The sequence below is a fragment of the Sorex araneus genome, chromosome 6 (assembly GCF_027595985.1).
Source record: "Sorex araneus isolate mSorAra2 chromosome 6, mSorAra2.pri, whole genome shotgun sequence".
In the NCBI taxonomy this organism is placed as follows: Eukaryota; Metazoa; Chordata; class Mammalia; order Eulipotyphla; family Soricidae; genus Sorex; species Sorex araneus.
In genome coordinates, this window is record NC_073307.1 from 37,664,704 (window position 1) to 37,736,792 (window position 72,089).

Below are 72,089 nucleotides of genomic sequence, written 5' to 3' on the forward strand. Positions count from 1 at the left end.
CTGCAGTACCATCAGGCCAAATAATAGCACTGGGCCAAGAATTGCCAGGAGTAGACCCTGAGCCTCTGAGCATGGCTAGGAAGGGCCCACCAAAGAAAACAAACTCTAAAAGCTATTGCCTGTAATTGTAAATGGTCAGGAAGTCCGCACTAAGGTTGATGAACACCAGCTCCTTAGGACCTATTCATATCCAGGGGTGACATTTCTAATCATAACAACCTTAAGAAGACAAACTATAAGGACACTTTGAGAATTGTTTCTAGATGGAACTTTGGGAGGTGCTACATCATTATCAAATGTGTAGGATAACATTGCCACAGAAAGCTTAGGTTTATTTGGGTTACTTCCATCACATTGCTCCCATTCCTCTGTGTTTATTTGTAACTTCTTTCTTTGTGCTCTGTTGACTTGTAAATATTGTTTTCCTCTTCTCCTTAAGTCCTTTGCATAGTTTATTCAGAGCAATGTCCTTTTTTTTACCCTTCTATTATTTTTTATTGAATCACCTTGAAATAGTTACAAAGCTTTCATGTTTGAGTTTCCATCATACAATGATCTAACACCCATCCCTCCAACAGTGTACATTTTCCACCACCAATGTCCCCAGTATTCCCCCCATCCCACCCCTCCTCCTGCCTCTATGGCAGATAATTTCCCTCTTGCTCTCTCTCTACTTTTGGGACCTCTTCTATACCACAGAGACTGGCACACATCCAAAAGAACAAAAGCAACTGCTGTTGGAGAGGATGTGGGGAGAAAGGGACCCTTCTACACTGTTGGTGGGAATGCCGACTGGTTCAGCCCTTTTGGAAAACAATATGGACGCTTCTCAAAAAATTAGAAATTGAGCTCCCATTTGACCCAGCAATACCACTGCTGGGAATATATCCTGGAGAAGCAAAAAAGTATAGTTGAAATGACATCTGCACTTTTATGTTCATCGCAGCACTGTTTACAATAGTCAGAATCTGGAAAAAACCAGAGTGCCCTACAACAGATGACTGGTTAAAGAAACTTTGGTACATCTATACAATGGAATACTATGCAGCTGTTAGAAAAAAAATGAAGTCATGAACTTTGCATATAAGTGGATCAACATGGAAAGCATCATGCTAGTGTAATGAGTCAGAAAGAGAGAGACAGACATAGAAAGATTGCACTCATCTGTGGAATATAAAATAACAAAGAAGGAGACTAGCACCCAAGAATAGAAATAAGTACCAGGAGGTTAGCTTCATGGCTTGGAAGCTGGCTTTACATTCCGGGAAAAAGGCAGCTCAGTTAGAGAAGGGAACACCAAGTATAATGTGGTTGGAGACCATGCGCGGGAAGGGTGAAATACTTTCACGTATTGCTGAAAGTAGACAAGAGACTGAACACAATGGCCACTCAACACCCCTGTTGCAAACCATAACACCCAATTAGGGAGAGAGAACAAAAGGGAATACCCTGCCACAGAGGCAGGGTGGGTTGAGGGGAAATGGGACTGGGGGGGTGGGAGGGATACTGGGTTTATTGGTGGTGGAGAATGGGCACTGGTGAAGGGATGGGTTCTCGAACATTGTATGAGGGAAACATGAGCACGAAAATGTGTAAATCTGTAACTGTACCCTCACGGTGATTCACTTATTAAAAAATAAATACATTTTTTTAAAAAGCAATGTCCTTTTTGTATGGGCACAGGAAGGCAGTAAATGCTATGCTTTTGTAACGTGGGAATCAATCGACTCTAAATGATATTTTCCTCCTGGGCACCTGTTCTCTCAACCTAAACCTCAGCTGCTCTTACTTCCTAGCATCCCCCAAAGCAGGGTCCGGACAAGGGACTGGATGGACCCCAGGGCAAGCGGTGAAGTATGTGCTACCCTGGCATCAAGATGGGTCTGGCCAAAGTGCCTAATGCTTAACTATAAGTTAAGAGCTTGGTCATGGACAGATGCTGTCATGATCCAAAAAGTAGTAACTAGGTTTGGACCCTGCTAGGGTTAGGAATGATTAATCTGGCCTGAGAACTGTAGTCTGAGTCTGTGGCAAGATGTTCTCAGGATAGCCACCCTACAAGCCTGAATGTATCTCTTACTGTGCCCATACAAAAATAACTAATATTAAGATGGTAATTAAGATGCTAGGAGGAGAGGAATACTCCCAGGTGATGTTTCTTCCCCTGAGGCTGATGGGCAGTCAGGAAGGGCTTTCTTATGTTGACTTTGCTACCAGATTGGGTATAGCTTGGGACCAGAGGGCAAGGGGTGGAGTGGGGGAGAGAGGCAGAAAAGGGGAGTCAGGGAGTCTTGGAGTAGAAGCAGTCAGAGGTAAAATCCAGAGAGGAGAGAGAGCCCAGGCCATGAGATGGAGCATGGAGAGATGAGCAGGAGAGACAGGAGGAGACGGGAGTGAGGGACAGTGTGAGACTAGAATGGGGAGCTCAGAGAGACTGGAACAGGTGCGTGGAGAGAATGGAATAAATAACAACCGATCGATTGACCGGCTTAGCCATCATTTCCTTTTCTGTCTGCTCCATGGCCTGGGCTGCCCGGGCTGGGCGAGCAGACTGGGCCCACCTCTGAATCCGGGCGCCGATGGGGAGAGCAGCCGGAACTCTCCCCCCCGCTGTCCTGGGAGATTTTTACAAAATGCAATATTTATCTTTCCCTTCAAACCAATAATCCTCTGCTTATACTTAATGTCAAGGAGACTTTAAGATTGAACTTGAGCAGCATTCAAATAAATGTTTGATCACCAAAAGTTTGATGGGCTCCTAAAGTTGCTGACTTACAAGAAACTAGAAGCCACAAAGACAGCACAACCTTTATTTGTAACAAATATGGACCAAAAGAAATCTAAAATGGTGAATCTGTGTAGTTGGATGTTGCCGCACGGGGCAATCTTGCAAGGCAGATTTTAAAACTAAATATTCTATTTCCTGCATGACTGTATGTAATACATCTGTGCAAACTACCCAGCATCAGATGAACTTTATGAGAGCAAGATTTATTTGGCGAAAGATGATTGCAGCTGAAGCTTCATACATGTGTATATGTTTATACGTATATATACATACACATATATGCAATATTGTTAGGCTCTAACTACAGTATGATCTTCAATATGGGGTTGAACTGAGTCTTATCCTATAAACCGACAATGCAAATTCATGATACTGAGACAATTTAGTACTGTGAATGTCTTTCACATTCTTTAGAATTTTCTTAATGTTTTCTTTAGCATGTTTTATTAAATACAGTATATAATATCCTTTACACACTGAATATGTACATGAATTGCTATCAGCAAGGCTTCTTGTCAATAGTAGACTAAATTTTGGGAAAAAGTAAAAAGGTTATTATTTGGGGGCTTAGGATCGACTGAAAGTGTACCTGTCATGTAAGTTTAAGGTCAAGATTTTTGTCTTTCTTCCTTTTTTTTTTTTTTGTCCTTTTGGGTCACACCTTGTGGTGCTCAGAACTAATTCCTGGCAAGCAATACTATTCACAGTATTAGCTCTCCAGTCCCAAGGCCACAATTTTGATTCCTGGCATTACTACACATTGCTACCCTGCACATGGCCACTGCTACAAGTGAGCAAACCTTAGCATACTGAAACCAAGTGTGCCCTGCAGAGGATTAAAATGTGTGTGATAGTAACACAACCAAATATGTAGCCCTGAGACAGCAATATCAGTAGCAACAACAAAGGGAAAAGGGAAAAATTACACAGGAATGGGGGGCTGAGGGGAGATTATTCCCTAGCCTCTGTGATTCAAAGATCAATTGCTTTCTACTTTTCCAAGATGAGCATAGTTTATCCAGTCCTCATCTGACAGAATTGGGGTTCTTTCTGCTTTTAAATTACGGTTATACTGAATGTTCACGTTTTTGTCTGCACATGTTTTCAGTTCTCTTGTGGTGTTCAACTATGAGTGGAAATGCTTAATCATGAGTCCCGCTTTAGCCCACACATTGTTTGTACCTCAGTGTTTGAAGGTCTCCTTGCTTGGATTTGCTCACTTGCTTTTTGATTCTTCCTCGTACTAGATATTTTTGATTGACCTTTCTTCAGGCTCACCAAATCTTTCTTCTGCTTGCTTCAATCTGTTGCTAGACCCATCTGATGGATTTTTTAGTTTCTATTAATTACTTTTCAACCCCTGAATTTAGGACCCTCTTGGGCCATTCCTGAATTTACAAAAGCCTGTGCATGCCCGTTATTCCCTAATTCCAAGAACTATATCAGTTTGTCAAAGTCCTAAGAATGCTAAATTCTCCAGATTTTTATATTTCTGCCTAACTTTTGCCCCAACCTCAGGCAGTAATAATGCCAAACAATTGTTTCTAATTTTCTTTAAAAAGTGATCTAAGGGAAAGCTCCTAGTCAAAATGTGTTTGAGGAGATTCGGTTGGCGTGGGGTGGAGCTATGTGTGAAATTTCCAGTGAACTACCAAACTGGTCAAAAAATGAAAATTCTCAATTCTCCAGGGTTGTATTTTAAACTATCTAGAACCCTGCTTGTCCTATTCAGTGGCTGACAGGTATGCTGGTTCTTGGGAAGGAGGCAAAACCAGGACAAATTAGGATTCCTAAAGATCACTATTCTTCTGTGACGATTTAGAGTTTTCTCATTTTTTATGAAAAGAATATCTGGATATTTTACTCTGCTATTTTGCTGTCTTCACCCCAAGTAAGTTTCAAACTCAGTTTTTGAAACCATATACCCTTGAGGGTGAAGTAAAAAGAAGCCCAAACATATACTGAACTTTGTTTAGTAGATGTGTGTTGTAAAGGAGTAATTTGGCAGTTCTAAAACTTCTGTGTAAATTGTGGACAATGGAAATCATCTGTTAGAGAACTCAAGATCTTCTATATCAACAAGATTTACATGTCAACAAGACATCAGTGACAGCATGAGGAAGTTCCCACTAGTGAAAAGTACAAAATGATGCTTTTTATGCAGTGAACAAAATGGTACACAAACTAGTAGTAGGTGAGAGAAGGAAAACAAGTGAGTCCTTTAAGTGCACCAATTCCTGTCTCAAGAGTTTCCAAAGGATTATGTAGTGCACTGGGAAAAAACCCTAAAGTAGTGTTCCAAGAAGAGACAGCATTCAGACAGGTTAGTGTGCTAAGACCTGGTGAAGCAAACTGTACAGAAAGAATGTGAGCAGAAATATATCACCATCTTTGGTGTTGGTATGAAGAATCCATAAATGCCAGCAGAAAAAACTACCAAGAAGGTGTGGGAAGAGTAATTCCAGGTACTCACAAGACCAGGTCTAGTTTGTGTTTTCATCAGACAAAAATTGAAAAAAATTCAAAGACTTCCTAATAGGCAAAACATTATGTAGAGAAAGGCAATGCCTTACTGGGACCAAGTGAGTCCCAAATTAAGATTTTTCCACCAAAGTACTGTTGACATTTTGCTAAATATACATTTTGTTAAATATAATACCAGTACCTATGGACTACAGCCACTAGAAAAGTATTGTCAACACCCAAATTATCTCAGATTGTTGCCAAATGTCACCTAGGAGAATATTTTCAATAACTTGAGAATCATTGTAGATAGTTAAAATAGCCACAAATATTCCTATCTTCAAGGAAGTAGAGAAAAACATGAACATCTAAGTAGCAAAATTAATGGAAACAGTAACAATATGAAGACTGGGAAGTAGGAAAAGAAAATAAATCCTTAAACCAGTTGTTTTCAGCTCAGAGTCCAAGGACAGGTTTTGCTCTACAAAGGTAAATATTGAAAATCAATGACTTAAGCTATATGTAAAGTGATATATATACATATATATGCTGAAATTAGACTGTAATATATTAAAGATGTGTGTGGTAAACACTGAGTAACAGAAAAATGAGTCTATAGTAATGAAAAAAATATAAAAATATATTAAAGAGAATGAGATCATACTGAAAAAAATGTTACAAAAGGAACAGGGACAAAGTAAAGTTCTTAACATAGACAGTTGGCAATAAATACAGACACAAGATGAAACTTTTTCAAAATTACCATTTACAGCTATGATTGCAATAACTGTTTTGCTAATAATCATGAAACTTAAAATCAGTTTTAGATTAGATTTTATATATATATATAGTCTCAAAACATCTCCCTCAGAGATTAATTACTTGATAGAGAAAGAGTACTTTCCACTCGAGAACCACTTGCAATAAGCAAGCAAAGTTAATATCCAGTGCTAGGCAACATAAGACTGTAATCCTGTTGTTCATCGATTTGCTCGAGTGGGCACCATTAATGTCTCCATTGTGAGACAACTTGTTAAGTGTTCTTGGCATATCGAATACAACATGGGTAGCTTGCCAGGCTCTGCTGTGTGGGCGGGATACTCTTGGTAGCTTGCCAGGCTCTCTGAAAGGTACGGAGGAATAGAACTTGGGTCAGCCATACGCAACGCAAACGCCTACCCGCTGTGGCTAACTGAACTCAAATAAAAGGACAATGGAATATAAACTGGCTTACGTTTTTGATAAGTGTCAAAGTCATAAAATATAAAGGCATCTCTTTCTCCGTTATGACAAAATAACTGAAAGTAATGTGACAAAGGAATGTAGGACATGGCCCTCGATTACCTACTGCTATGAAAGTCCTGGGGTCAAACAGAAACATGAATATCTGATAACTGCACTGTAGTATTATAAGAGACAGAGAAACTATCAAGTGCAAAGAGGAAAAGGAAGAGGAGAAAAAATGGGGGAGAAAAGAAAAGAGACTGGAGAGAAAAGAAGGGAAGAAGACAGAAGGGAAGAAGAGGAAGAACAGGAGAGGGGAGGAAGGTTAAACCCGATCACAGACAAAGCAGTGGAATAACGTTTAGGGGATTTGGGTGAAGGGTTATGCAGTAAAGAACAGGACTTTGACCAAAGAATTTTTTGCCCTTAGCTTCTTCCCCTCCTTTTTCTGGGGGGTGCAAGGTCTGGGGGGCTCCCAAGTGGTGCCCAGTAGGCTAGGGAGCCTCACTGGTGATTCTCAGGCAGCCAAGTTAGCAGTTCAAATCAAGGGCCAAGAAAGTGATGCTACTTGAGCACTCTGGTTTCAGGGAAACCAGAGCCACCTCTGCAGTGCTTGTGGGAACATGTGGTACTGGGAATCAAACTCAAGCTTGGTGTATGCACCCTAACTACTGTACTGTGACTGGTCCCTGTCTTAGCTTCTTGGAGCAACTGACGCAATATCTGACAGAAGAATCTGTGTTTAGGTCAGGAAATGACTATAAAAAAATAATTAATCTTGCACTTGTGATGGGGACTTTGGGTTTTGTGGTATAAAACTGCCTATCATAAATATGTAGGTGATACACTTATTAATCACACCTATATGAAGTCCCCCCAGTTCTGTTGTGAAGAAAGCTTGAGTGAGTTTTTCAGATTGGTGATGGTGTATATTGATGATAATGTGATCTTTTGCCTTTAGAGTCCTACAAATATGGCCCAACGTAACTTTCTTTGCCCTATTATAAGGTGTATCTTTTTCTCTATAATAAATAATAACCATAACTATAAATATAAAAGTCTTTAGTGACTTCTCCAAATTTTTTAATGAATTTTTAAACCTGAGGGGCCTTGGGGATCCCAACCTCACACCCCCATGTCCCTGCCAAACCTGCAGTTGGTGCCAAGTAGACAAAAGTGATCTTGGGAGGACTCTTCCTTGTAACTGCAGTGGACCTGAACTCCTTGCTCGTGGGATAAGAAGTCATGGCAGACTTCACGGTCTGGAGGAGAGCGACCTAACCCCTTGCAGTTTGACTGTATCTTGGTACGCATAGAAATATTTTTTCACCTTTCCTGTCTTATCTGTTCAAAATTAAATGCAAAAGCAATCTGCTCAAAATAGCTATAATTACTCATACCTTTCTATTATTATTAAATATACCTTACTATGTATTTTTCCAGGCAAAGAAAGCATTGAACCTGTGGGATATACTTCATAAGCACAAATGAGAATATCTGATATCTATAATCTCAAAATTGTTAGAGAAGATTCTACAGTACAGAATTAAAAATTTTGAATGTAACTTGATTAGTGGGAGGCTTATGTAAATATAGTTTAAACATACTATTAAAAATATATTTATTAGCTTCAAAAAAACTTATTCAAATAAAATTTTAAATAATGAGATGACTAAATGATGGGCTGGCCCACAGAAAAATTAAGTTTTTGACAGAGAAATTCATAAAAAGATTAATCAATCATCAAATGTAATTTTTTTCCCTTGAAACACAGCAATTTTTGACTGTTGTTCTTTTCGCTTTCTGCTTGCTTCCCAGGAAGGATGAAGAGGCAGTTGTGATTGCTGTTTCATGTTTTTAAATCCTCTTTGTGCATTCTTGCTAACTTGATTCTTGATCTGAGGTTCATTCTGCTGAAAATCTAGGAGAAAGCAAAAATAAAAAAAACTTACTACATACCAAACTGTAAATAAGAAAAAAAATGTTTTATCTTCTCAAATCAGTAGTTAAGGGAAAAATATTAATTTTTTAAAAACAGCTCATGATGGGACTGGAGAGATAGTATAGTGGGTGAGGCGTTTACCTTGCATGCAGCTTATCTGGGTTCCATCCCTAACATTCTATATGGTTCCCCAGCCCTATTAGGAGGGATCCGCGAGTACAAATCCAGGAGTAAAGTAAGCTCTGAGCATGGCCAGGTGTGGTCCAAAAGCAAATACAAAATAAATAAATAAAACAAAAACAGCTAATAACTTAAAGTCTAAGCTCAATAGGTATGTGTATACATGTATGCATGTGCATGCATGCACCTATATATTGTATATCAGTCTGGGAATATATGCCTTCTATTACTTGTAAACAGATATTTAGTGCATGTTTCCTACCAAATTTATGCTGTCATAGAGTTTTTATTGACATTAATAGAGGCTTTGGGGCCAGAGAAATAGTATAATGGGCAGGGCACGTGGCCAACCTGGGTCTAATCCCCAGCACTGCATATGTTCCTGTGAGCACCACCTGGGGTGATTGCAGATTAGAGTCAGCAGAGTCAGGAGTAAGCCCCTAGCATTACTGAGTGTGGCCCCAAAACAAAACAAAACAAAACAAATAAAATAATAATAATCTGAGGGAGATCTTTTCCACTCCGGAGAACCTGTGTTCTTTCTTAAAAACATCTTTTTCTCTCTTCTTTTTTCCTCTCTCCCTTTCAGTAACAATTATTTTGCTAAAGAAAAAATTAGATACAAGATGCAGAATCTTGGACACTTTGATGATGGTGAAGGTGCAGTAACTTTAAAATCAAAACCAAGAAAGGTAATGCTTTCACAGCCATTTTACTAAAGCTATAACAAAGAGTAAAATAAATAAATAAACAGTCCAGTTAACCAGGAGACCCAACCACCCCTCAAAAAAAAAAAGCAAAAATTTAATGTAGTCACATTTGTTTATTTTTGTTTCCAATTGCTTGGTCAGTGGTGTCTGAAGATGTCTTTAGCTTCAACGTCATGGAGGTTTTTGCCCATGTTTTCTTCCATGTACCTTATGGATTCAGGTCTGATGTTCAAGTTTTTAATGCATGTTGATCTGACTTTGTGCACAGAATTAGACAGAGGTCTGAATTCATTATTTACCCAGTTTCCCCAGTACACTTGTTGAAGAAACAAATGGGACTACATTGCAAAAAGAAATGGTATCCAAGATACAAAAACCCACGGAATGAAAAAAAATATTGACCCAATACTCATGTGATAAAGGGTTTATATCAAAGATATATAAGGCACTGGTAGAACTTTACAAGAAAAAAATATCCAACCCTATCAAAAAAATGGGAAGAAGAAATGAACAGAAACTTCCTCAAGGAAGAAATTCCAAACTTCAAATGACCAAAAAGCATATGAAAAAATGCTTTACATTACTAATCATGGAGGAGATGCAAACCAAAACAAAAAGAGATATTATCTCACACCACAGAGACTGGCACACATCCAAAAGAACAAAACAACCAGTGCTGGTGCAGATGTGGGGAGAAAGGGACTCTCATTCATTGTTAGTGGGAATGCCAACTGGTCCAGCCTTTTTGTAAAACAATATGGCCATTCCCTAAAACACTAGAAATTGAGCTCCCATTCCATCCAGCAATACCACTTTAGGGAATATACCCCCGGGTCACAAAAACACACAGCAGAAACACCATCTGTACTTCAATGTTCAATGCAGCACTATTCACAATAGCCAGAATCTTGAGACAACCTGAGTGCCTGAGAAAGAAACTGGTACATCTACAAATGGAATACTACACAGTTGTTAGGAAAAATGAAGTCATGAAATTTGCTAATAAATTGGGAGTATCATGCTGAGTGAAAAAGGTGAAAAGAGGACGGACAGATACAGAATGACTGTATTCATTTGTGGTATGTATAAAAAAGTAGTATGAGACTAATATCCAAGGCAAAGGAAAACAGGGGACAGGAGGACTGGTAAAGGGTTAGAATCTATGACAAGTGTGTGGAGAGTATAGGGCAGTTAGCATAGAGAAGGGACCAGTATGACAATAACAGCTGGAAATGATCACTCTAGACAAGTGAGTATTAAATGTGGGTGAAGGGATATACATGATGACCTTTCAGTATCTAAACTGCAAACTGTAACACCCCAAAAGGGGTAGGTGGAGACAAAGAGAGGGGGAGAAGAGAGAAAGAAGTACCAGTCAAAGAGGCAGGTGAGTAAGAGGGGGTGAGGGTGGGCTGGAAGCTGGGGCACTGGGTTGGGAATTTACACTGGTGAAGGAATAGGTTGTGAACAACTTTATAATCACTGTGATTCTATTAAAAAAATATAAAAGAAAAAAGTGTTTTATTTTCAATGAAAAATAATTATTAACATGCTATTGTGTTTGGAGCAGATGTAGTCAGAAAATGAAAAAATAACTTCCATACTGAGCCTAACAATGTTGATAGGCAACATTTATTTTTAAAGGGTTATTTACTCATTGTACTTCCTTCTTTACTGAACAAAAAAAAGTTGTTTTGTGGTTAATCACTAAATCTACACAAAAATAAAAAACATTCTTTTCCAGTTTTAAAGTTATCTACTAATTTATGAGGGTAGCAATTTGTATGCTAGTCTCTAGAGAATACACCTATTATTGAGTGCGTCAAATAGATTATTTTAGAGAATGTTTGGGGGAGAGATAGTAGCTTGCGAAGATATGAACTGTCTGTTAATAAAATGAGAATAAAAAAACCCCAAAAATAATATAAATTAAATATTCCATATGGCTATGGCCTTATTGTCAAATGCCTGTTAAATATCTCCTTAAAAGCAAATGTCATGGGGTAAAACATAATCAAGTATATGCAGTTTGGAATAACATTTTCAAAGAATTACTAAATATATATTAAAAGGACCCTGATTTTGTACAAATCACAAAGGCTCTAGAATAAACCTATGTTAACTATTCAACAAGTGACTTTAGTGCTAAAGAGCTTAGATGTATTTGCTTCAAAAAACAGATCTGAATAATATATCAAACTAAAATACATCATATAGCTAAAATAAAATTTCATATATGTAAATATATCACTGTATCACTGTCGTCCTGTTGCTCATCAATTTTGCTAGAGTGGGCACCAGTAACGCCTCCATTGTGAGACTTGTTACTGTTTTGGGCATACTGAATACGCCACAGATAGATAGCTTGCCAGGGTCTCCAAGATGGGCGGAGGAACTGAACCCGGGTCGGCCACGTGCAAGGCAAATGCTCTACCCACTGTGCTATCACTCCAGCCCATGTAAATACAACTAAGCAAAAACAAACTAAAACATCTTCTCCTTGGATATCTCACTGGGGAAACTGGGAGTAACTAAAGCTTATAGAGCTGGGAACATACAATAAATGAGGTAGGCTACCACAGTTTGCTAACCCCAGTTGTTTTCTTTCCCTGTGCACACAGTATTTCCCATCCTGCGACAGTTAGGAGACACCAATGGAATGTGAGAAAAAGACCCAACCCATAAAAAATAACCTCACATTTAATCATCTCCTCTCTCTCTCCCCCAAGTAAGCAAAAGGAATTCCTTCATGGCCTGGGACAGATAGGAAAGATGAAAGGAGACTGAGAGGAGCAGAAAGGCTTCAAAATAAATCATTAAAATCTGCTAGTTATCTGTTACAACAGATAGTCTACCAAGCATACTACTGAACCTGGTACTCTGAAATAGTGATATTTAACCAATAAAATGACAAAAGTTGTCACTGGCTGCAGCAGTAGTTAAGGAAATGGGTATCTGAGGCTACAAAAATGAGCATCCTATTGGTTAAAGAATAGGCAACATTGCCGCCAATAAAATTTGGGAAGCAGGTTATTTGTATGGAGTCTGTTGCACCAGAGTTAAGTGCCTGGAAAGAATAAAACTGGCTCAATACAATGGTTCTCTGGCAAACAAGTTTTTGTAAATAACTAATTAATTAGTTTATAAGGGAAAGTAAAGGGAATTAAGAATCCAGGTATTTGGGGGGAACTAAGAATTCAGATCTTTGGAGCAACTAAAGGTTCAGAAGAGCCTTTGAACTCATAACAGTAAAAGATTAAGGTTTTTAGGACATTCCTGGTGAGGCCTGGGGTGGGGGCTCGAGGGGGGAAGCACATACAGTGCCAGGAACTGAACCTGGGAGTTTGTATGTAAGGCAAGCACCCTATCCGCTGTATTACACCACAGCCCTTAAAAAATAATAAAGGTTACTGAGGATTAATCCTAAATATATTCCCCAAATATACGTAAGACAAGTTGAGAATGGATGGAGGAGAGAATTTTCAGGCTGCAGTAATTGAAAACAGAGAGATTCAGAAATCCACTAAGTTACTGAAGGAATTGCATTGTGAAAGAAATTATAAGCTCAGGCTAGGAAAACAAAACGTGACTGTTACGGCTTCTGTTTTCATAACTTGGTATTTTTGAGAGTTGGTTGGAACAAACCCTGAGGACCTTTTACTAAATGCGGCCATGAAAGGACACAGCTAGGTTCCACAGAAAACACTGGATAAGGATGTTCCTCTCAGATCTTTCAAATTATTACTTGTGTAGAAGACATGTGGTATAGCTTCCATTCTTCCTAAGTGATGGAGGGATTTTTTAGTGGAGTTCCTTTAGTTTCTGCTCCGCTACTAAACATGCAGCATGATTTTGGAGCAGCAGTATTGTCTTTTTTTGTACACAGGACACTAAAATTTGAGTAATCCCTTTCCTGAAACTTGATGGAAAGAGCTAGGATCTTGGATTTGGAGATGGATTCAGTGACCAGACTCTGGAAAGGACCAATGGTGTCTTGTGTGGGAAAAGTGAAAAGAGAATCTGGTTACTAAAAGAATGGTCAATAGCAGTTATGTGTCTTTACACTTTCTTTGTCCTCCTAAGAACAGAACCTAACTGTATTTCCTAGCTCTATTATGCTAAAACGGGATTATACAATGGAATTCTGGCAAGTGAAATAGGAATAGATTTATTCCTTGCCACTTTCAAACTACTGCAAAATTATACACATATGGTAGTCTCCCCTTATCAGTGGGATATATATGCCCAGATCTTTGATGGATGCCTGAAACTGTATCTGTAACCTTATAGCTTTAACCCAATATTTACTATATATTTTTTCTATATACACATATATAAGTAGGATAAAGTTTAATTTATAATTCAAACAATATGATATTAAGTGACAGTAGAAAATAAAACAATAGCAGTAAGTTTTGTAAACATGACCTCTATAAAAATGGCCTGTTGGTACAAGATAATTCTGGATCACTGCTGACCACAGAAAACTGAAATACGGAAAGCAAAACAGTTCACAAGGACTACTATACTCCAATTCCTTCTGGAGAATATCTGGGAACCAGAGGACCAAAGAGTAAACAGACGAAAGAAGCATGATCCTTGAGTGTCTATGTGAAATGGAGCCCTCTATCACCTCACAGTGCACTTTGGTATGATCAAGAAACATCTTTTATTAATCTAAGCTCAATTTCATTATGAAGTGATCTAAGAAAATACTGTTTTTACCTTTAAGTCAGAAATCAATATACTGTGACGGAATTTTTAATAGCATGGAGTTAACTAAGATATAATAATTTGAAGAAACAATTAATTTAATTCCAAACAAGTAAAGTCAATTTTTCTTGATAACTTTTGTCATAACTCTCCTCTGGCAGGATTGGGGAAGCAGAGAAATGATTGAAATAAAAATTATACTGATAATTATAAAGATGCTGTTTCTGCTTCTCAATGCATAATTCATTCAAGATATTAAGTGACCAGCATCCTTTCATTCTGACAAATCATTGCTCAGCATATGGAAGCCAGGCAACACTAATACATACCTGGGGTTGTGCTTTTGGGAGCCTGTTCTCTGTAATTTCTAAAAGAAGAAAAACAACATTAGGACTTTTAAAAGTGAAATGAATCCCCTGGTTGTAAGAAGCAATAGTGCAATAAAACTGGTAATAAAACTTACTGAAAGAACCAGTATAGTCTCTCATACCACTAGCAAATAAACACACACATAAAAAACCATGAAAATCCAAGACTTTGTATCAAATGCCCCAGTATTATGACAGAATATGTACAGAGAATTTTCATTTCACTAGGAAGTTTTGGTTGTAAGTTTGTTTTAGCTACCTTGTATCAACTTCTAAGACCTAGCTACTGAAGACTTTCAAGTCTTACCACAAGAGGAGTAAGCCAAATATAACAAAAATTAACATGTATTCTGGGAGAAGAAGGGGAGAATAGTGATTGTTACTACTTTTGCATTGTTTTAGGGGCTATATCCAATGGTGCTGGGTGCCTAGGGTCATCAGAGTCATCTGGCTTGGGGTACCATGTGGTGTCAGAGACTGAACTTATGGCCTCTTAAGTGACATCTCTAAGTGATACACTAGTGTATCACCATTTTTCAGTATGAACAAGGGTAGCCCTTTACAGCAGTTTGGGGAGGTAGAGGTAAATGCACAAATCATTTTCAAGGTTCCCAAAATGGCTGTTTTTCCTATCTCTTCTTTGGAAATTTCAACATCACATTTTTCTTTTCTCTTTTATTCAAAACTTATCTGACCTATAAATAGAAAAAGCTTATTGAAGAAAATAGCTGTTATGGAAGATCTTAAATCATGAAGATTATTCCCGATTATATAAGAATTACAAATAAAATCAAATTTAGAACAGCTGTGGAAAGTGATGATAGGCAGGGAAAGAGATAGCATCACCACCATACATAAAGCATGGAGAAACCCAGTGGCAGGGCAAGCCTTCTATACCTAAACAGGAAAACATAGTAAAGTTGATTGATGTTTATCAAGAAGGAAAAAAAAAAAACACCTAATTTTATTCATTTCAGAAAGTCCAGTTTAGAGACAGGGATGTGGGGGTGTGACAGCATTGAAGTATCTGTGCTGCAGGCATGAGGTCACAAGTTGACCCCCCACCTGACATGCCAGGTGCAATTCCTGCGGCACTGCCATTTGGTATCCCTGGTACTATAACAAAGTATACAATCTCTGGCACACTGGAGCTAAATGAGTGCAAGTAGCACAACCAAAGTTTGCAACCAAAACTGAGTGTGTGAGAACCACAATCAACCCCTTTGTCATTATAATGACAATAATAAAAGGAAAATTTAACAAAAAAAGATCCTAAAAAGAGGTGAAATATTTCCAAACATTTTTCATCAAAAGCTAACGCAAAGCTTTAATGTTTAACAATTGATAAGCTTAAATTTACTAAGCATCTCCATTTTCTGATGAAGCTGAATAAGTATTGCCTGTTGTCATACATATATTAGTCTATTTTATCCCAAAGTAAAGTTGAAAATGACCAAGCCTAAGCACAGATTGCATTATAATGATCAGAACACACATGAGTAAATAACAGCCTCTTTTCTCTTAGTGTATACTTTTCCTATCTTTTAAAATTCAGAACAACTATTTCAGAAAAATTTCTTACCTTCGAGAGTTTTTAGTTCCAGATAAAGAATTAAAAAACACTGATTCAAACTTCTTTACTTCTGTATTTGACCTGTTTAAGTCATCTCTACAATCCTGATGGGTATCCAGTATGTTTCCTTCAGGTAATAACTTGGGGTGCTTTTTTGGCTCCTTCACAGACGACTGAGAATTACTTTCCTTCTTTCTTGTCCGCCTGACTTTCCCAATGAAGAAGTCATCACCAGAGGAGTCACTATCCTCAGACATGGAAGACTGTTTATAAAACCTTTCTTCTGTGCTATCATCAAAATATTCTTTCTCTTCTTCATCCAATTCTTCATCACTATTACCATCGAGTGAGCTATCAGACTCATTCTTTTTCGAGGCCTGACTTAATGTTTTCATTTTGGTGTTTGCAGTTATCTTTGGGTGTCCCGAGGGAACTGCAGAATTCTTTACAGATGGATTTGATGGTGAATCTGGCATGTCTACTGCTTTGGGTCCCTGTTTTATCTTGGCTACTATTTTTTCTTTTGAATTATTTAATGGTTTCTTTGCCAATATTTTGGCTTCTTTCTCCTTTTGCTCCCTGGTAATAGTTCCTTCATGCTGTAACTTACTGGCATTATCTGAACACAAAGTGTCCTTGGAATGATTCTCTTCTGATGCATTCTTTGATGACTTGACTTCGTTATGTCTTGCATCTTTAAAGGCTTTTACAGCAGCTGCAAGAGAAATAACACATGACTGTTTTCAGCAACAAAATAAATAATATAAAACATTACTGTCTCAATATTTGTATAAGTATTTGGAAATACTTAGGACAATCTGAATTTATATCAAGTATGTATAATGGATCTGATGACTTCAAAGAGATATCATTTGACTCTGATCACTGTCACTATCACTGTCATCCTGTTGCTCATCAATTTGCTCGAATGGGCACCAGTAACATCTCTATTTTGAGACTTGTTGTTACTGTTTTTGGCATATAGAATATGCCATGGGTAGCTTACCAGGCTCTGCCGTGCGGGCAAGATACTCTCGGTAGCTTGCTAGGCTCTCTGAGAGGAGCGGAGGAATCGAACATGGGTTGGCCACGTGCAAGGCAAACACCCTACTGCTGTGCTATTTGACTCTGATATCCAATTTAAATAACCCAAATAAAAAAAAAAGTCATTCCCGCCTTCCCCATCGCACCCCACCACCCCGCACTCCTCTTTGCAACCCCTCCACCCCGCCCCGACCCTTTTTGGTTTCTGGACCACAATACACAGTACTCAAGGTTTTCTCCTGGATCTGGATTTGGGAATCACTCCTGGTTGGGCTTGGGTACCATATGTTATGCTGGAGATGGAACTCGGGTTGGCTGTATGCAAGGCAAATGCTTCACTGCTGTACTATCTCTCTGGACCCAAGAAAGTCATTCTTTTATGTCTCTGAATTATAACGAACATCAAAAAATCATATTCAAAAAAATTAAATTCATCTGTAGGAAGTGAATTTCAACAATTATAAAGAACTATAAATTATTCTTTGTCATATGTATCTTCCAATTTGTGACAAAAGTTCAATTTTAAAAAAGCACTTTAAATATGTAATTGAAAATTATGTCTTTAAGTGACATTAAAAACTAATATGTAATATACTGATACCTGGAAAATCAATTATAGCCATGTTTCCATAAAAAGAGATTATATATGATTACACTGAAATTTAGCAAAAATTATATATATTTTTTCTTTTTCCAGATATCGGATGTCTTCCATATTTCCAGACACCTTCTCATGTTTGGAAATATCTGAAAGACAAATTTATATTACCTAACAAAAGATCCTCAATAATACTCAAACAAAAAAATAAATGAATAAACATAAAAAATTATAAATACGCAAATGTACGTAAGTACATGTTAAAATTCAGGACCAGGAAGAGACTGAGTACGTGAGGTCAGGTGCTTGCTTTGCATGTGATGGCTGTGACCCTGGTTCAGAACCCTGGCATCACATATGGTTACCTTAGTACTGATCAGTCTTACCCAAAGACCAGGAAAAGTACCTAAGCATGACCAAGTATGACCCCTAATGAAACCAAAATAAATAAATAAATAAAAGTTCTCTGTTAAATTAAAAATTATTGAATTTATACCTTTTAGCACATCTATTTTTTTCTTCAGAAGAGGGTGCATTGCTAATCGGGCAATTGCTCTTTCCGTTGCAGTAGAATCAGGCTACAAGTGAAACAACACATGGAAATAAAAATAAAATGGCAATATTAACATGAAAGTGAGTAAAAGGAGGTATTTAAAATCTTATAAAAAATTACAGTTAGGGGGTGAGAAATTTATTCTTACTGGATAACTCAGCTGGTGAAGAGAAATAAAAATGCTAACATAATTACTACTGCTCTTGAAAAGTTAAAATTCTCACTTAATCGATTAATAAATAGTATTCTTTGGGTACTTAGTATATTTACTGAACTGTGGCACATGCTATGTGTGATAACTAAAAATGTAATATAACTCTTGCTTTCAAAGACCTTAAGAGAAGGATTTAAGAAGACTAGATTACTATGAAGGAATATGAGCAATAAACTGTTGATTTAAGACTACCAACACGTTTGAAGTTTGAACTAATTTGTAGGACATTTAGAACCCAATACCCCTGCCCCCACTCCTCCTCCCCCACCCCGACACACACACACACACACACACACACACAATTTTAGTCATACTCGGCAATGCATGGAGAATACTCCCAGTTCTGTGCTAAAAGGAATATGCAGAATCATACCAAATTTGGTTTGCAAGCAGTCAGGTCACTGAGCAGCTTCTTGAGTCCATGTATATGCACATACATTTATAAAGCATCACTTGTATCACTTGTCATCCTGTGGCTCATTAATTTGTTCGAGCAGGCGCAATTAATGTCTCCATTCGTCCCTGTTGCGTGCTCGTGTAGCCCAATGGCGTCTGCTCGCTCCAGGAACACGAAGTGCCTCAAACCATTCATCCAGGGCCTTAACGAAGAAGTCTGACCATCTTGTAGGTGGGCAGCCACTCGGTCTTTTGACGTCCTGTAATATCCAGTTGGTAACAGCTCTAGTCAGGCAGTCGTCTCTAAATTTTATTACGTGTCCGGCCCATCTGATTTTTGACGCCTTGGCAAATGAGACAGCGTCCCTCATTCTTGATGGTCGATGGATGGAGGTTGGAACTCCGGATTCCTTCTCTCACTTGAGTGCAAAGTGATACTCCAAGCATAGGCATAGCTCTTCCGATTCCTCTTTGGGATACCCAAATAGCATTCTCATCCTGTTTTAGTAGGGCCCAGGTCTCTGAGGCATATGTTAGTGCAGGAAGAATGGTGGAGTTGAAAAGATGTGCCCGAAGCTAGAGGTTCCTCATCCTCTTAACCACTTCCTCAACGCTCCTGAAGGTGTTCCACAGAGCTCTCTTCCTCCTGTGCAGTTCTGGTGCCAAGTTGTTCCTCATGTTGAGTTCTCGACCTAGGTACACATAACTGCTACATTCGGAGATGTCTGTTCCGTTGAGGGCAAATGGAACATCAGGAACTAGTCCGTTTCTCATGAACACTGTCTTCATGAGATTCAACTGCAGTCCTACATTTCCACACTCACAGTCGAAGTCGGCCAGCATTCATGCAGCCTGGCTGATATTCGGTGCTATGAGAATGATGTCATCAGTGAAGCGGAGGTGATATAGTTGCTGACTGGCTATCTTCACTCTCATTCCTTCCCATTCCAGTCGTCACATGATGTTCTCAAGGGTGTCACTGAAGAGTTTCGGTGAAATGGTGTCTCCCTGCCAAACCCCTCTCTTTATGTTGATGATTACTTCTTTGTAGAATGGTGAGAGATCCTGGTGGTGAATCCATAATATAGCTCATGGAGGATCCTGATGTACTGAGTCTGAATACCCTGTTCGGCTAGGGCTTCGATGACCGCTTCAGTCTCAACAGAATCAACGGCCTTCTTTAAATCAATGAACATTAGACAGAGTGGCATCTTGAACCTTAATGAGCTTGGTCACCATGTGGATATAATCAATTGTGCTGAATCCTTTTTGGAACCCAGCTTGCTCGCATGGTTGTCCTTCGTCTAGTGTTCTGCCAATCGTATTCAGGATGACGCGCGTGAATAACTTATAGATGATGGACAACAGGCAGATCGGGTGATAGTTGCCAATGTCATGAATGTCTCCCTTCTTGTACAATAGGATGGTCCTGCTGGTTTTCCATTGGGACAAAACCTTCCATTCACAGGTAGCATGTGAAGAGTCAAGCCAGTGTACTGACAAGTACTGGCAGCAGATTCCTCAGATGTTCAGGTCAGACCTGTGTGGACTGGGTGCTGTACACTTCTTTACTGACAAAATAACATGTCGGATTTCGGAAGGGAGAACGCTGAGAACGACATATCCATCCTGCAGAATTTGGTATATGGGCAGGTGAATGTGGCTATCAAAGAGATCCAAGTAGAAGTTGTGGATAACCTTTTCCATTGCCCTTCTGGAAGAGGTGATAGATCCATCAGGACATCGACAGGCAGTCATCTTGGTCTTACAGCTGGCCCAAGCAAAGGACAGGCGGGCGTTGTGAATACTTTTCCTGGCTTCTGCCACTTTGGCCAACACTGCTGCTCTTCTCTCTTTGAGGTCTTCCTTGATTGCTCCTCTGCACAGCTTTGCAAGCTTGAACATTAGCTTGTGATTGCCTGAGGCTCGCACGAGACCACATTGGCGAATGAGTTCAAGAGTTTCCGAAGACAAGCGTCTGTTTGTGGCTTTCTCTCTCTCTCTCTCTCTCTGCATTCCTCGTCAATGTTGTCAATGAGGCATCGTCCCATATTGCTGCAGTAGTGCCAAAGAGCTCCCAGTAGGTGGTCGTTCTGGGAGTTCCCTTCTTAAACATTGCAGCCCTTTCTCCCCGCTCCGTGAAGTAGAATTTTGCACGAAGGAAATGGTGGTCTGATTCCATTTGGTATTTTGGGACAATAGTGACATCGGTCAGGCAAAACCGTCAATTGAATATGATGTGGTCAATTTTGTTGTGAAACTGTCCACTGGGAGACTCCCATGCCCAGTATTTAGATTCGGCCTTCTGGAACTGCAAGTTACCACGGATGGTCTTCGTCAACATGATGAACTCAGTCTCTCAACCTGTTCATTCCATTCTAGGCTGTGTGTCCCGATGTGGAGTTCTTCAGGTGACCTTCTAAGTCCTATCTTGGTGTTAAAGTCACCGACAATGACCTTGTAGAAGGTGTGGTCTTCTTTATAGAACTTCTCCAGCTCTATGTAGAACTTTTCAATTTCTTCTTTGTTGTAGTTGGATGCTGGCGTGTAGGTAACGAAGATAGAAACTGCCAGCAACTAGCCATATCTATTCAAATATACATAAGCGTCCGATCTGGGTTGTTAGGATTTGGGTTGTTAGGCATTAGAATGTATCAATGCTCATGGCCAAGTTTGTGTTGACAAGGACAGTGACACCACTGATGCCTCTACTGTCACATGTTCCGAAGAACAGTTCTTCTCCAGTGTCGAAAACGGCGTGATGTATTCGATGCTTTCTCCTCTTGGTCAATCCAATGGCATCATACCTGATTTTCCGCCCTCACACCATCAGGTCCCCGATGGATGCTTCCAATGTCAGCATACGTGCGTTAAAAGTGCAAAGTCATTTTAGTCCTTCTTTGTTTTGGTAGCCTAGTTTGGCCCTGAGATTTTATCGGCCTCTCCTTGTTTGTCCTTCTTAACGCTGCCGAATTGGGGGTTTTTCCAGGGTCAGGGGAATGAGGCCCATTGTTGTTACCATTTTGGGCATATTGAGTACATTACGGGGAGCTTGCCAGGCTCTGCTGTGCAGATGGGATACTCTCGGTAGCTTGCTGGGCTCTCCAAGAGGGTTGGAGGCTTTTAGGGTGGCCTCCAATCTCCATTATAGGTGTTCCAATGGTTCACACCATATCTGAATCCCATCAAATATGTTGTGGTAATGATGGAAAATGGGTAGAAGTGTTTATGATGTGTCTGAGGATCTCTGTTCCCAGGTCCCATTGAGCCTAGAGTCCAAGGTTACAAAGTTCTATATTATCTAGTTCTGTGGGACTTCACTCATGCGTGAGACTCGGCCCGAGTATCAAGAAAGTGGCCTGGAGCATGGTGGCAGTTGGGGTTTTATAAAGCATATATACTTGAAATACGCATATTTCCAGAAAATCTATCGTAGTAACTGGTTTTGGTTTTGATTTTTTTAATAAAGGGACATCCTCGGTGCTAGGGAGAAGCAAGGCGATTCCCAGAAAGTGTAGGTCTGATGGATCAGTGATCAATACAGTGATGAGGGCCATATCCAGTGAATTCAGTAATCAACTGGGCTGTACTTAAGGTTCTCAGGGGCCATGCGGTATTGGGGACTGACCTCTTAACTGATGTAGCCACTTAGTTATTAATTTGCAATCTGAACAATTTATGATTTCTGGAGTAAAAAAATATTCTAATAGGGAACAATATTATACAAATGGAAAAACTCTTAATCACATATGCTTATGCTTTATAAACACCAAACATATATTTTTAGTTCATTTTTGGGCCATACCCAGCAGTGCTTAGAGCCTATTCCTGGCTCTGCACTCTTGGGATCATTTCTAATGGGGCTTGTGGGAGCCATACGTACTGCCAGAGATTGAATCTGGGTCAGCTTCATGCAAGGCAAGAGCTGTACAGGCTGTACTATCATGCTAACCCTGAGTTTTCATTTTTAAAAGACCTATGCCATGTGTTAATTATATGTTATTGAAATGTTCGAAAGAAAATTTAAAATACAAAAACATACACATTACAACAATCACTAAACTTTTTAAATTTAAAAGCACTTAGGACTTACATAAAACAATTTTAATCTGAAAAGCAATTAGAAATCTTTCATATAAGTTTTAAAATTCGAATTTTAACAAGATGTACAGGGAATGTAGTCCAACCTGTTTATATAACAATCAGAGTAGGAGTCTTGATTTCAAGATTACCTAGTCAGAAAAAAATCAGAACCCAAATTTGGGGTTCTTAAATAAGTCTAGTATTCTCGACCACATTTCAGAATCAAGCCATCATAAGAATTTTAAGAGTTCAATAAATGTAGAACTGCCCTATTCTCAAATGCTGTCTTTAAGTCTCAGTTCTTCTAGTCTAGCTAAATGGACTGTATCTTATATCTCATGGTTTTTAATAAACAGAAAATGGGAATGTGTTTATATTTGCATAAAACCTAGAATTGGAAGTTCAATTAGCACAAAGTATTTCTTCTAACGTTCTGCTGCTGGTTCATAGGAGCCCATTTTAGGCAGCATTTCAAAGGAATGAACATCACATTTAATTGAACATTTTCATTTTTAGACTGTTGTTTATATTCACATGTACATTCTCAAAATTCTTTTCAAAATTGAACACCAAGAGCCTTGTGCTCACAATAAATACACATATGCCAAAATAAAATTTTTTCCATTAAAAGATGAGGTGTTTTTCCTTTTTTATTTAATTTATTTGAAATGGAAGAAACTGGAGGTGTGTGAAAACCACAGTTTCCTGAGAATTTTCCATGGCAAACACTGTGTCAGCTTTTAATAAGGAAAGTGGTGGATACCTTCTTATCCCCAATATTCTGAAGACAGTTTCATGCAGGTGTGAAAACCATATTTCTAGAGACTACTTAGCCATGTAAGCTTCAAAGTGAATTTCCTTAAATTTAAGATACGATTGTATTTGAAATGCCACCTATAAACTCCATCTATAAATTCCATCAATAAAATCCTTTATAACATTTTCTTTCTCCTATAAAGTTGATCACATTTTTCCTTGAATTTAGTCATTGTGTTGGTGCCTTCATGTATAAAAATTCATCCTTTAACATAGTGAAGGCTAAGTAAACCTAGAGAGAAAGGAAATGAGGAAAGAAAATGGACAGGAGACTAATAGCAAGCAATAAAGGAATTGAAGCCTTACAAGAGAGGCCATTGTACTTACTCTTAGGAATTTAAGCCCATTGTCTTAAGCAAATACAGACATCTTAAAAGATGAAAGAACCAAACACTGCTATAGTTATGAACTTGAATCTACTTATTTTTGAAGCTTCTTTTGAATATTTCTAAGTAACCTGGTTCCAAAAAGGATTGGGAGGGACTACAAATTGGGTCACAAATTTACCTCTACTAGTTCAGAAGTTACACAATGTTTTATTCTGCTCTATTCTCAAAAGTCAGAGAGCTCAACTGCTCATAGCTCTATGTAGCTGACACATTACCTATCTGGTTATCATCCACAAAGCTTTCACTAATAAAAAACTAAAGAATATCCAGTTCTTCCCTCAGGACAGTCAGCTGCAGAGGCTTTGTTAATTAATACACTTAACAAGGTTATCATAAATGAAATAAATAGAAATAACACGCTGAAATTAAATAGCTTGAGAAGAGTTTAATGACTCATAAGAAGGGCAGTTTCTCTTGGCTTTAAATCCAAAGGTTGCATCAATAACTTTGATGAAACAGAACTGTTTTCCTTTCCTCCCTCTCCACCTTCTTTTCCTTCCTTTAATTTGGAGGAAGGTCAAAGTAATCAGATTTCACTTGACAATATTTCAGTAAGATCCTAAACAACCTAGCGTATTACTAATCATAAATCAAATGAGTATGCGGTTACAAAATAACAATGGTAACAATATAATATAGCTATTTACATTCCCATTTTTAGAATAAATAACATTTTCCCAGACTGAAGTTTAATAAGAGGTTCAAAATAGATTTTCTAAAACGGCTGTTACATAATATATGTATGTATGGCGCGCGCGCGCGCACACACACACACACAAAATCTCCAAACTAAAAACAATCTGGCTGAGAAGATATTGAAAATGAACACAAGAAAACTAGACATGTGATATTTTACTTTGGACATTTTCAACTTCAAGTTAAGAAATAAATATTTCCAAGTCTTACTCTCAGAATATAAATGGAAACATAATATTATTAGGGAACTAAAAATAAATTACTTTTTTACCCTCACCACAAATTAAACATTAATGAAATACCATTAGAATTTAGCAACCAGAAAGTAAAAAATTTTTTTTCTGAAAAATATCAATTTTTAAAATTTTTGAAACTCTCAAGAGAAAACAAAAATACCTTGCCATTGGTTTTTCAGATTTAGCCCTATTTGTTTAACACACTATCATTTGTCTTAGATGTAGATCAAACCACAAATTTAAACTTAACAGAACTACATTTCCCCCCTCATTTTATGAATGGGTCTAAGAGTTTATTGCAAAACATAGATTGTTATAAAACCATACTCATGACATGTGGTGCATTTCTGATTAGAACACAGACAGCCCAAAATCCTTCCCTCCTCCCAAACAACCAGAAATCTTTCATATTTCTGGTCTTCTAACAATAAAATGCTTTAAAATTTAAGTGTACTGGGCTACAGAGATAGTACAGCAGTTATGGAGCCTGTCTGGCAATGCAGCAGATGCTGGTGTGAGATCCCGCCTTGCACCACATATGATCATTCAAGCATGGCCAGGTGTCATTCCTGAGGACAGAGCCAGTTATAGCCCTTGAAGACCAGTGGGTGAGCCTCCCACTACCTGACATGTACATACAATTTAACTAAGGATAAGTGGAAGTTAACCTATATAAATGCAGAATCGGAGCAATTCTTCCCTGAAGGCTGGCAGTAAGTTGAAATTAACAGCTGAAGATTCTAATGTACCTCACTTTAATAATCAATGAAGCAAGTATACAAAAATAGACAAAGATATAAATCACCTGAACAGCACCACCAACGATTTTGTCATAATTGACACAGGGCAATGATCCCAATCACTGTCACTGTCATCCTGTTGCTCATCAATTTTCTCGAGCGGGCACCAGTAGCATCTCCTTTTTGAGACTTGTAGTTACTGTTTTTGGCATATTATTAAATACACCATGGGGAGCTTGCCAGGCTCTGCCGTGCAGGCGAGGAACTCTCGGTAGCTTGCCAGACTCTCCGAGAGGGGTGGAGGAATCGAATTCAGGTCGGCCACGTGTAAGGTGAACGCCCTACAGCAGTGCTATTGCTACAGCCCATAATCCCAATAAATGTTTTTAAATATATATAAAGTATTTCTCAAGATAAGCCATACTCTGGATTATAATACAAATATTAACAAAGTTTAAAAGAAAAATCATTAATAATGTTTATGGTCATAAATAGTAGCAAAAGACATATAACCTCCCCCCAAATTTAAACTTTTACTTAAACAATAGGTCAAAGCAAGCTTGAAGTGAAATTTAAAACATTTTTAACTCAAAAGAGAGAGAGAGAGAGAGAGAGAGAGAGAGAGAGAGAGAGAGAGAACACAACACATCACACATATAGGATGCAAGTAAAATAGGGCTTTAAGAGAAATGTACATCATTAAATGTCTACATTAGAATAAAGGTGTAAAATCTACAATTTAACAAGACTGCTGAGATAGTTCAAGAGTTGGAATGTGGGGGCTGGAGTGATAGCACAGCAGGTAGGGCGTTTGTTTTGCACGCGGCCAACTTGGGTTCAATTCCCAGCAACCCATATGGTCCCCCGAGCACCGCCAGGAGTAATTCCTGAGTGCATAAGTCAGGAGTAACCCCTGTGCATCGCCAGATCTGACCCCCCACCAAAAAAAAATTGAAAAGAGTTGGAATGCATGGCTTTCATACTCAAGTTGTCCCTGAGTTTGATCCTTGGAGTAACATGGCCTCGTCATCCCCAGCTCTACTTGGGTAGCCTTTGTAGTAGCTTCCAGTATCACTGGTACCAAAGAGCAAGGCATTGACAGTCCAAGTTCAAGCACTGATTATATGGCAATACTGAGCCAAGGATTACCAGTGCAGTCCCCAGGGTACCATACAGTTTCACAAATATGTGAAAAATTAAAGAACAAAATCAGTAATTTATGCTTCTAAATTAAGAAACCAGGAAAAAAATGAAGTAAACAAAAATGTAAGAATAAACAGTGATTAGGGCAAATGTCTAAAAGTAACTTTTACTGAAAGTAAACATAGAAAAGAAATAAAGAAAACTCATTAATACAGTACCTGGACTGTGGAACTATCTTATACAGTCATCAGTCAATAGATGGAAACGAAAAAGCAAAATGATAAGGAGTGGGCAGCGGAGACAAATCTAATGAGCAAAGGATCTGGGTAGAAAGCTTTATTGGGACTCAGTGAATATAGAAGGGCTTTAATTCATTTTGTTATTTCTAAGTTTCAGCTTCCTCATTTGTAAAATTAAAAATAAAAGTAGAAGTAAGCCTAATCACGGCCAATGCAGTTGGAACTTTATTTGATAGCAAACAAGGATTCTTATTTAATTAGGAAGACTGACAAACTAATCATCATCCTACACATGAATGCCACAGTAACTTCCACATATCTTTAATAACCACAAAATCTGATAGCAGAGCAAAGCAAAATTTAGAGATTGCCATAAAAATACTGTTAAAACTAAAGAGCCCCAAAGAGGAAAATCATTACATATTTACTAAGGAAAATCATTATATATTTACTAAGAAACTGGTTTCTTAGTAAGCTTCTTTTCAAAACAAATGTATGTGAACAATAAAGGAGAAACTTTTCATAAAACATAAGAATCTACTGGAGATCTACCTTTTTGCAGATTTTTTCAAAGTTGATATCATCACCAAGCGCAGATTTAGTTACCATATCAGGTTTCAATTCCTGTAAATAAAAAACAATTTTATTTATGAGTCTAATTTTATTTTTTATTTATTTTTTTGCTTTTTGGGCCACACCCGGCGATGCATAGGGGTTATTCCTGGCTCTGCACTCAGGAATTACCCCTGGCGGTGCTCAGGGGACCACACAGGATGCTGGGAATCAAACCCAGGTTGGCCGAGTGCAAGGCAAACGCTGTACCCGCTGTGCTATTGGTCCAGCCCCATGAGTCTAATTTTAAATGGTGATAATTATGAGTTCAATTCTTTCACTTACTTTGCTCTTAATAAATCTAATACTTAATACAAATTAAGTTCTTAATTTTTAGAGAAACCCCTTAATTTTTAAAAGAACCCGTATTGCAGGAAGAAATAATCATACTACAATAAAAGCCACAACAAAATAATTTTACAAGTTAATCCTCCTGTGACAATCTTCAGATTTTATATAAGGCAAAATATTTAACTTGCTGCAAACCTCCAGCAATAAAGAAATAATAAAAATATATGGAGCCAAAAAAATAGTATACTGGAAAAGGTGTTTGTCTTAGATGTGGTGGCAAGTCAGGTGTGATCCCCTGGCACTCCATATGGTCAGCACCACCTGGAGTGAACAGTGAATGCAGTGCAGAGCCAGAAATAAATCCTGAGCACTGCCAGGTGTGGCCCCCAAAACAAGAAAAGATAAAAAAAATGAAAATATTTAATTGAAATAAATTACTAAAATTGTGAACTTTTTAAATTTAGAGAATTAGTTATTTTAATGACATATGGACACTGGCAAATTCATTAATTTACTATAGAGAACTATGGAGGTTTACAGAGAAATACTTGATTAGAATATCTGAAGCATGAAATACTTTTCCATTGTGTAAAGAATCCACAGTCAGTTTCAGAAAATTAAAAACCAGGAAGGTAGAGCGAAACACAAAGAAAATTACTGAAAATGTTACATGGCTTTACTGATACTGTACAACTATATACTCCTTTAAAAGAATTCAAGTTTGGGGCTGGAGTGATAGCACGGCTGGTAGGGCATTTGCCTTGCATGCAGCTGATCAGGGTTCGATTCCCAGTATCCCATATGGTCCCCTAAGCATCGCCAGGAGCAATTCCTGAGTGCAGAGCCAGGAGTAACCCCTGTGTATCACCCAGTGTGACCCAGAAAGAAAAGAAAAAAAAAAAAACCAAAAATTCAAGTTTGATGTGTCTTCTACCGAGGCAATGAGGGATGATTTCAGAATACACCATAATTAAATATATGTGCAAGAAAAGGTATCAGTTAATGCTTATATAGTAATTTTATACTGTGCCTCTTCTATTGGGCTGGAGTGATAGCACAGTGGGTAGGGTGTTTGCCTTGCGCGAGGCTGACCAGGCTTCGATTCCTCCCTTCCTCTCGGAAAGCCTGGCAAGCTACCAAGAGTATCCTACCTGTATGGCAGAGCCTGGCAAGCTACCCGTGGTGTATTCAATATGCCAAAAACAGTAGCAACAAATATCACAAGGGAGAGGTTACTGGTGCCCGCTCGAGCAAACCAATGAACAACGGGATAACAGTGCTACAGACAGTGCCCTTTCTACTATATAGGGTTTAATCATAAAATGACTAAACAAACAGCAACACTTACCTTTCTTTACATGCAACTAATTCTGGTATTTAACATTTTTTTCATGAAAATAACTACTCATAATTTCAAGACAGGTCTTTTCTAAAGTAAACAGAGGTGTAGGGAGACTCTGAAAGGGCTAGAGTGAACGTCTGGTGGGCATGAGGACCCTGATCTGATTCTGGGGATGACAGTTCCCCAAGCACTGCAATGCATGGCCCATGCACATCTGGCATGCCACATATTCAGTTTTAGACAGAATGCCCTAAATACATTTTCATTTCTCCTAGCTCAGCATTGTTGGGAGACTGCCCAACAATGGGATTGTGTTGTGGGGTATCACTAACCAGTTGCATACTTTTCTCCATCTCTACCCTCTTCCCCCAATCAAAATCTATTCATATTTCAACTCTTAGTTGCTAAACAGCACTAAAATAAAGCCAGGCTTCTCAGAGAAATGGCTAAGTATAGATCCCAGGCAAAAAAAAAACAACAACAACAAAGTGTTTTAGGTCCCGAAACATCTGTTCTATGACTGCAAAGGAGTGGCTAAGGGGGTTGTCTCAAAAAATCTAGCTTAGAAAGGATACTACTGGCTAAATTTTGGTGTGAAAAAGGAGAACAATGAATCACTAACACCAATGGCCATATAATATTCTCCAAACTAATACCCATTTCAGAGAGAAACAGGGAGCTGGAGAGATAGTATAGCATGCATGCCCTGAATGTGGTGGACCCTAGTTGAACTCCCACCACCTATGACTGCCCCCCCCCCAAGAAGGCTCAGAGCGTAACTGAGTATAGCCTAGGAGGGTTTCCAAATACTGTTGATTTGGCCCATATATAAAACTGATATGACATATAGATAAGTTTTCATAAAAAAGGAAATGAAAGTGAAGTACATATTAATTAGAATCATTCTGACTTCTTAGAATACTTCAGTTCACATAATTTAATGGGCATAATGTTGAAATAAAATACTTAACATTTAAGAAAATTCAACAGACTCATGTTATTAAAAAATATTAGTTTCTCTTATCATAAAATATTCTTTGAACACCTAACATAAATGCTATTCTAACATAAATGAAACATAGAAAAGAAATGGGTTTTCATTATAATAGAATGCTAGTTACAAATTCAAATTAATACATAGAAATATTTGAAAAGAACTCAGGCTATTTTCAGATTAAAAGCATTTTAAACAAAACTCCAGTAGAATAAAAAAAAAATCCCGTTTCCTAAGCCAAGCTGTGTATTACTCTTATTGCTATTTCTTTCTAGGGTCCTTTGTTTTTCACCATGTGTTTTCAACAAACTATGTCGTAATATTTGCCTCTTTTCTCAATCATTACACTATTTCACCAGAACTATGGTAGTAGTATTGGTTGTCCACATTTTTGAATTAAGTTGAAAGAGCTCTGGATACTTTTAGTTTGTAAGAATATTCTGCCAAGGTTGTAAGTTCAAATTTCCAAAATTACAAAACATAAAAAAAAAAAAAAGAAAAAAACCCTGTGGTGAACCATTTTTCTCAATGCCTACCTCTAAATCCTGTTTACAGACTCCACAGCCTTTGTTTATCTGCATTGAGGCAATCATAAACTTTTTAATATTTTAAAAAAATAGCGTGCAAGGGGCTGGAGAGACAGTACAGTGGGTAAGGTGCTTGCCTTGTACACAGCCGACTCAGGTTCGATCCCTGGCAACCTACATCTTACATCACATCCGAACCAGGAATGATTCCCAAGCACAGAACCAGAAGTAATCCCTGAACATCACATGTGTGGCCCCCAAAGCAAGACAAAAATTAATGTGCATGGGCCAGGAGATAGGATAGCAGTTAAGGTGCAATGCACAAATCCTGGAGCCCCCTGAGCCCACTGGGGTGGTGTGGGCAATCCTCAGTATAAAAAGGCGTGAGCAGCACTATATCCTTGAATCTTTGTATTAAACTGCTAGCCTGAATGGGCTGAGAATCTACTGGGGGGCCTGAGGCATTCTGAGAACTGCTTGAGAGCCAATAAGATAGACTGGCCCTGTAAATGGCAACAGTATTACTTTTATAAGTAAGGTCTGTAACTTTTCATTTGTTTTCAAATAGAAGCAAGCAAGTTCAAATACAGGGTGGTTCAAAAGCAGAGGTTCAGCTATGACAATAATTGTTGGAAAAGGTCACTTTGAACAAGAACTGACAGCTGAAAGGAGGTAAAGGTATATATATGATAACTTTTCAGTACTTATATTGCATATTGCACAAAAAAGGAGGGGGAAGAAGGGGGGGAGAAAAAGAGGGCTGCAGGGTGGGGAAGAGGGGGATGAGGGGGAGGAGAGAGGGAGCGAGGGGGAGGTGGAGAAAAATGGAGCCATTGGTGTGGGAAATGTACATAGGTAAAGGAACCAGTGTTGGAACATTATATGACTGAAACCCAATCATGAACAGCTTTGTAATTGTGAAAAAAAAAAAAAAAACTTAAAACAAAAAAGCAGAGATTCACAATTCACCCCAATTAAAGTATTTTAGTTAAGAGTTAAATTTCAGCTCTTAGGACTAAAAAGACAGTAAAGGGGTTGTTTGGGTACTTTCCCTGCACAAGGTTAACCTTGGTTTGAACCTCTGACACCACATACGGTCCCCTAAGCATTGCCAGTAATGATCCCTCAGCACAGAGCCTAGAGTAAACTATAAGTTCTCAGAGATGTGGCCGAAACACCAAACAAAAAATTTAGCTATTGAACATATGTCACTGAGTAAAAGATTATAGGATCATCAAAGTCTCAAATTATCATGTTACAAATCAATAATTGCAAACAGAAAAAGGAGCCTTTAAAATAAAGTCCAATGGTGCTAGCAAAACTGTGCTGCTACATGCAAAAATATGGGCTCAGACCTCTACCTAACACCATGTACAAAAGTCAGATCAAAATGGATTAAAGATCTCAACATCAGACCAGAATCCATAAGGTACATTGAAGACAAGGTCGGGATAACCCTCCACGACATTAGGCTAAAGTATCTTTAAAGATGACACTCCACTGACTAAGCAAGTGGAAAAAGAGATAAACAAATGAGACTATCTTAAACTAAGAAGCTTCTGCACCACAAAAGAAACAGTGACCAGAATACAAAGATAGTCTACAGAATGGGAAAGGTTATTCACCCAATACCCATTTGATAAGGAGCTGATGTCTGGGATATATAAGGCACTGGTTGAACTCTACAAGAAAACATCCAACTCATCAGAAAATGGGGTGATGAAATGAACAGAAACTTTCTCAAAGAAGATACCTGAATGGCCAAAAGGCACATGAAAAAAAATGCTCTTTATGACTAATAATCATCAGGGAGATGCAGACCAGAACAACAATGAGATATCATCTCACACCACAGAGACTGGCCCACATCCAAAAGAACAAAAGCAACCAGTGTTGGCGTGGATGTGGTGAGAAAGGAACTCTCCTTCACTGCTGGTGGGAATGCTGACTGGTTCAGCCCTTCTGGAAAACAGTATGGACATTTCTCAAAAAATTAGAAATAGAGCTCCCATTTGACCCAGCAATACCACTTCTGGGAATATATCCTGGAGATGCAAAAAAGTATAGTTGAAATGACATCTGCACTTGTATGTTCATTGCTGCACTGTTTACAATAGGCAGAATCTGGAAAAAACCCGAGTGCCTGGGAACAGATGACTGGTTAGAAAAACTTTAGTGCATCTGTACAATGCAGCTGTTAGAAAAGATGAAGTTATGAAATTTGCATATAAGTGGATCGACATGGAAAATATCATGTTAAGTGAAATGAGCCAGAGAGAGAGGGACAGACATAGAAAGATTGCACTTATTTGTGGAATATAAAGCAACAGAATGGGAGACTAATACCCAAGAATAGTAGAGATAAGTACCAGGAGGTTTACTCCATAGATTGAAAGCTGGCCTCACATGCTGGGGGAAAAGACAGCTCAGATAGAGAAGGGAACACCAAGTAAAGGGTAAACACTTGGAGGGCCCACTCGGGATGGGAGATGTGTTCCGAAAGTAGACTATATACCAAACATGATAGCCACTTAACACCTACACTGCAGACCACAGCACCCAAAAGGAGAGAGTAAAAGTGAATCCATCTGCCACAGAGAGTCGGGGAGGGGGTGGATGGGAGGGATACTGGGAAACATTGGTGGTAGAGAACAGGCACTGGTGGAGGGATGGGTACTTGATCCTTGTATGACTGAAACATAAGCATGAAAGTTTGTAAGTCTGTAACTGTACCTCACAGTGATTCATTAAAAAATAAAAAAATAAAATAAAATAGAATAAAGTTCAGATAAATTTTAGGAAGTTTTTATCTCACTGCAGTGGTGTGGTAAACTTAGCAAAGACCATTAACTTTTGTATCATTTATGAAGTGCACATTTAACAACTATTTAAACTTGAGTAGCTGCCTCTCTGTTATGCCTTAGTTCCCAGTCTGCACATCACAGATAATATACTTAAAAAAAAAAATCTCTACTTCATGAGACAATGAATATAATAATATAATAAAACACTATAATATTGCACGTAATAAATAGCTAAAAAAAACCTAGTTATTATTCTTTTTTTTGAAGAATAACTTGAACATCTTGAGTGATTTCAGTGTATGTCTTAATTTTAACACCTACTTTTCAGTTAAATAACTTAGAATTTGTGAAAAGCTATTAAATTATTTTAATATTTCAAAATAAAGAACAGATTCAGAAGGCAGTATTCCTATTACTATAAAAGTTAAAAGTATGAGTATTATTAAAAGCTGTAAAGTTTTAGCATTTTACATTACAGACTATAAAACAGAACCTGAAAGCTTATAGATTAATAAAAATCAGGTTTGTGGGTTTTTTCCTCCCTTCTCCAAAGAACCCAAAACTCTCATTGCTAAAAATATCTCAGGTTTTCTTATTGAGGGACTGAAAATCTTGCAACAAAATACCCTATTATCATAGAGAGCAAGTACAGAAGAGTATGTCATGAACAAGCTAAAAATAAAGTGGTATATGAACCAAGAAAAAAATTCATCTGGAAAAAAAGTTAAGTATAGGTTTTCCCCATATTTTAATTGTGACTGTGTGTTTTCTATTTTGTACTATTTCTTTGATACTCCCATGTATATGATAAACATCTCCTTAGGAAACTATAAATGATCTGTCAATTAAAAAAAAACCACTGCTTTATGTATCTATTTCTTTTAGAAAAGCTGACTAATTTGTAAAGGAACCATGAATTACAAATGAAATTTGACACAAATGCAAAATAAACATGTAGTTTTTCTATTGCTTTCTGATCTACTTTATATTTTATATCTAAATTTAATCCAGTTTAAACTTTTTTTGAAAATATAGGGGCTGTATCCAGGGTGTACCTTAATCCAGACAACACTACTATCACAAACTAAAGAAATTCATATACTACCAAATTTATTAAGTCAATTAGTATTTAAGCTACAAATTCCACTATTCTATGATACAGTAATTCCAGAGGTTTCAAAGAATCATAGGAATAACACATACATGGTCATGACAAATAACTAGTGAAGCTAAGAAGTTTCAACAATTAGGTTGCTTTAGCAAAAAATGAGCTTCACATATAGACCAAATAGGCCAAATTTTGTTTTTAAAGAAACAGATTGATCATCATGATAGTATGAGTATCTTTTGTTTTAAAGTCTTTACACACTACACGTAAGTGTATTATATATAAGGCATTCTTTCAATGGTAAAATAAAATCAGCAATGACATGGCAGCTCAAAACCTCCGAATAATTTAGGACTCCAAAAATGATGATTCTAAGAAATTACAGGGAAAAATTTAGGTACAGAATGTAATTTAGTAAGGACCTCAGTTAAGGGAAAATGAAAGAAAAATAAATCATAACTTTTTAGCTTAGTGGTATCCTCAAAAAGAGGAATCTCAAGAGGTTTTATTCCTCTTAGGCATTTCATACAAAAATTAAAATATGTATGAAAGAAGTTAATTCATGTATAAGCCAAAAAAAATAAATTATTACACAAAATATAACTGACAGACTATCTTGACTGAATAGATTAATGGTGTATGGGGGGATTAAAACTTAATCCCCCCATACAGTAAAAAAAAAAAAAAAATCAAACAGATTTCATGAATTTTGCAGTCCAGCAGAGGAAAAGGTGGAAAAATAAAAAGAACCCACGAAAAACAAATAAACCTTTGTATCTGTTTTTATTCAAATGAACAATGATAGTTTTGTCCTAAAAAACACTTTGCAGTTCTTAAAAAGAAAAAAATTATGAGTTCTGATAATCAAACTCAATCAAGATATTGTTAGAGAATTCTCTTGCTCTTTTATCTATCTGAAAATTTGAAGTTAAACCAAAATGTATAGCCAAACTACATGCAAAATGACCCTGCAATTAAAATAATTACTGGTACCAAATGTTGTGTTTAAGTTTTGCAATAAAACAGTCTCCCAGACATTTAATACTATGTCATTTGGTAAATGAAAGTTTCCACAAAGTAAGAGCAGCATGGAGACCTAAAAATTATTCTAGCGAAGAGTCTGGCTGAAAGAAACAAAAATACACATCACTGTAGTTCAATACTAATTTTATTTCAAGTTACTACAGAGCTGAATAAAATGCTGACACCACCATGCAAAAATGGATAGCACTGGCAATGGCAAAAGCATGATGTCAGCCACCAATATTACAATCCACATGACCAAATAATATGATTAACACCTTAATGCTTGATACCTAAAGTTGCAATAAAAATAAGACCATAGGCATGAGGCATGCAGATGTGTTTACACTGGCAAAGTATTTAATTAGTCTAATACTTTAATTCAGTTTTTTAAAAACGAAAAACATAAGCTTGAACATTTTACAGCTTTTTTTAATGTGCTACATTTTTATTTAACAAACCGGCCCATACAAATGTAAAGTCTTAGTCAATTCTCAAAATATATTCAAGTAATTAGCTCTTAAAAATTACTCAAGTAACCATACACACATAAAAAATGCTGTCTGACAGAGACATGGTATATCCTGCCTTCCCTATTCTTATTACCTTCATAGCATGGATTTCTTCATGTAATCTCTGTGCCCGTCTTTGGTTTTTTAAGAGGGCATCTTCAGAACCCCTGCAAAATAAAAAGCAAAAACCCAATATGCAGTTAGGAAAAGTAATAATTTTATTCAACAAAACACCATTCTTTTAAAAAATTTTCGTATTTTAGGGCCACACACCTGGTGATGCTCAGGGCTTAACAGCTTCCCTCCCACCCCACCCCGCCCTGCCCCTGAGTATTCTCTCCAGCCTCAAAAAAACTGTTCTTAATATCTACACAAGGAGAAGGCCCAGGGATGCAGCTCAGTGGTAATGAATTTATATGAGACCCTGTGCTCCATCTCACTATGAAAATGTAAAAACAAACAGAAAAAGAGACACCACAGAACCTATAACCTGTGCCATCTGCCACTGTTTGCCTGAAGTAGGTATGTGGCTCAGCTGTAACAAAACATGCTCATAATTAAGTAAAGTCCTGGGTTCAACGTGTAGCAATAAAAAAAAATTTAAAAATAAAAGACCAAAAATAAAGAGCGTTAAAAAAAATAACTAGTAGGCAAATTCATCATGTATCTTAAATAAAAATGGTTCAAATTCTATAAAGATATGCTGACACAGGTTAATTTTATATCACCCAGGTCCTTTCTCCAAATGAATCAAAGCTCTGTATGAGTAATAAGATATTTAATTGCTCCCACCCTCAAATTTCAAAAATGTTGAATAAAAACAACTGCTATAATACTAGTCACAGGACTATTACTTTAAATTACTAACTTTTTTGACTTCAGTCTGGCAACACTCCTAACAAGTTTTCGGATAACCAACACTCGGATTCTCTTTACTTCTTTTCTCATCTTCACAACCTTTGAAGAAAAAAGCCAAAATCATCTTTATTCACGAAGAAATACATTTCAAATTGAATCTTAGTGTTATAGACAACAATGGTATACTAAGTGTACCACTTTAACCAAACTTTGGGATTAACTGTATTTATAAGTTAATGAACTCAAACCTTTTCCATAAATAACGTAAGGAATAAGTCAATATTTTAAAACTCTGAGAAGTTATGAGAAACAATTTTTGACTTTTTAAAGAATTAAGCATTTCCAGTGATTAGGACTTTAATACACTAAATCTTATGGGATTTGTAACATAATCAACTGTGAATGCTCTAAAATCAGAGATCATCATATTCATACTCATATGCTTTAGCTTTAAAAGAGTCTCACCAATAATGTAAACAATTTAATCTACTATTAAGTGTTTGTATTTTAACAAAATAAATGAATGAATGTGATCATATTTCACTTACTTAAAGCCCTCTATTTACTTTTAGTAGTAGACTGACTCAAGTATACACTTAAAAGTAAACTCAACAAACACATGAGGACATTATATAAACAAACGCACAAAGACTAAACTTTCCCATTAAAGAATGCTGAACTCTGAGAACAACATTAAAAGGATTAAAAATTAAAAATACTGTTAATTAAGAAGAGCTACATGTTTGTAATACATAATAGGATGTTATCATTTTGAGTTTGTTTATCAAATACAGGGCAGAAGTCAAACATTTTATAATCTTGAATTGTTCTCCCCATTCTTTATATTAGGAACTAGATTTATATTAGGAACTAAAATTCACTGATTTAGTCTTTTCTGTAATGCCTACAATGACTGCTTCAGTTAAACACTCCCATGTTTGGGATCCCTACTATATGTTGTAGGTAGCACTAATCTCCTTTCCTCTGTATCAGCAATTACTTAACTGTTCATGTAACTATTGCTTTAAACTGTGAGTTTCTAGAGGGCAGAAGCCTTGCAATTTTCGTATCATTTTCTGTGCCTTGCAAGAGTGTTTGGCATACACAAACCCTTGAATTCTTTCCAAAACAATAATATGAATATTATCCTGTTTCTTCAAGAAGCCCATTTGCAATTTCCTCCTTAAGTGTTGCCCTCATTCCAGTGATGTAGACCAGTGTTTCTCAATCTTTTCTGACTATGGTCCCGTTTTCAACCTTGTTTCCTTTCTCCCCATTTGCACAATTTTCACCTGTGGCTCCTTGGAATATCCTGAAGTCCATAGGGAACCTTGTGGAGCTAGCTGAGAAACATTAATGTAGATTAGGAAAATCTTAGTCCTGGATAAAAACAACATTTTGAATTATCATTAAACCCCAATAGCTGAGAAATACTTGTGATATTCTACCTATTATACATCCTTAGCCAGAGACAGTACAGATATTAAGGTCGTTTTATGTGCAGCAGACCTTGGTTCTATCTGAGGACCCGTTGCAGTCCAAATGCGTAAATAAGGTTCATTCTAACTTCAAACAAGCCTCTTTCTAATAATCCTATAATTTTTATATAGTCAATTTATTCTAAAATTATTATTTTAAATCTCTGCTAGTTTTCCTGAAACATCTTCGTATTTTCCTCTTTTCACTTTCAGGGAGAAAATATCAAGTGGCAACTATCATTTTTCTATTACCATGAATGCAAGTTTATTAATGAGACCCATGCTCCTGTGTTAATAAAGTTAACTAAACAAAGATAACTCAGAAATTCCACATTTGTTTTTTATTTTTTTTAGTATGCAAGGAGTATTTTAATAGAATCAACAAAAAAAATAGAGCTACACAAAATATAACAAAATTCCCCAAAGGATTAAGTATTGAGCTTCCATATGTCCCAGCAATTAAATTCCACCTTTAACTGAGGTATCTCCTTAACTTAGACCAAAGTACACCAAATATCATTTGACATCTTTTGCGTGAACTTAAATTCACCTCAAACTCATACTTATTCTTCAAGTTCTTGTTTGTTTTTTCCAGTGAAGAACCCATGTTCTTCACTCCAAATGTAGTCTTGTGTGTGTGTGTGTGTGTGTGTGTGTGTGTGTTTGTGTGTGTGTCACACCCAGCGATGCTCAGGGGTTATTCCTGGCTCTCCACTCAGGAATTACTTCCTGGTGTTGCTCCAGGGACCGTATGAAATGCCAGGGAGGAATACGTGTTGGTCACGTGTAAGGCAAATGCATACTCACATTACTATCGCTCCACCCCCCAAATGCACTCTTTTTGAGGAGTTTTCTTTTTAAATTTCATTATTTCAAACAAACCTTCCAAATTATATACCTGGTGTTTATTATAAGTAACTCTTTTATAAATCCTTCACAGAAGATCAAGTCCTATTCATCATCATCATCCCATTGATCATCGAATTTCTCGAGCAGTCTCAGTAACGTCTCCATTCGTCCTAGCCCTGAGATTTTAGAAGCCTCTCTTTACTTGTCCTTTCCAACAATGCCACATTGGAGGCTCTTTCAGGGTCAGGGGAATGAGACCCAGCTTGTTACTGGTTTTGGCATATTAATACACCATGGGGACCTTGCAAGGCTCTCCCAAGTGGGCAGGAAACTCTTGGTAGTTTGCCAGGTTCTCCCAGAGGGAGAAGTAGGTTATAAGATATCAAGAGGCCTCGAAGCAGCTGTTGGCTTCCAGGAACTTGCTTTTAAGTCACTAGATGCTGGCCGTGGATGGGATTACACGGTGCTGGGGGGCAGTCCCTGGGTGTGAACGCCTTGCTACTGGGAAATGGGAAATCTGGGCCGGAAGAGGCCCAGTCTCGATCTGAGCAGGTTTGAAGGTCTCAGCTCCAGGTCCCACACACCTGGGTTCCTCTGCTGGTACCTACATGCATGAGGTTCGTCTGAACGTGTGGAGAGGGGCCTTGAGCACGGCTGTGGCCAGGCTCCAGAGGTCTTCAGCTGCAAGAAGACCTTGGGGTGGGGAGGGAAGCTGGAGCCCATCCCCTCCAAGGGGCCCCGGGCAAGATAGCCAGGCGGCACAAGGGCAAGAGACTCTGCCTATTAGCTTATCTCTAATCTGTCAAATGATACCTTTTTCCTATCCTGACCTAACTCTCTTGGCTGAGTTACTGGTTTCTTATCCAATCTTGTCCTTCTCCAATCAGGTATCCACAATCATCAGAATACAGCATTGCTAAATTCTTTTCAATGATTTACAATTGTTCTTAGAATAGTTTAGTGGGCTTTTCAGTTTTGTCCTTCCCTCTATCACTAATTTTTTATACCACTGTTTTTCCTAGCAGGAATGTTCTTCTCCCCATGCTAGCTAGTTAACTACATATCCATCTTATTTTGGCTTGTCAATCAGTTCTTTTCTGGATTTCCTAAGAGGACCAACATTCCTCCTTATAAGTATTGAGACTTCATCTAGAACTTGCCGCAATAATTATAAAAAGTTTGTTATTTTACTTGTATCTTATGTCAATGTATCTTTCTTCCACTAGGTTATAAAACCCAAACAAGTCAAGTATCCAGTTTTACCCAACACTGCATCTTAATTCTTAACACAGTGGATGATAAAATAACAAATGTTCATAACTGTTAAATAAAGGTAGCCACTTGATTATTCACTGATCATTCACTGCTTCAAATGCATTTTAACATGTACAGACCAAACAAGTTTTCTTTCACTAGATATAGTAGTCTTTTTGAAACTGCTCCAAAGTTAGATCCATTTAGGGGAAAAAAAAGTCTTCGATGAGTGAAATGAAAAGTTAGACTAGGGGCTGGAGCAACAGCACAGCGGGTAGCACATTTGCCTTGCACGCGGCCAACCTGGGTTCGATTCCCAGCATCCCATATGGTCCCCTGAGCACCGCCAGGAGTAATTCCTGAGCTCATGAGCCAGGAATAACCCCTGTGCATTGCCGGGTGTGACCCAAAAAAAAGCAAAAAAAAAAAAAAAAAAAAAAAAAAAGGTTAGACTAGATTTAAGCAAAAAGGGAATTGTACGTTCATAAACAGTGTAACAGTTTCATGACAAACTTCTCTGAAAGGATCATTCATATAATAAATAGCAAGTGATAAGCTATGCATTTAAATAGGTTAAAAAGAGTTCTGCATGATGATGGAAGTCAATATACTGGAGTTACCTCCTCTGCAAACCCAAAATAACAGACTTATATGGGCACTGTGATTGGTGTGATTGGTGCATATGCAGTCATGCTTTGGAGACTGATACTGTGATGCCCAGAAGATTAATCAGTGAAGAAAGCATACAGTCAGGTGCAGAAAATGAAGACGCTTTCCTCCATGCAAGCAGTGGGTCAGGAGAGTAGTGATGGCTGAGGGCTAGGAGAACAGACAAAGGCTCTAAGAACAGATATCCAACCACTAGAAAAGAATCAAGGAGTCAAGGCTTAAAGGTGAAATACTGCTCCCTCACCATTAGCGGTGTCTGAGGCCCCTGGACAACTCTTGTGACTAGACACAGAACATGTGTCCGTTGTGAATGAATAACAACTTAAGCATAGCCCACTCAAACCCCAATCTTCACCCACTGTTAGCAGCAGGAATTGTTCTGGTTTAGGATTTAATTAGGAAATGATGGCACTTCACCTGAAGCCTCCTCATGAGAGACTGCACTCGCCATCACCTTTATGTTATATAACATAAGAATCTATCCTTGCCTGGCACCGTTGCTGACATCACATTCACCTAAGCTGCAGACTGCCTCTACTCACAGTCTAAAGCACCTTCAGAGAGCAGAAGCCTGGGATTTTGGGGAAAGTTCTGGTATTGGAAGTTATAGGAAATAGACCGATGTCATTGCTCCTTCCTCTTTAAAACTGCACCTTCCCTCCCAGGACTACAATTTCAGAAAGAGAACTGAGAGCAGTCTTAAAGCAGGCAGTTTTTAATGTGCTGCTCCTGGAGAGAGACCCTAAGAAACACCCTCCGCTTATCCATCCTGATCGCCGTTGTACTGTGTCTTGACAGCACTCCAAACCCACAGCTCCTACCACTCCTTTCCTGTCTGCACTCTTGGGAAAGATGTGGGCTGCAAAAACTACAGATTAGGGACAGACCACAGCTGAGGGGTCAGTGACAGGCTGGAATTGCTGGGAAAGCCCTGATAATGGAACTGGCTAGAAAAAGGGTGGATGCAGACTTCACCCTTAGCTCAGCCAAAAGCAGACCTCTAGGGAAGTTCAGATTCAGGGAATCCTCGGCTTCCTGTGGCCATAGCCCCAACTCTGTGCTGGAACTAGAGCTTCAGTCTCCAAAAGCAAAAGGTGGCAAAATATAAGAAGCCAGCAGCATCCTGAGTAAAAAGACCTGGATTTTACTTTCCAACCTGTAACTTTATTATTAGGCGTATATATCAAGTTAAGTGAGATTATTGTTTAGCTCAACTAACAAACGTTAACATCTGACTTCAAACCAAAGAAATAGAGGAATATATCACAAAAACTATAGAGCATAACAAAAGTTGAAGGAAAATTCAAATTCAGCAAAACTATGTAAGTTATCTGAAGAAAAGCCAATGATTATGAAGGGGCCTGAGCGATAGTACAGCATGCAGGACACTTGCTTTGCACAGGGCCAACAAGGACACAATTCCCAGGACCACACATGGTCCTCTGAGCACACCAGGAGTGATCCCTAAGCACAGAGCCAGAAGTAACCCTGAGCACCACAGGGTATGGCCCCAAACAAAATATTAGTAAGAAGAAAATGATAATGAAACAAGAAAAAGAAGTTTCAAATAAAAAGAATGGTGCTGAATAATACAATAAATAATAAAGGACCAAGAGTAAAGTAGTACTAGCTGGTAGAATTACTAAGTTGAACATTTGACAATGGAAAACACCCAAATAGATTAGCATAAACAATAAAAAAAATTATATGGATGCAGTGCTGAGTCGTATAGGAAAATATCTGGAAGAACAATACCAACATGACAAAAGTCTCAGAAGGACTTTTGAGAGAGAAAGGAGAAAAAAAAAAAAAGGGAAGGGGGCCTCTCTAATTTGGGGAAGAAACTAAATACCCAAATGCAAGAGTTGAAAACAATCCACTCCAAAACAATACAATAAAGACAGTATAAACTAAAGATATTTCTAGAGAAAAACAACTCACTTAGACAAGAACCTTTGTAATAGTATTTATTAGTTTTTTAGCAGATATCTTGCAGGAGAGAACATGATACACTGTAAGTGCTGAAAGACAACTTGCAACCTAGAATAGTCTGCCCTGCCAAACTGTCACTCAAAACCAAAAGAACAAAGAGCTTTATAAATATACCAAAATCAAAGAGCTTTATAAATATACCAAAATTAAGGCAATCCATCACCACAAATCAGCCCTGTATGCTTACTAAATATAAAATGATTAAAACACGTCTAGAAAAACTTTTGTTATGTTGTGGTATGGTAATTCTGTACATCAAGAACATAAGCATTATTATTGTAACTATACCTCAAAGCAGCAAAAACCAAATTTAATATAATCTAGTAGTTTAGAAATGAAATGAGTGTCTTACACAAACACACATCACAAAATAAATGTGCTGGTAAAGCGAGAAGTCAACTAACCCTACATAAGAAGATATCAAGAACGAACCTGGTAGGGGCTGGAGCGATAGCACAGCGGGTAGGGTGTTTGCCTTGCACATGGCCGACCCGGGTTCGAATCCCAGCATCCCATATGGTCCCCTGAGCATCGCCAGTAGTAATTCCTGAGTGAAGAGCCAGGAATAACCCCTGTGCATCACCAGGTGTGACCCCCCCCTAAAAAAAAGAATGAACCTGGTAAATCTGAACATGGGGGGCTGGAGAGATAACACAATGGGTGGAGTTATCTAGGTTTGATCCCCAGCATCCCAATGGTCCTCCAAGCCTGCCCAAAGTAACTCCTGAGTGCAGAGCCAGGAGTAACCTGAGTACCACTGAGTGTGTCCCCAAAAGAAAAAACCAAAACACAAAAACCCTAAACATGGTAAAATAATCTGGATTATGTCTTGAATAGACTGTACAAAAATATTAAGTGAAGCTAAATTACCTGCTGGGAAAGGCACTATGAGTATATGGAAAGGAGTGAATATAATCACAGCAAAGGAAATCACAAAGAGCCAAAGAGCAGTATCTAAATCAAAAAGCCCGAAAGAATGGTTCTCCAGTTCATGAACTTTAGAAATCGAATTTATAATAGAATGACTCGATCACAGCCAACACTTAACTGGAACCCCTTCTGTGGTTCTCATTTTAAGCAACCAGAAAACACCTTTTCAATGTGATCATTATTATTTTACACTAGACAAACTTAACTAGTACTCTCATTTACAAAGTTTATAAAATTATGGTTATAATGAATTTTCTTTTGAGAAGAAAAGTCTTCTTTGGGGACAGTCACAATGATATTAAGTTTCTGACCTACAAACTAATAGCAAACTTCAGTCCAAAGGAAAAAGCAAATCTTAGCTGACTAGATCTTGCTGACTCAAGCCCCTCATGCAGGAGAATGAATCTACCTGCACCCATAACCCTGTTTTTCTGGATTGGGGTGCCCCCGCCCATGAACCACCTCCAGCACCTTTTAAACTCATTAATGGCCATGATGGTCATGATCCAGAGACTAACAAATAAATCTCACAAGAGAGCCACAAGTTGTATCACCCTATCCAAAATCTCAGAATCCCTGGAGTACATGGCCACTAAAATGGCAATATGAGTTTTTATACTTCACTCCACATGACAGGCTTGGGTGGTGGGAAGGGTAACTAAAGGCAGTGGGAAGGTGTTATAGTGTTGCAATACTGAATGTGGCACATTATTGTGAACTACTTTATTAAAATAAAATCAGGAAAAAATTTTAAAAAAATCTTAGCTGCCTATCTGCTACACAATTAGCCTACCTCCTCTGGTAAAGGTTTGCTTGTTTGTTTATTGATTAGCTCTAACTTAATGGTGGTGGTTTGCTATCTATTTTAATTAACCTGCAAGGCTCAATCTTCTCAGAAATCAATTATTCCAAGAGCTGGTATCAATCTAAGGGAGCTCTTGCACGCCAAACAAAAATCTTAGAGTGACTGTTCTATGAAAACACTAAAACTTCTATTTTTTCATTACTCATCTATCAGATTTTTATATAAACATATATACATAAATACACATATACACACATATATACATATATATGTATATACATACACACACATACACACACTCATATAAAACTGCTAGGGAGGCTGAGAAGAAAAACACTCTCATACATTGCTAAGTGAGACTGCAAACTGGTATCTAAAGAGAAAACTGGGGCTCTAATTAAATCCTACTTTCAGGGATCTACTCAGAGACATTATCACCAGCAGAAAAGACATAAAAAACAATGGCAACATTCTTATAAAACATTACGTAGGACGTACGTTATAAGGGGCGTGGAGATAGTACAGAGTTAGGGTGCATGTCTTGGGTATACCAAACCAGGGTTTAATACCTCAAACCACAACGGCCTCCTGAGCATCACCTGGGGTGGCTTAGAGGCCCTTGAGCACCAGTGGCCCTTGACATCCCTGATTCATCATCCTCTGGTCCTAAACCTGTGGTCTTGTTACCCGAATACCACCAGGAACAGAATACTACTTGGGAGATCAAATAGATATTACATATTATATAAAAAGTATAAACAATGTATTTTACACCCATGTAGATGAATATACATTAATATGAATTACCCTGAGAACGTGTGGCGAAAGAACAGTAATCGTTAGGATGTGTGCAGTATGTTATATCACATTTATATAATATAGCACCATATAAATAATGTTTAAAAACATAGAATACACATATAATGGTGTACCATCTTCTGGGGACATCAGAAAAATTATAAATGTAAGTGTGAGAAAAACATATTTCTAACATATAAAAATTATTTCTACAGTGGAAAAGAAGGTTGATCAAACTAAGCACTACTGTGACAAATATTTCAGTTAAAATTATGTTTTCATAAGAAGGATTTCTAATTTGGCTTTTGGATGATTTCTTATTGCTGAATTATACTTTTTAATATTTCTGATGAACAATTAAAAAAAAATATTCAAGGGCTGGAGCATTAGCACAGCAGGTAAAGTGTTTGCCTTGCACTCGGCCCACCTGGGTTCGATTCCCAGCATCCCATATGGTCGCCTAAGCACGGCCAGGAGTTAATTCCTGAGTGCATGAGCCAGGAGTAACCTCTGTGCATCGCTGGGTGTGACCCAAAAAGCTAAAAAAAACCCCCAAATCTCCCAAACACCCAGAAACACAAAATATCCAGAGGGTTCAGTCATTAATCTAAAACTTCATCATTATTGAGCATATACTGCCACCTAGCAAAACTTCCCAGAATACTTAACAACAAAGCATAAAATGTTTTTCTTAGAAGTGGACTTGAATTTACTACTTGAGTACGAAAATTATATAAAATGTAATTTTATATAATTATAAAATCATACTTCAGTTATTAAAAATATGAGCTTTGTAGTTTCCACATGTGTCTTTTGACAGTCTTATCTTTTACAAAAGGTGGAGACAAATCATTTTGTTCTTTGGCACTTCAGTGCCCACACTATCAACCTATGGAAAAGTTTACAACTTACTGCTTTGCGATGTTGTTGGTAATTTCCAAATAAGAATACAATGATGTCAGTTTCACATTATGGTCATGGACTGTTATGAAATCAAAGTACCTGAACATATTTATCTCTTGATTTTGATTACACACATGACTGCCATGGATAGAAAACAGAAGACTAGAGCAAAACCGGTACCAATCATGCAATTCTTTTTCTTTACTCACTAAATGATATGGCATGGCTTTTTTCAACTGTGTTTTTGCTTTTCGAACTTAAAGGGAGAAAAAGAGTCAACATAAAAAAATCTTTCTTCCTTACTTGCACATTAGGTGTCCAAACTGCACTATACACATTTTACTGGTAAATATTGATTATTTAAGTATACCAATGGTTAAGGATGTTGCTCTAGGAAATCAATCAAAGCCAACTAAATATTCTCTTAGTCAGTGAAAATGGAATTTTTAAAAGTAAATGGAATTTTATAAAGTAAAAACATGACAGTTTTCAGAGGGAAAAGGAAGCTGGACAGATAAGTGAGTAAGGTGCTGGGGTTGCAAGTGGCTGACCTGGGTTTGGTCCCTGAGCACCTTATATGGTGCCCCACCAGGAGTAAACTCTCAACACAGCTGGGGGTAGACCCTCAAATAAGAAAGAAAATACAACATTAGATATTACTTCAAAAGGAAAAAAATGACTTTAAGAACCTACAGTCAGAAACTTTCATAAATGTCAGTCTTTGTCCTTGAAAAAACTGAAAAGCACAGAATAATTAAGGGTAGAAGACAGTGCAAGTTAGCATGATATAATGTAATGCGCTGCAGGCAGGATCTCCTCCAAGCTTCCCCCTAAAAACATTCCAGGAAATCAAATATAATACAAACTAGAAAGCTGTGTAAATTTTGGTGGGAGGATGAGGCACACCTAGGGTGCTCAGGTGACCATCAAGAACAATTTGAATTTGGGTCAGGTTCAGCGGGGCACAACACAAGTACCTAAGACCCTGTACTATCTCTAGGGCCTTGTATTGTTTTTTGAAAGAAAAAGCTGTAGCACTGAAGCACTGTCATCCCATCCCGTTGTTGAATTGTTCATCGATTTGCTTGAGCGGGCACCAGTAACATCTCCATTATGAGACTTGTTACTGTTTTTGGCATATCGAATACGACACGGGTAGCTTGCCAGGCTCTGCCATGCAGGTGGGATACTCCCGGTAGCTTGTCGGGCTCTCCAAGAGGGACAGAGGAATCAAACCCGGGTCTGCCTCATGCAAGGCAAATGCCCTACCCGCTGTGCTATTGTTCCAGTCAAAAGCTAATAATCAAAATTTATAAAGCGTGGTGGATTAATCAAATAAATTTGGTATGAGAACCAATATCCCAATGATAACACCACAGATTTACAAACTTTTATGATTATGAAAACTACAGATCTTTCCCCAACAAAGCAATACAAATATCAACACAAGTTGAGAAAATAACAGGGTCCTTGGAACACCCTTCCAAATCTCAGTTAGGAGTAACTCAACTTATAATGGGTCATAAAATATGCCTCAAGTTTCTGATTCAATAGGTAAGTAGTGAGGATACATGTGGTGGACAAAACTTGCATCAGGAAGGGAAGGAGGAAATAAAAAAGATTTTTTCTCACATTTGCACACAGAACATGAAGCAATTCTTACAAATGCAAAAGGTTAAAATAGTGCTGCAAGAGCTTACACAGGGAAAAATGAAAATCAACATTTTTCTTTTAGAATGTGACAATAAAGTAAGCATGAAATAGGCATAAAAGGGGAATAGTTAAAGGTAAAAGCAATAGGTTGCACACAGGGTTTTGAATATCACAACTGAGCTGCAGCAGGAATTCAAGTGAAAATAGTCAAAATAGATTGGAGGACCCTATAGTAAACATGGTGGAAAATACAACATCACCTAATCTTGAGTTACTTAACATTTCAAGGTAACAATGAATTTGAACTTAAGGTGCATTTCTTCCTGAACAAGTAGTTATTTTCACCAGTATTCTGAAACAGTTTCTTTGTTTCAATAAGTTATTTTATGGAAATGACATTAGTCCTCTATCTGTTACATACTTTCCCCCTGTCCTCTTCTTTACTTTGTCCTGTTTTCCAATTTTTCTGTGGACAGGTCTGTACTGCTTTTTTCCATTGTAGATTTCCTCCCATTTAATTTAAATTTTAAGACAGTTCATCTTCCCACCTTTCCCCCCTCCTATTCCTCACCTCATATTGGAACAGGTAAGTAGGGATGTGTTTACTTTCTGATTTGAAAGTTCCTTTAGTTACCCAAAATTCATTGAACACATGTTGCAAACAGAAATTACATACAAAAAGAGAGAAAGGGGCAAACTAGTGTTTTGATAATAGAAAGCAGTCTGGCAGTACAAAAGAGAAACCCACAGCCTAGAGGAGGTGAGTTAATAAAGACTTATTTGGTTTTGTTTTGGGGCCACTTCCAGCTGAACTGTTAGGGCTTACTCTTGGCTCCATATTCAGAGAGCACTCATAGTGGTGGTTAGGGGACCACAGGTGCTGCCAGGGATCTAACTAGGTCAGGTACCTTGCACGACAAGAGCCATCTGTGCTCTCTCCAGGACAGTAAACACTTCTTGAAGTCAAATTTTAAACTACTGAAAGAGGACTGAGATTAACTAAGAAAAAGAAAAAGCCTTAAAGAGTGGTGTTTACTTTTTACTCAGTAGAGTAACTTCAAATTATAATAAAAATTCACTTGTATTTTTGGTGAATTCCCAAGGCCATCAGAGCCTTTTGTACATCACTATACTACGATAGAAAAAAAAAATGTTTAATGGAACTAGCAGAAGGTGAAGAAGCAGCTCTGATAGAGAAGGGATCACCAAGCAAAGGGTGCTAGGCGGGCCCACTAGGGATGGGAGATATGGGCTGAAAATAGACTATAGACTGAACATGATGCCTACTTTTACCTCTGTAGCAAACCACAACACCCAAAAAGAGAGCGAGCAAATGGGAATGCCCTGCCACAGAGGCAGGGTGGGTGAAGGGGACAGGGTGGGGGTGGTGGGAGGGGTGCTGGGACCATTTGTGGTGGAAAATGGGCACTGGTGGAGGGATGGGCACTCGATCATTGTATGACTGAAACGTAAGCATGAAAACCTGTAAGTCTGTAACTTTGTCTCACGATGATTCATTAATAAAAAAAAAAAAATGGAACTAGCAGAAGCTTAATGTGTGTTCATGGAAAGCAATTTCAAATTCCTCTTTAACACGTCCTGTATTTCATAGGCAAGTGAAACCGAGAGCCTCACTTCTTAGCCCATCACTACGGCAAGAATCTAAGTTTTATTTTACACATTATCCACAAGTTCTCCTTTAAAGGGGAGCCAACTGTCATACTAGTCCAAGGATTTCTAACTACTGTCCTTTCCCTGCTTTTACTAACCCGCAGTCTCCCCCTGACCCCAAATCACGGTTGCAATTCCCATATATATTATACAATACATATATATGTATATATATACACACACACACATATATATATATATATATATATAAAACACTTTCCGGCCAAGGTCCAGCATCCTTCACTTCTACTCATTTTTCTGGGCGTGGTTTTGCATCCCAGTGCAAGGTGTCTGCAAACAGGTGAGTCTCACAAAGCCCTGTGACATGAATGAACACCGCCTTGTGCACTGCACTGACCCACTGAGCAAACAGAGGACAAAGAACAACTTCAGTTTGTGGCTCGGGGGCTCTACCTGGACCCTCCCATTTCCAGCCCAACTTTTTCTGAACGACCGGCAGAGAGACTCTGTCGTGATAAAACGTCACGGCCGGTGGAGGCGAGGCGGGCAAACGCCTGGGTAGGGGCTGGCTTGGGTTTGAGAGAAACTGAGTCGTGGGGCTGGAGTCAAGTCTGACGAGCCTCTGGCTCAGGGTCTGCTCAGGGAAGGGAAAGAGATGGGCGGCTGGCTCGAAGGCATGAGGCTGTGAGCGGGGACCACTCAGACTCAGAAGCGACAGTCACATCAGCTACTTCCTTGAGCGACAGCCGTCAACGTTCGGCCCTTTAAAGGTCCGGGCGACGGGGTGGGGGGGAGGGAGGGGAAAGCAAAGACCAGGCACGTTGCGATCCAGGTCTCGTAACACTGAGAAGGGACTGTGGGGAGAGTCACTAGTCTGCGGGCGGAAGGACAGATGAAATGTTCTTCTCTGCTGCCAATGACAGAGAGTCATCGGGCCAGAGACCTGGGAACACCTCTCGCTTCCAGCAACCGAGACACCGCGTCCCCGAAGCCCGGGTCCAACTTCCGGTGCGCCCGCCGGGCCCAGCCAAGTCACTCCTCCACAGCGTCCTCCCCAACCCGCGCCGCGCGGCCCGTCGCCAGGACGCGGGGAAGCCGGTGAGAGGGCCCTCCAGGTCGCCCCACAGCCCCCGGGCCTCAGCGCTCACCTCATTGTTGAGGTTCAGTGTCCCCGGAGAAGCCATGTTAGACGGAGGCAGAGGTTCCACCGCGGCCGGCACGTGAGCCGCGTCCGCCATTGCCCCGCTGCGTGGCCACGCCTCCAACGGTGGCCTCTTCCGGCCAAAATTCCTCCGCCGTCCCGCCCACAGAGATGCGCGGGTGAACGAGACCCGGGCTGCCGAAGACGCCCGAAAGAAGCTGAGGGAAAAAAAAAGAACAGCTGCTGGGCGGAGTCGACGCATCCGACTCGCTGGTTTCCGTGGAAACCAGGCACTGGCGCTGGCCCGGGGGGCGCCTGCGCGTAAGCGTTTTTTCCCCCAGATCACCATATTCTTTTGATTAGTGTGTAAGCAGAGCCAGGCACCTAGATTTGGTGTGTGTGTCAAGACAGAGTGTTAATATTGATGAAAGAGGACTTTGTGAGACGTCTCCCGGAGTGAGCCGTTTTTGCTCTAATTTTTTTGTTTTTCAGTCAGGTGTTTGTGACAATTCCTGGGCTTCCAGCAAGTTCTCCCCTGTAGGTCCAGGCTTCTGCGCTCTGCCTAGTCCTACATCCCAGCGCCCTGAAGGAAGGGTTCCACTGAGCCGAAGTGAGTCTCCGCGAGATAATGAATGCTCTCTTCCATAGCTGACGCTTGTGCGACATCTCCAGAATCCTCACAGAAAACGAACGAGCTAGGAACTCCCCTTCTTGTCCAGATGCGGGCACTGAGGTGTCTTGCCCCGAGTTGACCCAACGGGGGCTATCACTGTCACCGGGCTCTCCCATTTGGTCCACGAGCTGCAGGGCCCAGTGGAAAAGGAAAATTTCAGGCGCCCCCTACCCATCCATTCGGAAAAACGGTAAAACGTTTCTTCCTTTATTCCGCGGTACCTCTCCCACGTGACGTATTTTTCATTTGAGGTCAAGCACAAGGGACTCTCAGAGCAGCCTGGGACAGGCACCCCAGACTAAGGGAGGGGCGTATGTGTTGGCGCAAGAGGACAGCAGTTGCAGGGGTAGATGGTGGGAAGCTAAAAACCCAGCTGGGGAGGATGTGGGGGTTGGGGGGGCAGGCCCACAATTGACCCAAATTTAGCTTCTATTCTTGATGTAGGTTCTAATCTTGACGTAGGTTCTGTTGTTCCACTGGATTTGAATGACATAACTCGGATTTACGGATAAAATGCAGTAGTACTAGGATCACCAAAAAAGGGGAAAAACCTAGGAAAATATGAAACTGATAAATGAACAAAATAAAACACTTATTATAGCAATTGACTTTTGAGAAATGAATTAATATGAATTGCCTGACAAAGACTTTAAAAAGTATTCTTTAAAAAAATAAATAAATAAAAAGTATTCTTTAAAAGCTCAGTGATAAAAGACCAGAATTATAGAACCTAATGGAATCAGGAAGATAATCCTTACTAAAAAGAGAAATTAAATACTTTTCTATGATTAAAAAATCCTTAAATTAACATAGAAACGATGTACCTTTAAAATAGTGAAGGATAGGACAAGCTGACTACCACAATACTTAGTAGTAAAAAAGTTGTAATTTCTTCCTTGAGTGTTAGGAAAGAAAAAAGAATAATACCCTCATTCATCATTCCATTTAACACAGTTCTTGAAGTCCTAGGCAAAGTAATTGGCAAGAAAATAAAATAAAAGATATTTAAGTAGGAAATGAAGCACAAGTGTCTGTGGTGATCCTATATATAAATAACTCAAAAGACTCCATACAAAAACTGTGAGGACTAATACACAAATCCAGACAAGTTGAATCATTAAAAAAAAATCAATAAAAATTTGAAGCTGGAGTGATAGCACAGCGGGTAGGGTGTTTACCTTGCACGTGGCCTACCCGAGTTCGATTCCCAGCATCCCATATGGTCCCCTGAGCACCGCCAGGAGTAATTCCTGAGTGCATGAGCCAGGAGTGACCCCTGTGCATCACTGGGTGTGACCCAAAAACCAAAAAAAAAAATCAATAAAAATTAGTTGTGTTTCTTTATACTTAAACTATCCAAAATAAAGAAGACAATCCATTGACAATAGCATCAAAGAGAATAAAATACTTAAAAGTAATGTAGTCAAAGAGGTAAAAAGCTTGTACACTGACAAGAATAAAATGCTGGCAAAAGAAATTTAAGCAGAAACAGATCAACATCCTATGTTTGTGAATCAGAAAAATTAACATTGTTAAAATGTCCCTTAAAAATCGAAAGCATTTTACAGATTTAACACAGTCCAAGTCAAAATCTCAGTAACATTTTAAGCTCAACTAGGAAAAACAACTGTAAAATATATATGAAATATCAAAAACTCCTAAATTACCAAGGCAATTTTGAACAAGACAATACTGGAGTCCACAAGCTTCCTGAATGCCAAATACATGACAAAACTACACAAATCCTAGTAGTGTAATAATGGAATGAAAATAGACATATATGCCAATGGAACAGAACAGAGTCCAGATACAAATCCACAATAGAAAGTCAACTGGTTTACTACAAGTATGCAAAAAGTGTACTTGTTTCTTCCTCAGAGGGGATGGGCTACAGCTTCCCTTCCCACCCCAAGCAGAGCTCCTGGTGGCCGGAGATCTCAGGAGCCCAGCCACAGCCATGCTCCAGGCCCCTCTCCACACGTTCGGACGAGCCTCATGCATGAAGGTACCTGCAGAGGAACCCAGGTGTGTGGGACCCAGAGCTGACACCTCCAAGCCTGCTCGGATAGGGACTGTGCCTCTTCTGCCCAGATTTCCCATTTCCCAGTAGCTAGGTGGTCACACCCAGGGACTGCCCCCCTCCCGCCCCCACCCCGTACCCTGTAATCCCATCCACGGCCAGCATCCAGAGACTTAAAAGCAAGCTCCCGGAATTTATAGCCTACTTCTCCTCTACGAGAACCTGGCAAACTACCAGGAGTTTCCTGCCCACATGGGAGAGCCTTGCAAGGTCCCCATGGTGTATTAATATGCCAAAACCAGTGACAAGCTGGGTCTCATTCCCCTGACCCTGAAAAGAGCCTCTAATGCAGCATCATTGGGAAGGACGAGTAGAGAGAGGCTTCTAAAATCTCAGGACTAGGACAAGTGGAGATGTTACTGAGACTGCCCGAAAAATTCTATGATCAACGGAATGATGATGATGATTATGATAATGATGATGATCCAAAAAGTACACAACAGAGGAAGGATAATATAGTGTTACTAATGAATGAAATTGGCCCTATACTGTCCACTCCCCAATACAAACAGGAAGCCATTAAGAAAATGAAATGGCAACCTGCTGAATAGTAATATACATATATATGTATTTCCAAATACCATACCTGTAAGTGGGTTAATAAGTATACATGAGGGGCTCATAATTCAATAGCAAAAGAAAAATAACCGAAGTTAAAAAGTACAAAATTTCTGAGTAGAAATAGCTCCAAAGAAGACAAATAGCCAGCAGCTATATAAAAATGCATTCTTATCAATAACATTCTTTTCAATTCAGAAAGCAAATCTAAAACCTCAATGAAATACCATTTTACCTCTAGTAGGATGATTGGAATCAAAATAAAAAACATTGCTGGTGATTTGGAGTAAAGGAAAATTTTGTACATGGTAGAAACTAAATTGATGTAGCCACAGTGGAAAAAGCTTCTAAAAACTAATATGAAAATATTAAATGATCTATCAGCCCTACTTCCGGTACATGGGGAAGAACTGAAATTGGGATCTTGAAGAGATATCTACTCTCAGTATTCATTGAAGCATTGTTTACAATAGAACCATAATGCTCTAATTACTAAGATTTCATTACAAAACTTCGAGTCAGAAAATACAGTACTTTTCAATTAATTTTTTTCTCAGAATGACTTTGACTCTTTAACAATTTCCTGATACATACAAATTGTATTAGTGCTTATTCTGACTCCTTGAAAAATGTCCTTGGAATTTTGATGGGAATTTCACTGAATTTATATAATACTCTGGATTAAACACCACTTGACAGTGTTAATTCTTCCAATCCATTAACATGGGATGTTTTTCCATTTCCCAGTTTCTTTTTCTATTTCTTTCATAAATAATTTATAATTTTCAAGGTATAGTTCTTTCAAAACTGTTTTTAAGGTTGATTGCTTAGTATTTGATTCTGCTTAATTATAGAAAACAGCATAGATATTTCATAATAAACTAGACTACGTGTCCCAGTGATTTTACTTTTGGCATCCACACTCAAAATATAAAATCAAGAGTCCAAAAAGTATGTATGCACACTTGTGTTTGTTGCAGTGCTTTGTACAATAGCCAGAATATAGTAACAACCCAAGTGTTCAATACTATGCAGCCATAAAAAAATAATTTAAATCATGCAGTTTGCCTCAACTTAGATAGAACAGGAAGGTAACATGCCAAGCGAAATATGCCAGAGAGAGAAGGATAAATACCAGATGATCTCACTCATTTGCTATATTTTGGGAAATAGAACAAAAATATAGACAATATCTATTGATAACAAACACTAGATTCTGTGATGCAGTGAAAACTGGCCACAGGCATGGTGGCGGCCCTTGGAATAAGAGTGCAGCTGCCAAGGCTTTGGCAGGACAGGAACTTGGCCCACCCCATCAAGAGATTACTGAAGAGGACTGAGCCAGGGACCAGTATATAGTAGAAATTTTTACAGCTAGTAGATCTCTTTGAGATTTAATTATGTGTCTCTGGAGCAGGGTGAGTAGATGAGCTTACATGGCGTCAGTGGTGGAACTTGGGTGTTATTACTAGTTCTTCATAACAGATTGTAGCACAATTTCAGTTCTAGCTGAGAAGCACTACATTTGCTTTTGTAATTCTGACTGTGCAATTTCAACCCTCTGTCCCCTGATGGCAGTGTTGTTCTCCAAATTTCACATTACATTTGAAACTTGGAATTGTAAAGAAAGTAACCTAAAAAGTATGGCGTATGGGGGCATTTTGTGAATTAGAAGGAAATTAGATGGATCTGTGAGTTCTTATATTTCTTTAATATCTAACCCTTAGGTTTCAATTTGAGGTAAAGTAATAAGCAAAAATAAACCTTTAAAGTGACCCACTAATGGATTTAAGAATATGATAATATACATATTTATTATGCTAAAGAGTCTAACTAGTTATTGTACTGAGAATTCAATACTAATCACTAGTCCACTGTGTTAACTAAATCAATCCTCTAACATATTATTTTTGACCTGTTTCATTTTGATTTTTATGAAGTGTTTTAATTAGATCTATGTCTGAAATCTAAAAAAAGTTTATATTCTAGAAATTTTAGAACTTAAACATTTGAAATAACTACATGATATGAAGTTTAATAAAATCTAGACTGATGGAGTTTACACTTAGGGATTCAGAATTTTGCCCAAGAGCATTGACTTTGGATTCAAACTTCATGACATCAAATTGTAATTTTGAATAAAGCTAATAACCTTTATTAGCTGCATGGACTTGGGCAAATAAATGATATAGCCCAAAGGTTTTTATTTATTTATAACTAATTATAATCAACATTATAGGATTATTTTGAGGGTTAAGTGAAAACACAGAGTTTTTGATGAATACTTACCTCTCAATAGTGTTTCAGTGTGCAATGTTGAAAGATAATCAGCAATATTTGCAATTTTTGTTTTGATCTGATTAGCCACATCTAAAACTTCACAATGGTAAAACAAAATAACATAATAATCATATACAAATATTGGTAATTATGAGTCCACTGTTAAATATAATAATATGTTCATCGTATGAATAGGAAAATAACATTTCAAAAACTGAGTCCTTTTAATTCTAAACATTTCTAGATGTTACTTTCTAAAATCTCATTTGACTTAACAGTAACTCTGTAATATAGGCATGTGATAAATATGAGGGATTCATCTTACAAGTAACAAATATGCTTGGTATAATACATACAATTAGAGGTCAATTCAAGTCCTTTTACATAAATCATTAGTGGTAGTTTTTATAACCACTATGTATGTGTATGTAAATTACATTAATAATTTATGACTATTATGCCATTCTTTACTATTCACCTAATTATTTATTGATTGTTCAGTTATTAGTGAAGTAATGCTCTCTGTCAACTCTAAGTTTCTTTGTATATGATTTATTTCTTTCAATTACATCCCAATTATTCCAAGATAGGTTTAAGATTATGCAATAGAGTCAATAATAATTTAAAGCTGAAGTCCTTAAAGCATTATTAGAACTCAATTCAGATTCATTTTCAGTAGTGTTTTATTTTAATAAATGTTTTTGAGCAAGATTCGCAGGAGTAAAAATGATTAAAACATTTTCCTTGTTCATAGTCATCATGAACTTACACAGCAGTCAAGGCTTACTACATAAAGTTTCATAAAAAATAATATTATATGTAAGTAGGAGAGCAATTCAAATAGAAAGCATTTGAAAGGATATAGGCTTTGAGTTCTATTTTAGAAGAAGGAACTTCAATAAGTAACTGATATAGGAAACAAATTTCTAGAAGAAATTAGTTAAATAAAGCATGGTGGTAAGATATACTCTGTTCTCATAGTCAAAGTAAAAATTCTAAGGAATTTTAATGGATTTACCATTTCTAACATTGTTAGGTAAATATGAAAAAAACATAAAATTTTATAATATACTTACAGACTTCTTAAATTATAATTCTCTGGAGTTATTAAATTTTTAAGAAATGGGGCAAAGTCTCTAGAGGAAAAATTCAAATTTCATGACTCTTACAAGACTGAGAGAAGCAGGTTTTGAAACACCTGAGAATTATCATAATTGCAAAAGACTGAGTTATCTTATACTATAGTTGCTATATTATACAACTATCTCTAATATTCACAGGAGGGTACACTCAAGGGAGTGTTTGCTCACAGACTGTTTGCTCACGGGAGTGTGCCCTCACGGTAGTGAAGCTCATAGGAGTGTGCACTCACAGGTGTGTGTACTCACGAGAGTGTGCACTCATGGGAGTATTTTTCAAGGAAACGTGCACTCACAGGAGTGTGCGCTCCTGGGAGTGTGCGCACATGGGAGTGTTTGCTCGTGGGGATGTGTGCTCGCGGGAGTTTTTCTTCACCATAATGTTTGCTCAAGGGAGTGCTCTCACGGGAGTGTGTGCACTCACTGGAGTGTTTGCTTACGGGAGAGTGTGCTCACGAGAGTAATTGCTTACAGGAGTGTGTGCTCCTGGGAGTGTTTGCTCACGGAGTGTGTGTGCTCATGAGAGTGTGCATTCAAGGGAGTGTTTGCTCACGGGAGTGCGTGCTCACGGGAGTGTTCGCTCACGGAAGTGTGTGAGCTCACGGGAGTGTTCACTCATGGGAGTGTGCACTCACCGAGTGTGCACTCAAGAGAGTGTGCACTCACGGGAGTGTTTGTTCACAAGATTGTGCACTCACGAGAATGTGTGTGCTCACGGGAGTGTGTGCTCATGGGACTGTGCGCTCACGAGAGTGTGCGCTCACGGGACTGTTTGCTCACGGGAGTGTTTGTTCACGGGTCTCTGTGTGCTTATGGGAGATTGAACTCATGGGAGTTTTTGCTCACGGGAGTGTTTGCTTACGGGAGTGTGTGTGCTCACGGGAGCATGCACTCACGTGAGTTTTTGCTCACAGGAGTGTTCACTCACGGGAGTGTTTGCTCACGGGAGTGTTTAATCACGGGAGTGTGTACTCAAGGGAGTGTGCAGTCACGAGAGTGTGCGCTCACAGGACTGTTTGCTCACGGGAGTGTGCACTAACAGGAGTGTGTGCTCATGGAAGTGTGCGCTCATGGGAGTGTTTGCTCATGGGTCTGTGTGTGCTCACGGGAGTTTGCACTCACGGGAGTTATTGCTCACGAGAGTGTTTGCTTACGGGAGTGTGCACACATGGGAGTGTGTGCTCACAGGAGTGTGCACTCACTAGAGTGTTTGCTCACAGGAGTGTGTGCTCACGGGAGTGTGCACTCACGGGAGTGTTTGCTCACGGGACTGCTTGCTCACGGGAGTGTGCGCTAACAGGAGTGTGTGCTCATGGAAGTGTGCGCTCATGGGAGTGTTTGCTCACGGGTCTGTGTGTGCTCACGGGAGTTTGCACTCACGGGAGTTATTGCTCACGAGAGTGTTTGCTTACGGGAGTGTGTGTGCTCACGGGAGTGTGCACACATGGGAGTGTTTGCTCACGGGAGTGTGCACTCACGGGAGTGTGTACTCACGGGAGTGTGCGCTCACGGGAGTGTTTGCTCACGGGAGTGTGCACTCACGGGAGTGTTTGCTCACGGGACTGCTTGCTCACGGGAGTGTGCGCTAACAGGAGTGTGCGCTCATGGGAGTGTTTGCTCACGGGTCTGTGTGTGCTCACGGGAGTTTGCACTCATGGGAGGTTTTGCTCACGGGAGTGTTTGCTTACGGGAGTGTGTGTGTGCTCATGGGACTGTGCAGTCATGGGAGTTTTTGCTCACAGGAGTGGGCACTCACTGGAATGTTAGCTCATGGCAGTGTGCACTCACGGGATTTGTGCACTGACGAAAGTGTGTGCTCACGGGAGTGTTTGCTCACAGGAGTGTGCACTCACAGGAGTGTTTGCTCACAGGAGTGTGTGCTCATGGGAGTGTTTGCTCACAGGGGTGGGCACTCACGGGAGTATTTGGTCAAGGGAGTGTGCACTCAGGGATTGTGCGCTCACGGGGTGTGCACTCACGGGAGTATTTGAGTGTGTGCTCACGGGAGTGTGCTGTCATGTGAGTGTATGCTCATGGGAGTGTTAGCTCACAGGTGTTTGAGTCACGGGAGTGTGCCCTCACGGGAGTGTGCGCTCACTGGTTTGTGTGCTCACAGGAGTGTGCACTCACTGGAGTGTGTGTACTCACGGGACTGTTCACTCACTAGAGTGTTTGCTCAAGTGTGTGTGTGCTCATGGGCGTGTGCGCTCACTGGAGCGTGCACTCAGGGGATTGTTTGCTCACGAAGGTGTGTTTGGTCATTGGAGTATGCACTCACAGGGTTGTGTGCTTAGGGCATTGTGCACTCATGGGAGTGTGTGTGCTCACAGAATTGTGCGCTTACTGGAGTGTTTGCTCATGGGTCTGTGTGTGCTCAACGGAGTTTGCACTCATGGGTCTGTTTGCTCATGGGAGTGTTTGCTTACCGGAGTGTGTGTGCCCATGGGAGTGTGCACTTAGGGGAGTTTTTGCTCATGGGAATATGCACTTACTGGAGGTGTGTGTTCATGGGAGTGTTTGCTCATGGGAGTTTGCGCTCACGAGAGTGATTGCTCAAGGGACGGTTTGCTCAAGGGAGTGTTTACTAACGGGAGTGTTTGCTCACAGGACTGTTTGCTCTTGGGAGTCTTCGCTCACGGGAGTGTGTGCTCACGGGTCTGTGTGTGCTCACGGGAGTGTTCACTCACGGGAGTGTGTGCTCACGGGATTGTTTGCTCACGGGAGTGTCCTCATGGGAGAGTGCACTCACGGGAGTGTTTGCTCACTAGACTGTGCACTCATGCGAATATGCACTCATGGGGTTGTGCTCTCTCATGGGAGAGCCTCGCAAACTCCCCATGGCGTATTTATATGCCCAAACCAGTAACAATGATGGGTCTTATTCCCCTGACCCTGAAAGAGCCTCCAATGTTGCATCATTGGGAAGGACGAGTAAAGAGAGGCTCCTAAAATCTCAGGGCTAGGACGAATGGAGATGTTTCTGAGACCGCTCAAGAAATTTGATGATCAACAGGATGATGATGATGATGTTGAGTTATCTTTAAAGGAAATTTTGCTTCAATTATATTTTAGCATTAAGATGAAAAACTGTTATAGAATTGAGTGAATGTTATAAAAGTATGTTCAGAGAAAACATTTATATTTTAAATAAATATAAAGACAAAAGGGATTCGTAGTAAATCTTTTAGGTCATTTGTCCACATAAGCAGACACAGGAAATGGGCTTCCTCTTAGCTCTGTGCTCAGGGATCACTCCTGGAGAGGATGTGGGGATGGACATTAGACCTTGGCTCATCTTGTGTAAGGCAAGCTCCTCACTCATTTTACAGCACAAGATTATTCTTAATGAGTTCAAGATTATACTCATTTTCTTTGTCAAGACTGATTTACCTGCCTGAATGTGTTGATTGAGCCAGTAAACCCCTTTTTTGTCTCCTCTATTGTGTCATTTTTCAGCCAGAAATCTTATCACACACGTTTTCTATATGTAGTGATCACTTTATACCAGATTTTTCCTTCTTCTTTCTTTTCAATTTTTTCTTTTCTATTTTTTCTTTTTTTGTTGTTGTTCAGGGCATTCAGACTATTATTGGGAAGGTAAGGCTGGAGTAGCTTTTTAAACTGGTTGGCCGCTTTGGGGTGTGAACGTGACTGCTAAGGCTTCCAGAAGTACAGAGAATTTGGGGGAGGTAGCCCATCCTGACCCCCCAAGAAAACTTGGAGATTTTTGTCACAAAACCTGCACACCAGAATTTCCAGCAGATTATATCATTGCGAGGTCTATCCCAAGCTGGTGAAGTCCTGCTGGGGCATGGTGATGATTTTAGATTGTGGGAGCAAGTGGCTGCCAGGGGCCTCTTTGGGCGGGCACCAAATTGACCTGCCCCCCCACCTTCGATTTACCTCAATCTGCTCAGCTTTGCATGGCTCTGAGATTAGCTGTGGCTTTTGATCCCTTCCCAGATTCATTTATGGGTCTCTGAAGCAAGGCTGATAAGTGAGCTTGTATAGCTGAGCTGGAGGTGGTTTGTGGCTGTGGCTCCCATATACCTAACATTTGGCCATTCAGTTTTTCGGGAAATTTTGTCTTGAGTGATTGGGGATGCCAGAGGCATAGTGGCAGTTTTGGGGTTTGAGGCAGCCTGAAAGCTCCATCAGGCTGCTGTGCACTTACCCTGTGCTTATAGATTGATCTGCTGGGAAAACCATAGCCCCATACCAGACTTTTACAAACCTGATCCTAGCCACACAACACTGTTGCTTCAACGAAGAATTATGTATTCTAAATGTTAATAAACCTGAGGTTGAAAACTTGTGAGACATGTTTATTTTTGTAACAAAACAGTTTACATTGCTTTAAAATTTGTGAATTAAGCTTTGGGGGTGATCAGGTTTCATGCAGGAAGTGAGAGAGAAGGTAAGAATAAATATGTATACAATTTAAAAGCAATTATAATCCTGACTAAATGGCATTACCTTTTGTTATTACCAGGAACTAGAAAATCATTCAAAATCAGAAGCAAAAATCTCCTTCACCCTAAATATGTTGTCAGGTTAAGTTCTAAATAATTGACTCAGTTTTACTGTTTTTTACATATAATTCAAAATGTTAACAGATCCCTCTAGAAATGGTTAGAGTGAAAATAACTCACTTTTTGAAATGTTATTTTGCTGTTTATGTGATGGAATATATTCTTGAATTTAACAGTAAGCACAAAATAAGCAATATTTATATATGATAATTATGTTATTTTTTTTCCAGTGTGAAGTTGTAGATGTGGTTAAAGCAGAGCAAAACAAAAATTACAAATAGCTCTAATTTCAGCATTGTACATTGAGACACCATGGGTTTTTTTCCCCATTTGGGGCTATACTCAGAGGTGTTTAGGATTACTTCTGGCTCTTTGCTTAGGGATCACTCATGGTAATGCTTGGAGGATCAATCATAGGCAGTGCGATGGTTTGGCATACAAGGCAAGCACCTTTTCCCCTTATACTATACATTTGGTCCTGAAACACTAAGTTTTAAAATAATATTTTGAAGAATAGCATACAGTAGATGTGGTAAAGGGTATTAACTGTATAACCATCAAAATAGATGAGGTAAATGAACATTCACATAAACAACAACAACAAAAAATTTCACGGAAGTATGCCAAGAGATACAAGAAAGGATGTTGGTATTACATTGCTAGGGAAAAAAAAACCCAGAAACAATATTTGAATGCACCCTTTTATTTTTCTTCCTTCTTACCACTCTCTCTTCTTTTGTTCCTACATTTTTTTTCTTTTTGGGTCACACCCAACAATGCACAGGGGTTACTCCTGGCTCTGCACTCAGGAATTACTCCTGTTGGTGCTCAGGGGACCATATGGGACGCTGGGAATCGAACCTGGGTCAGCTGCATGCAAGACAAATGCCCTACCTGCTGTGCTATCGCTCCAGCCCCTCATCTTTCTTTCTTATGGAAGAAAGGTTGGTTTACAACACTGCATGTGTTTTGTAGTACAGATGTAATTGAAGACCCACCAGAATACTTATAAACCTTCCACTTTAGTCCATTGGACCCCACCTCTACCTTTACTGTCCCACCCTGCTTCCTGTCTGATGGGCTGATTACTTCAGTTCTTCAGAAATTAAGGTGTTGTTTTTGTTTTCTTTTATTTAATTTATTTATAGTCTGCCTCAACAACTTTTTTCACAAAGAAAGTCGTTCAAAAATATACGTCAAATAATGCTTATATTTATTATCATTTATGTTTGTTTTTCTGATTTTGCAGAAGAAATTTTTTTATAATTGTTACCAGTATTATAGAAATTTATGATCAAATTTATGATGCAGGGAAATTTTTAAGGGCATAAATAACTTAATTAAAACCACTTGGTCAAAATCATATGAACATTTCTGTTCTCACAATCGCAACTTTTAACATCTCTTCTCTGTTCTTTCTAGGACTGTGTAGAAGTTTTCCAAATTATCTTTCTGTTGTCACACTTTGTACTGTCCACCCATTCTTTACAATTGCCAGGGATGATATTTAGATAAAATCTGCTACTGGAATTTTATTGTTTTCAGGACAAAAAGCAAACTTCTAATAATAGTATATTAGACTCTGATCTGTTCCTCTTGACTCCTCTAGATATACTTCCTGCTATGCTTTATGATTTATAAACTCAAAGAAGTTAAGCTTTTATTTAAATTTCCAAAATCATATAACTATGATTTTGAATTCCTAACCTGAAATACTTATTTAACACCCTTTGCTTCACATATGCCATGATATCTATTTACTAACTTTAATCTCTAGTCTAAGCTTTGGTTACTTAACTCAGATGCTATATTTTCCTATAGAAATTGGGGGCTGGGGTGATTGTACAGCGGGTAGGATGTTTTCCTTGCACATAGCTAACCTGGGTTTGATCCCTGGCATTCAGTATGGTCCCCCAAGCACCTCCAGGAGTAATTCCTAAGTGCAGAGTCAGGAGTAACCCCTGACCATTGCTGTGTGTGGTCCTAAAACAAACAAACAAAATTGGGATGATGTCAAATTTTAGCTAATCAAAGTCCTCTCTTCATAGCACATTGTCAGTGCAGATTTGCTTTTCTTATTTTAGTGTAGTTCCTCTACTGACTCCTATTTTCCACTTTGCATCTTATTAGGTAACTATTCTATTTTATTGTATTTAATATTCATCTTAAAATAATTAAAATATTAAAAAGCATCACTACACCCTCTATCCTTTTTCCTTTCCACCACCCTTTTCCCTTTTGTTAATCTCAACTTTCTTATCAGTGCCTATGGGTTTATTGATATGTATATATATTTAATATATGCATTTCCTTAGTAGAAAGTTGCCTTTTATAAAATATGTATTACTTTTGTTAGCTTAATTTTTTTATGAATTTTAAAAATATCTTACCATGTGCTAATAGTTTCATTCTTCTAATTTTTGCATAGTGTACATTTTTAGTTTATATGTCTATCCTAATGATTGATGCCAGAGACATTGATAATATCTCTGGTATCATAAACAATACAGTAGTGAATAGACTCATGCTTGCTTATGGATTTTTATAACAGCATTTTTCATGAAATTGTGTATTAAAATATGATGGTAAATGCTTATTACTCTGATCTCTGTAAAAAGAACTGTGGTATATTTATATTTATTAATAGTTTTATTGGTATGGAAAACTTATAGCACACAATTTATATATTGTACTAAAATATTTATTTATTTATTTATTTTTTATTTTAATTTTTTTATTGACTCACCATGTGGAAAGTTACAAAGTTTTCAGGTTTAAATCTCAGTTATACAATGCTCGAATACCCATCCCTTCACCAGTGCACATATTCCACCACCAAGAATCACAGTATAGCTCCACCCCGCACCCCCACAACCCTAACCCCCCACACCCCTAGCCCCCCCACCCTTAGCCCCCTGCCTGTGTAACTAATAAATTTCACTTTACTTTCACTTTGATTGCATTCAATATTTCAACAAAACTCACTATTATTGTTTGGAGAGTCTCTCCCCTAAAGTCAGACCTGCTGAAAAGGAAGCATTAGATAATTTGTTTTCCATTGCTGAGGATGAAGAGGTATGAGGTTGAGTGACCACACTTAGCGGCCTCTCGGTTTTGGGTTTCTGTATTTTAGTATTTTAGTAACTAAGTCCAGAGAGATATCTGCCAGAAGTTGCATCATTGCCAACTTGTACTTCTCAGTTACATTATATTCCACATATGAGTGAAATCTTTCTATGTCTGTCTCTTTCTTTCTGACTCATTTCACTCAACATGATACTTTCCATGTTGATCCATTTATATGCAAATTTCATGACTTCATGTTTTCTGATGGCTACATAGTATTCCATTGTGTAGATGTACCAGAGTTTCTTTAACCAGTCATCTGTTTTGGGGCACTCTGTTTTTTTCCAGATTCTGGCTATTGTAAATAGTGCTGCAATGAACATAGAAATACAGATGTCATCTCTACTATACCTTTTTGCCTCTCCAGGATATATTCCCAGGAGTGGTATTGCTGGGTCAAATGGAAGCTCAATTTCTAATTTTTTGAGAATTGTCCTTATTGTTTTCCAAAAGGGCTGAACCAGTCGGCATTCCCACCAGCAGTGAAGAAGAGTCCCTTTCTCCCCGCATCCACGCCAACACCGGTTGTTTTTGTTTTTTGGGATGTGGGCCAGTCTCTGTGGTGTGAGATGATATCTCATGGTTGTTTTTATCTGCATTTCCCTGATGATTAATGATGTGGAACATTTTCTCATGTGCCTCTGAGCCATTCGGATTTCTTCTTTAGGAAAGTTTCTGTTCATTTCATCACCCCATTTTTTGATCGGGTTGGCAGTTTTCTTCTTGTGGAGTTCAACCAGTGCATTGTATATCCTTGTTATCAACCCTTTATCAGATGGGTATTGCATAAATATCCTTTCCCATTCTGTAGATTGTCTTTGTACTTTGGTCACTGTTTCTCTTGAGGTGCAGAAGCTTCTTAGTTTGAGATAGTCCCATTTATTTATCTCTGTTTTCACTTGCTTGGCCAGTGGCGTGTCAGCTTTGAAGATACCTTTGGCTTCAATGTCATGGAGGGTTTTGCCGACCTTGTCTTCAATGTACCTTTGGGATTCTGGTCTGATGTTGAGGTCCTTAATCCATTTTGATCTGACTTTTGTACATGGTGATAGGTGGAGGTCTAAGCCCATTTTTTTTGCATGTAGCTGTCCAGTTTTGCCAGCACAATTTGTTAAACATGCTTTCCTTGCTCCACTTCGCCTTTTTTGCTCCCTTATCAAAGATTAGATGGTCATATGTTTGGGGGGATGTGTCAGAGTATTCAACCCTGTTCCATTGGTCTGCCGCTCTTATATTTATAGTACTAAAATATTTAACTCAGTCAAATTGTGTCGTCATAAAGTCAAGTGATTTTCACAGAATGCTTTCACTGATTTTTGTTGAACTCTTATATCCTCAGGCAAACCATGATTTCACTTGATGGATGAATATTATTCGATCATAAACTTCTGGTTGATATTTTTATTTATATTAATAAGTAGAAGTTAAAAATCACAAAGTCAAATATTGAACCTTTTTCATTCTTAAATAACAACAACTTTTTTGCTAATTTGGGTGTTTTAAATAGCGAAAGAATCTATTCACAATAAATGAAAAAAATTATGGGATATGAGAGTAGTATGAGCATTTTTGTAAAGAATCTAAGGAAGCAAGAGTGAGGTTTATCTTGAGATATATTAGAAAGTAGAGGAAAACCTCTGATTGGGTATCAATAACGTTTTTTGTATAAGTGTGATAGGAGTGAAGATAAAGCTATAATTGATGAAGAAGTCATTTTTTGGGGGGAAGTGAATGTTAGGTGTTTTGTAGGTTGCATGAAGATCATCTTTTTTGTCTAATTTTGTTTTGCCTCAGAGTTGTATTGTTTGATTTTGATGTTTGATGAGATGGTTTTTATCCAAGAGCAAGAACAATGCCTGAATATGAGCATCAAACTGACATAAATACTGAGGCTTACTTTCATGGTTAACAATAAGTCCCCAATATCAGAGGCTGCTTTTTCCTTCTGTAAACCTTCTTTGTAATACTTGCCATTGGCTCTCTTTTGCTTAGTATCCTGATACTAGTCATAATAACAACAAACATTTGGTTAACTTTAATCCCTGACTTTCAAAGGATTATTAGTCACCAGTTTCTATTATAGTATACTTGGAACATATTTCAAATACATTCCTGTTCTTGTCTTATACCTAAATTCAGGCCCATATTAAATCTTACTAAAAACATTGCAATTTCCAGCAAACTGATTTTTTCTGATTTTAGTTTTATAGCCAACCATCTCATCCTCTCATATTTTCAAATATTTCTTCCCAGAAATATTTCCCATCAACCCTAAACACTTCAGAAGCCAAATTTATCTTTCTTTGTAGCAAATTGCAGGAGTAGTCTATCAGTATATTTATTTTATGCAGACCACAATAAAATAAGATCATTCTTCTATTTTACAGCCTGTAATGCATCACTTTATAAATTTTATTATGAAAGTATGAACAGTTAGCATATCATTTAGGGTTATTGGCAATTTTATAAATCTTAATTTTATCATCTTTACACGAGTTCCAATATGCCCTATAAAATTCTCTTAGAATATTTGTTGAAAGTCTTTATTATGTGCTTTCATTGAGTCATAATACGTTTTTAAGTTCTAAGCCATAAATGTACTTGTTTGATGCATGTCTCATTCCTAAACTATAAACAGAGTCAGTAGTTACCTTTATGATCATTTATTATATATTTTTCTTCATTCTCCATCATCTGGTAGATGATGAAAAATATTAACATAAATGACTAAGCTTATTTTGCTTCCTAGAGTTATGATATATATGGAATGGGCTTGAAAAATTGGTTAAATTGAGATTATTATGAATAAGAAATGGAAAAGTCAACTTTCTTATTCTTCAAGACTTATTCAAAGATGTCTAAAGAGCTATATCAGTGTGATCATAAAGACAGACTGAAAAACGGATTTATAAATTTAGAATTGGGATGATTATGAAATAACTTTTAGTTAAACTGACTTCTTGGGTTGCTGTTACATAGACCTAAAATAAGAAGTCTAAGTTGATGTCATGTGTCATGAGACCCTTGTAAAATTGATGAATTTTGATGAATAAGTAGATGCTGCTAAAAGAATTCTAAACTGTGTTTATGAAGCCCTATAATGAGAACCAGAATCCTTCTATGTGTAATATTAACAGTAAATCTTCTGAGATTTGTGATGCTGAGTAAGTCATATCATCTTGAATCTCATATTCCTCATGTGTACAAATTGGATTATTGAATGGATGCCTCCATAGAACAATCTTCATTCCATAAGACAATGAACAACATGTTCTCATCAACCCTAAACACTTCTGAAGCCACATGTATTTTTGTTTCTAGAAAAATTGCATGTGTAGTCTACCAGTGTATCTATTTCATGCAGATAGGTATTTCCACCTATCATAATCATGTTCGATTTTAGGTAAGTTTTGGACAATGATACTTTAAGATACTCACTACTTTATATTTCTGTCCTGTTGAAAAGACCAAATCTTAACCAAAAAAGGCACATAAGCGGTTTCACATGTATTTAGTTAGATACTGGGCTTCCGGTTATTTTTAACATATTTTGGCCTCTTCAGACGTTATCTTTAATTGGTAGATGGTGTAATTAATACTGTTTTAAAAAATCTTAATTGCTGCTCTGTCTAATATCATTTTTTCCATTAGTATATACAATATTCTAGATGGACAATTCTATAATAAATGTGACTGAACTTATAAATTTATTCCATTATTTGTCTTTATGATTTCATGATGCAGAATTACTAATTTAAAAAATATTTTATTGTTTTTATTTAATTACCCCCTTCCCTTTTTTGTTACTGTTTTTGTGCTGAATATGGCTCTATGTTTGATTGCAGCACAGCAAACCACACAGTTGGTTATGGTGCATTGAAAATTGTACAATTGTTATACTGATGATGATGACAGCAGTGCCTCCAGATTGTATCTGTGATATTGTGCAGTGTCTGGGTTCAAATTCACAGCCTAGCACTTGCAAGGAAGGCACTTGTCACTGAGCTAATATTCATGAATCATTGGTTTCTTGAAAACTGACTCACATAAAAATATAGAGCCAAAATCTGAAAAAAACCGAAGTGCCCAAAAACAGATGACTGGTTAAAGAAACTTTGGTACATCTACAAAATGGAATACTATGCAGCTGTTATAAAAGATGAAGTAATGAAATTTGCCTATACGTGCATCAACATGGAGAGTGTCATGTTGAGTGAAATGAGTCAGAAAGAAAGAGACAGACATAAAAAGATCGCATTCATATGTGGAATATAAAGGAGCAGAGTGAGACACTGACACCCAAGAGTAGTAGAGATTAGAACCAGAAGTTCTTCCCCACAGCTTGGAAACTGGCCTCACATGCTGGGGAAAAAAGCAGCAGAGACAGAGAGAGAAAACCTAGTAGAGAATGTTGGGAGGACCCACTCGGGATGAAAGCTGAGTACCAAAAGTGGACTATAGTGGACTATAGACAGAACATGATGGCCACTACAATATCCATCAGAGAGAGAACAAAAGGGAATGCCCTGTCATAGAGGCAGGGTGGGGTGGTGGGGGTGGGGGTGGGGGTGGTGGGAGGGATACTGGGAACATTGGTGGAGGAGAATGGGCACTGGTGGAGGGATGTAAACCAAATACAAACATGAAACTTCATAAGGTTGTAACTGTACCCCATGGTGATTTACTAATAAAAATTTTAAAAAAATAAAATTTGAAATAAATATAAATGACAACATAAAAAATATATTCAGTCACTCAGATTATACTCTTTTCACCTTCTTAGAGATAGCTTGGCCACCTTGTCACTTCCTAGCCAAAGAAATGTAGTAGCAGCTGTTCATATGGAAGTAATTGTGCATTATACTATTTTCCTCTTTACTGAGTGCTGAGATACTAACATATTGGCAGAAGCACCAGTGCTATTTAGAAAAATACAGAAAAGGGGCACATAAAATTTGTTGAGGGAAAAAAATTGGGGGGAGGGGAGATTTGGGTCACATCACATGGGAGTGTATTTACTCCTGGCTGTATGATTAGGGATCATTCCTTGAGGGGCTCAAGAACCATATTGGGTAATGATATTGAATTTAGGTCAGCCATGTGCAAGACAAGCACCTTACCCTCTGCTTACTGTCTTCTCTGCTATGAGGTGAAAGTTTTGAAGGAGCTTGTATTCCTAGTTATTTCATTGAATTATCACACTAGTCTGGACCTAGAGAAAATAAAAACAAAATTTATATATTTAAGCTACAGTAATTTTTTTAAACATCAGGTGGAATCTAATTTTCTCTGACATAATGATATTAGTAATTATACTTTAAAACTATTTTGTTTACATACCTACCCACTTGTCACTTTCCTTACTATAAATGTATCTATATACAATAACCTAATGCAGTTATTTGGGATAGTATTTTACAATGTTAAACTTAATAGCATACAAACCAAAAGAATACCTGATTCCTCACCCTACCAATACTAACACTTTCTCTCAAACCTCAAGAGCATCTTCCTCTATCCAAACAAAATAATAAGAATCACTCAAGAGCAGAACATACGGCCTAAGCAAAGCATAAAAAAAAAGAAGAAAAGAAGAAGAGGAAGAAAAGAAAAGATACGCAGGAAGCCTAAGAAGCAGGTGGCAGAGGAAGAAAATTCACTGGTAAGCAGAATCAGAAAACATAGAAATATATACTGCAATGTTTATTTTCTTGCTTGAATAAATTAGACAGAGTACCTGGAAAAGGAGAGAAAGAATGGAGAGAGTGAAAGGATAAGTGCGATTGTGTTTGGGAAATAGCTTTGCCAAAATTCCTGACAACTAGACTTATAATTATCAGGTCAGTGTTCGCCTCTTAAGTGTTGGTTCAATTAAAATGTAAAATGTTCATTCAGGGCATATTAAAAAACAAAACCCTCCTCTTTGATAACCCAGAATCATTGTAAAGCCTTTACAAGTGGATACTGAAAAACTTTAACAATGAGGTTTGATTTTTATTGTGAAAGAAAACTTTGCATCTATTCAAGGTAGGACACATTAAAACACTTTTAAATAACACATAAAAATAAGTACTTAGAAGTTTAGGGATATGCAAATAATGTGATGGAAGATAAATCATAAAAGAAATGAAACAAAGGGACAAGAAAGTAGGGAAAGTAACATGGAGTTGTATTTATGAAATAAGATGTAAAACTGATGCCAGATAGCTCCTATGTGTTTTAGGGGTGAGTCCTGGTTTAAGATTTAATATTATAATGCTAAAATACGGAAAAGAGACAATTTTAATTTCAAAGTGCCCATGACATAAAATCCGTCAATATTAGGGACAGGGAGATTGGATAGCAGGTAGGGCTTTTACCTTGCACATGGCCAATTGGGTTTGATTCCAGACACCACATATGGTTCTCTGAGCACAGA

At 38.3% G+C, this 72,089-nt stretch overlaps 1 protein-coding gene across 1 annotated transcript; it reads right to left on the reverse strand.

Annotated features, from left to right (window-relative positions):
• Positions 1 to 2,796: 2,796 nt before the first annotated feature.
• On the reverse strand, positions 2,797 to 51,419 carry SRFBP1 (serum response factor binding protein 1). The gene is made up of 8 exons (XM_012933069.2): positions 51,291 to 51,419; positions 37,190 to 37,278; positions 36,416 to 36,488; positions 27,661 to 27,732; positions 18,100 to 18,181; positions 15,971 to 16,676; positions 14,350 to 14,387; positions 2,797 to 8,396 (listed from the first exon to the last, which is right to left on the reverse strand). The coding sequence occupies exons 1-8, from the start codon at positions 51,378 to 51,380 to the stop codon at positions 8,212 to 8,214; spliced, it is 1,335 nt and encodes a 444-aa protein (XP_012788523.2). The 5' UTR covers positions 51,381 to 51,419; the 3' UTR covers positions 2,797 to 8,211.
• Positions 51,420 to 72,089: the final 20,670 nt, after the last annotated feature.

What these genes read in the sequence shown, in the direction of transcription:
- SRFBP1 (XM_012933069.2), bottom strand. Translation starts at nt 51,380, where the DNA reads ATGGCGGACGCGGCTCACGTGCCGGCCGCGGTGGAACCTCTGCCTCCG. An exon ending in GGAACTAAAAACTCTCGAAG is followed by an intron (nt 14,388 to 15,970) that starts GTAAGAAATTTT and finishes TTCTTCTTTTAG; the next exon opens with AAATTACAGAGAACAGGCTC. An exon ending in TCCCAAAAGCACAACCCCAG is followed by an intron (nt 8,397 to 14,349) that starts GTATGTATTAGT and finishes GCTTTCTCCTAG; the next exon opens with ATTTTCAGCAGAATGAACCT.